The 72089-nt window shown below is 42.0% G+C and overlaps 2 protein-coding genes across 2 annotated transcripts in view; both read right to left on the bottom strand.

The window, feature by feature from the left end:
- Positions 1-20875: 20875 nt before the first annotated feature.
- PPM1F (protein phosphatase, Mg2+/Mn2+ dependent 1F) lies at positions 20876-48167 on the bottom strand. The gene is made up of 7 exons (XM_065417608.1): positions 47992-48167; positions 34251-34381; positions 27773-27972; positions 26800-26988; positions 24936-25079; positions 23478-23571; positions 20876-22175 (listed from the first exon to the last, which is right to left on the bottom strand). Exons 1-7 carry the CDS (start codon positions 48165-48167, stop codon positions 21778-21780), a joined length of 1332 nt encoding a protein of 443 aa, XP_065273680.1. The 3' UTR covers positions 20876-21777.
- A 12438-nt stretch (positions 48168-60605) lies between these two features.
- TOP3B (DNA topoisomerase III beta) overlaps positions 60606-72089 on the bottom strand; it is a 22018-nt gene continuing 10534 nt past the window's right edge. Inside the window, exons 9-18 of the mRNA XM_065417618.1 lie at positions 70756-70846; positions 70226-70380; positions 69859-69964; positions 68050-68196; positions 67095-67268; positions 66093-66221; positions 65439-65588; positions 64178-64278; positions 63703-63904; positions 60606-61114 (exon numbers count right to left, since the gene is read on the bottom strand). Coding sequence (XP_065273690.1) covers positions 60645-61114; positions 63703-63904; positions 64178-64278; positions 65439-65588; positions 66093-66221; positions 67095-67268; positions 68050-68196; positions 69859-69964; positions 70226-70380; positions 70756-70846 — 1725 coding nt within the window. The 3' untranslated portion in view covers positions 60606-60644. The remainder of the gene's footprint in view (positions 61115-63702; positions 63905-64177; positions 64279-65438; positions 65589-66092; positions 66222-67094; positions 67269-68049; positions 68197-69858; positions 69965-70225; positions 70381-70755; positions 70847-72089) is intronic.

The raw sequence follows: 72089 nt of genomic DNA, 5'->3' as shown, positions 1-72089 counted from the left end.
ACAAACACTAGTTTTACCTTCTAATACTTGTATCCAAAAAGCACAACCAAAAAAACTATACATAACCTGCAAAAGAAGGCACTCACCAAAACAATCACATGTATCTTATTTCTGTAATCCTGCCTTTCAATGCTTGTTTCCCTCCATCATATCAATGTCTTAGAGACAGATTCTGATGACTGACACCTGTACAAATCCAAAGTCACTGAGTGGAGCAACTGCGGATTTTTTAGTATACGTGTAATAGTGATCAGAATTTGGCCCTTTGACCATAAGCTTTTAAAGACAGGGATATTGTCTTTTGTTTGTTTTTAAAGCACCATGAACATTTATAGCATTATATAAATAATATCATATTTAAACCTGCCAAGTGAAATCCATTGCTAACTGCGATTCTTTGCTTTTCTCTTGCTGATATATGGTTAAGTGTGATATTGTCCTACAAGTCTTGAAACACAAGACACAAAGATCCAGTGACTGAAAGCTGAAACTAAACACATTCAAACTGGAAATAATTTTTTTCTAACAGTGAGGTTAATTAATCATTGGAATTGATCAAGGGTCATAGGGGATTCTCTATCATGGGCAATTTTTAAATCATTATTGGATTTTTTCCTAAAAGATATGGTCTAGCTACAACAGGAATTATTTGGGGAGGCGGTGGGGGTTCTATGGCCTGTGTTATGCAGGAGGTCAGACTAGATGATCACTTTGGTAACTCCTTCTGGCCTTAATCTATCAAATCTATAAAATCTACAAAAAAACCCACCAACCCCTCCTCCCCCCCACAAACATACCATACCCTTATATAGGAATTGTAGAAACATTCATGTTTGTCTAGCATTTTTTTCCTTACAAAAATCACACTGTGTCCTATTGATCTGAATCAGAATTTTTTTTTTTTTTTTTTTAAGAAAAACAAAGTAATAAGTTACTCTGGTTTTGGCTGATTTGCACAGAAAAGAACTAACGAGACAGAGCAGAGCAGGTAGGATGTGTGCTAAAAAGTCTGATGCAAAAACAAAACCAAAAAAAAAACATTCCTGAGACACTTTTACCTCCAAGCTTCAAACATTCTAAAAAACACTCTGTAAACTGATGTTCCTATTTGTAATAAATAAATAAATAAATAAAGATGCCAGGTAATTGACAATAATGAGAATCTCAGAACTTCATTATGAGCCCTGGAGCAAAGGAGAAAAGCTCCTTGGTAATTTATTAAATAGAGCTGAACACTGACAGAGCTTCAAAAAGTGTTGAAAGATACCGCTGTCTGATCGGGTTAGCATCAGATAACCATCTTGGTGTTTTGCTCAGTCCTGTCTTGGAACTAGAATGATTCAGCAGCAGCAGCTGCATATGCAATTTACCTTCCCAAGGCTAGAGCATCTTTCAATTGAACAGAAAAGGTTAATGTCTTTTGCAGTGATCGGTCCTTCATTCCATCTGGCACAAGAATGTAATCTGTAATTATGCAGTGTATTAATTGAAGAATTTAACTGATTTGTTCAGCTGAGGGGTTGACAGGTGATATTGTTGTGAAATTCACAGACAGGATATTTATAGACCTTTTATCTCTACCCACCATCAGTCCTAAAACGTCAAAGAATATCTAGATGGAGGGCTGTCTCAGTCCAACTTTCCTGCTCTGTTGCTTTCCGTTGGTTTTGCTTTCCGAGTTTCCCCCCCACTCACCCTTGGTGCTTAGAACTTGGCAGAGGGGAGCAAAAGGGAATGTGACTCACGCTGGTGACTTCATTTGTTGTAAAAGACCTGAATAACTGCTCTAGCCCAGTTACAGGAAAGCTGCGCGCTCCCCCCCCCCCTTCCCCAGCCTCAGAAAGACTTAGGCCCATGTTCGTAACATGAGCAGCCCAGCTGATCTCAGCGGTCATTATATCATTCCTCTTCTGTTCACTAAACTTTCTTGTTCTGTATTCAAGTTAACCCCTTCTTGGAACTTTAAAGAGCCTTGAGATTAGGGGGCAGCTTCCTGCTACCAACAGATTTCTGATTAGCTTAAGAGTGGAGAGGTTTCAAGTTCTCTCACATGGAGCTGCAGTTCTAACAAAGTGGGATTCAAATGCCTTCCTCCCTTTCCCTTTTGTTACTGCAACAATAAAAACAAATCTTAGACATGAACTAATCTGGCAGCAATTGGACGAGAGTAAAAACTTGTAGCGGGCTGGTTTAAAACAATGTCAACATAGAATATAATAAAGTAGTTTAGACACATCCCAAGAAAGCTCAGTGTGACGCACTGCTACAACAGCTCCAGCATAGAGTTCTAGCGAAGCTGAAGCAGTTTCCCTCTGATTTTTTTTTTTTTTTTTTTTTTTTTTTAAAGGGGAGGGATGGGTCAGGAATAGGAGAAAAATCACCACAGATGCCTATGCTGCGGTCTACCAAAATATATTTTCATTTTTAATTATGTAATCAACAATGAGCGTGGCATTCGCATTGAGGGGGTGGAACAGATGGCCAAGGCTTAGTGTAAGTAAGATCTTAATTAAAAGAACTTTGGTTTCTGCTCTAATAGGGTTTTTGTTCAGCTTCAACATGGTTAGCATGAGCTCGTGTTACAAAGGACAACCAGAATGCCCCAACCTACTGTGATTTCTTCCCCAACTGCTTCAAGGCTGCTCCACATCCATGTCAGAGCGGCAAGGATCCTCCCGTAAACACTTCAATGTCCCAAATCCTTGCAGGGCTAGAGGCAAGTGCTGGTTCCCCCTGGGAAGCTAGGAATCCTCCTTCCCAATGGAATAAAGCTCCTATTTCTAACCCAATGGACATACAATGACTTTAAAGTGATGACATTTTTACATACCAAGGGGTAATGGAAGGGGAACTAAGGTGGCTTTAAGCCACCTTTGTGCCATCCTGCTCCTGGGCTGCTCTGGGGGCTGGGGAGTCCCCTGGTGTAATTTAGAAGACAATCCCAGGGACCTGTCTAAGTTAGGGCAACCTCCTGGGGCTGCCCTATCAGCCCACAGACCTGCCAGGGATCTCCCTAATGGTGCATCCTGTGGACACACCTCTTATGCCAGATCTTGCAATGTGGTCCATAGAAGACAGCTTTATGGCTGCGTCTGCACCAGGAAGTTTCCCCCCTAGTCAGTTACATGCTTTCAGGACCCTTTACCCTGCTCTGGCCCTTGCACTTGTTGAAAAGGGGACCTAATGAGCTACTTGAAGAGGATGTTAAAATAGAGAGAGACGCTCATGGACAGAAGGTAGGTGAGATAGACTTATGCATCTTTGACTATTTATCACGTGGCTTTGCAACTCATCACACAGCTATCACCTCTCCATCTGTAGTGTATATGTTTGTGTGCATGTGTACATACACAATACATATTTATCTACTCTACAGATCTAAGTTCTTGTAAGGGTGCCCATCACCACAGTTTTTGTGCAAGACAGCATCCGACTTTGTACACCACAGGCTAGACACCACGTTATGTAAAATAGACCCAGCCCCTGTATAAATGATCTGAACAGATCTCACTATTTGTGATGATTAAAAGTGAAGCTTTCCCAGACGTGGTGTGAGGTTTTATCTCCCCAATTTCCTATGCTCCACGCATTCTGATTTTAAATCTTAAGTAGACCACAGGCAGTTAGTGAGTTAGATTAAGTCTATGCTACAGCAGCGCAGCTACGGTGCTTCAGCTGGGCTGCTGTAGCGTAGATGCTTCCTACAGTGACAGAAGGGGTTTTTCCCCTCAGTGTAAGTAGGCCAGCTCTCCGATAGGTAGTAGCTAAATCAATGGAAGAATCCTTCTCTTGACCTAGCCACATCTATACTGGGGGATAGTTCGACCTAACTATGGTGCTCAGGGTGTAAATTTTTTCCACAGCCCTGCATGATGTAGCTAGGTCGACCCAAGTTTTATGGGCAGACCAGGCCTTAGTAAGAGCCATCCCAAGAGTGCTGAAGCAGAGAGCTACTTGGAAAGACATTTCTCAAAGAGCAAATACTATTATGCATGCACGTGCATGTACCTAAACGGTACGTCACAGGCACAGAATGCATTGGGCCACAACATTCATAGCTGGAAAGTCTGGCATCTGCTTTTTACATTGCAATATAATGGGGGTGGTTAGACTGCCGGCCATATTCAAAGTGCTCCGTGGCCCGTTTGCCGATTTGCCACTGCTGCTGCTTCCACTCCAGTGCTGAAGAACACAAAACGAGCTAGATAAGGCTCCATCTTTGGACGGATTCTATAGAAATAGAAAGTTTGGTGGAGGCCACGGAACTCATCTGTGAGTTTTCCCCATTCATCAATGGATATTTTTCCCAGGGTGACAGGAAGGTGACAGTTCCAAGGAAGAGGATAGGAGTTGGGGGGAGGAGAGCAGGAGTTGTACAGTGGGGGAGAACAAAAGAAGAGGGGAAGGAGAAAGACAAGGACAGGAGTCGGGCAGGGTGAAGATGGACAGGATCTGGGCGAATAGGAGTAGAAGGGTTTATAAACACTAGAGCATAGGTTGCCAAAAACAGTGGTATGTGAGCTTGTTGATAGAGGTGCGCTGTAATAGGGTTCTCTGTCTCCTTTAAGGGGTAGTGGGGCCTGTGGCTAGCCAACCCCATTCCATGACATGGCTTCTTGAAGGAAAAAGGTATTCAAGGGAGCAGCAGACTAGCAGAGGGAGGGAGCTACCTCCTTAACATGATAAAATACAGCTGTTAGATGCCTTCTAGGATGGTTAAAAAGGAGAGGGCTAACAGCCTGGAGAGCAGAATTGCAGGGAAGCATCAAGTGAGGAGAGAGAAACTCCCTGGGATGAGAATCAGAACCAGGAGGGAAAGAGGTGGGATGGGGAAGCCTTCCTGAATCATGGCCCAGTATCGAGGAGGGCGGCTGGAGGGCCCTGGGATCCAGAGGGCAAATGTGAGTCCCAGGACCAAGGGAGGCTCCATGGAATTGGGCTGGAACCTCAATACTAGGGGGCTGGGGGAGCCTGTTTGGGTCACTTCACAACCCCGTGCAGGAGGGCTGTGGAATCCCTTAACCAAGAGGAAGGAACAATAAGACCAGGACAGGAGGAGATGCGAGGGAAAGAATCCAGAACGGTCAGGGGCTGCAGCTTCCTGGCTTAGAGGGAACTGGGAACATGAAGCTTTGAAAAAAGGGTGAATTGGAGCTGAAACAGCCTGATGCCAGGTGAAGTCCCACACTTCCAAACAAAACTCCCCCAGCTCTCTACCCCCACCCTGTTATTATACATACCCCATCAGAGCCCTTTCTGCCCTTCCTCTCCTAAGCCCTCCCCACACTTCAGCCAGAATCCTTGTTAGACCTGAGTGGGAAAATGAGTTTTCCTGTTTTGTGAAACTTTTCATTATTTAAAAAATGATCCCACTCTGCATCAGGACAGACAACTGAGACCTTTCAAAGATAGTCATGAAAAACCAGAGAGAGAGACAGAGCCCCACCAACCCATCCTAGAATAGCCAATAGCCGGGTGGTCAGGGCACTCATCTGAATCAAACCAAGTAGGGATTATGAACCTGGTCTGCGCATCCCAAGTGAGCGTCCTGCCCCCAGGCTGTTCTGAGGTGTCCTGCTCTCTCGTTTTGACTAGAAATTCTATCCTAGACCTGAGAAACCGTCCCAATGAAAGTTCTGTAAAAACTGGTGGGTTCCTGGAAAACATAAGTTTCTACAAATCAGCATTTTCCAACTGGGAACAGTTTCACTGAAAAATTCCCAGCCAGCTCTAAACCTCATGGCTTCTACCCCTGCCACTTTGACTCCCCCAGCCTAACTCCCTTCACATCTAATTTCCCCCAGGCAGATCTCCATCAGATACACTCCACAATTAAATCAAGTATTTACAGACTTGTAGTAAATTAAGCTATTGTGACCCAAAATAAATGTGCACATAAAGGAGAAATTTGCACGTGGTTCTTCAAACATCAGTTTAAGAAGGTGGCACATGTAACATGGATCAATAATGTTTGGGAAATGCTGCACATTCCCCTATAGAAAAGCAACCCATCAAACTCATTAAAATAAAAGGAACCAACAGCTCTTGCATAAACATTAAGATTGATTTTAGTGGAGTTGCAGGGATGAGTTTAGCTTGAAATCTATAAAGCACTTTTAAAGCAGGAGCATATTGCATACAAATGAGTGGTAAATAATTTGCATTGATAATAGAGCTCCAAGCAGCTCATATAGACTGAAAAAACCCCCAAAGCAAACATATACCGTACAATTAGGAACTGGTCGTTAAATAGCATCTAGCTATCTACGTTTGTACATGCACTCATTACCATGGTGTCTCTGCAGCTATTATTCGCATGTTATGTTATTTATTGATTTATGTAACCCTTAATATACAAGCCTTGGAGTGCATTACAGATTGACAAACTTTATCACTGAAATAAGCAATACTTGGCATTTATTCAGTGTCTTTCAGAAGGTAGAAGAATAGTGTTCTTCTGATTGGATTCTAGGATACCACAGGGATTAGTGCATTTGAAACCTAAATAGATAGGCAAATTAAGGCACAGAAAGGCAAAGGGCTTTAGCCAGGATCACCCAGGGCGGTAGAACCAGGGGTCCTGATGCCCAGTTCCCTGGTTTACCCACTAGACCACACAACCTCTCTAACTACTGCCACTGTACATCTTGGATAAAACATTGCAGTGGCTTTAGAAGCATATAGCAACACTACACAGCAGGTCAGGTGCAGGAAGTGAAATATGCAGCCAATTGAAGCTTCAGGGCAATTTAAAGTGGGTTGAATACACTTACAAATATTAGCAAAATGAAGAAGTTGACTTAATATGTATAGCAAGCATAGCAAAGCAATGAGTAGGGCAGAAGGTCTAGGAATGAGTAGGGCAGAGCAATGAGAGAGTCAGGAGATTGCAAGCCTACAAATTGAAGTAGAGATGGGAGGAATCTTTGAGTTGCCCCAAACTTCTGCCTTTATTAAAGTATTTGTATCTGTCAAAGACTGAGATTAGATCAGGCAAAACATCTGAAAGCAAAGGCCAATGGCCAACCCCCCCTTCAATAGTCTTAAGCCAGGAACACAGATGAGATCAAACAGGTCCTTGTGAAACACACACTGTGGCTACTTCCCATGCACCTGCCTCTCTGCTGCTGCTGGGAGTTTAACAGTTCATAGCAGCCATTACCATCACAAGCTGTTTTTATGCTGCCCCATTCTAGAGCCATTTCAGTGCCGGGAGCATCCTCGGTGGTCTCTTACTCTCCCCGAGCCCCTGTCTTCCCAGGACATCTCAACTAAGACTTTGTGTATCTGCACAGCCCCTGTGAGCCCATGAAATCTCTGCTTCATTTCATTAGCTGCTGGCATTTGTGCATGTCACAGACGCTTGCATGGATCACTAATGGATTCCAAGCTCCAGCAGTCTTACCTATTGGTGGATGGACACAACTAGCCCACTCCAGATCTCACTGCCTGAGAGCAGCTCTGGGAGCTGTAGAGGACATCAAATAATCTTGTTCAATATTCACTGAAAATTGAGTCACTACTAGGTATTTAACAAAGAGTAAAAAAAAAAAAAAGCAGTTTGATCCCCTCCCTAATATGAAACATACGTGTTCAGAGCGCTCCAAGGGGCTACGGCTATTTGTAGTGGGATGAAATGAAGAACGGCAAAACTAAGGCGGAATAACAAGATAGGCTTCCTGACCATGAAACCTATTAGCTGGTGGAGTAGTCTCCCTATGGGAGGACTAGAGTGCTTTGGCAGATCTAGCTTCAGTGCTCCTAGCAAGTTGCTGAGAGACACAGGGCCCTCAGCCATGCAGGACCCTCACCACTAGCCTACTAATGAGCCTCCTGGCGTGGCTTATTGCTGCTATCTGAGAAAAGCCCATTGATTTTAAATTTCATTAAAAACAAGATGTTAGACAACAATTTTCTGCAGTGCAGCTGCAGTATAAAGAGTAGCTTTTGGTAGCATGGGAGAAAACACCAGGGGGAACTTCTGAACAACTTTTCACTAATATTCTGAATATTTATTTTTAAACCTTTTCCTAGACTACTTAAATAAAGATTCCAACAGTGCTTGAACCCCTTCTCTCTCCCCCTGCTGCCCTCTCCCCAGAAGCTAGCTGCTTTTTCAGCAGCACTCTCTGATCTAATAGCCACTTTCCTTTCTATTATTGCCAGATAAAACAAAAACAACAATAAAGAAAACTATGTTAAGGCAGCGTTAAGGTTGGGAATACATAATCAGTCATTTCAATAAAACCCATTAAAAGGATGCTGTAACTATCCCAAAAGCCAGCCTTACAAGAAATCAAAAACACTTTAAAGAAATACAGAATTAAGGCACGCAAAGTACCTTAAACATATAGTGTTATTACAGGGAAGAGTTATGATGAAAGCATTTGTACGAGTCTGTGGACCACTACGCCTCAACCTTAATTCCATTTTAACAGTTTGGTGTCTTGGAATTTCCTTAATTTTTAAAAGTATCATCCCTGAACACTAAACAAGAAACCTAAAGAGAATGCTACCATACACTGGCTGCTTTGGTGTGAATTTGGCCCTTGAAATTTGCAGTTGACTTATTGGTTTAGAGGGCTGTGTTAGTAAGACTGGCACTATATGCAGGAAGGCAGGGAGAGCCAAATGCTAGTGTCTGTACTTTACAGGCTTTCCCAACACTGCTGCCTCAGTTCTGCCAGTAGCGCTGTTGCAATGGGCAGGAAAGCTGAAGCTGCAGTGCCATGGGAATCTTTCCAAACACTGATGCCACAGCTAGTATGCAGCCAGTGAGCCTCTAAAGAGCAGACACAGTTGGGCCTGTTAATCTACCTATGAAAACTCTTGACAAGTGTCCAGTCTCCCTTAGATCACTGAGTCATTACAACTAATAGAATTGCTTGCAAAATACCTGTAGAGAAAAGGTGGTGATTGGTTGAATTTCCTCTGTCACAATGGCTCCACATAAGTTACCTGAGCCTGGCTATAACCTGTACAGTCAAAACAATTAGATACAATCATTAATTTAGCTTAGTTACAACCTAATTTCTTCACTTGCAGGCGCTGCTCAAGATTTCAACTAAATTTTCATTATATTGAAGTGTCAGTTATTCCATTGGTAAGATATCTGGGGAAAGAAAAAAGCTGACAGGATGCTAAGTTTCCTAAAGAACCCACTTTTCAATTCATAAAGTAATTAATGATGAATGCTCGGAAAATATATTCTGCACGCAAAGAGTAAGTGTGGAAAGTTTGGGGGACACTAGGCTGTATTTTTCATACAAAACAAAGACGGAATCCCTTTAATTGCAAAATGAAGCTCAGCCTTACCTGCAAGCAGCACCTCTGTAATAAAGAAGGGCCTAGTCTAACACTTGCTCACACAAGTATCTCTGCAGGACCCAAATATAGATGCGATATTACTATTAACGCTGGACATGCATGTTTACAGGAAAAGCACAAAACACCAACAAAAGAATTTTCAGAGGGATATAACCCTTGTGCTTCAGGGCTTAAACCAACCTTTAATTAATGGGAATTAGGAAGAAACTTTCCCTGGGACAAATTATCCCCTCCCTTCCAACTGTAGGTTTTTTTGCCCACTTTTCTGAAGCAACTGGTATTGGCCACTGATGGAAACAGGACTGGATGGCCCTAGGGTTTTAAGGCACTACAGAACCTAATTTAAAGGTAGGGTCCAAACTACTAGATTGTGCCTTTCTATGCTTTTTTTTTTTTTTTTTTTTTTTTTTTTTTTATAAACTCATGTCAGTGGCAGGCTTACTGCACTCACAAGTATCCTTAGCACAATAAACCACACAGGCATTAATGTACTATGAAAACATTTCAAGCTTCCAGAGACAAGGCAAAAAAAGCATGAATGCAACATTGGCTGTTTGTTTGTTAATAGTGCCAGCGGGCACCACCAAAAACCTTTTTCAGAACTCTTTTGCCAAAAGGTAACAGAGAGCCCTCTAGAGGCAGGAAACACAAACATAAACCTAAAGGAAAGGAACGCACAGATGCCTGCAGCATCTGTCTCTCCTGCATATCAGAGGCCTTGTTCCTCAGGATACGAATGGCTGCCATTGACTTCTGCAAGGCCCCTGGAAACTATTGATTTATTCTATTGCCTTCAGCCTTTTGATTTTAATGATGATCGTTCTTCAGCTGCAATTAGGAACACAGAAGTAATTAAGTCAAGAAAACCAGGCATTAAAGAATAAACTTCACCTAAACAGCCCAGTCAATGTTGCTATAAAATGATTTATTTGGTATTTTTTCTTTAGTCCCTCCCCGCCCCCCGGTAAAATCCTGGCCCTGTTGAAGTCAAAGGGAGTTTTGCCATTCATAGCCAGCATTCAGAAGCCTAAGTCATTGATGCTTGTAAAGTGCATTTTACTATGAGCCAGCATTTTTGTTGTTACTCCACTAAAAAGATTGCTAGAGAGCAAGAGGGCAGATATTAAAAATCTGACTCCATTAAGTGGGAAGTAGAAACTCAGAGCTTTTTCATATAGATAGATAGATAGATTATACATTTTTGGAAAAAGCAAGAGAGAAAAATCATATTGAATACCAGAAAGTGACAGGAGTGTAGGTTACCTTATGTAACAGTTTCCTGGAGGTATTTGCTATGCTGCCCAGAGCGTGATTTGGAAAGTACATCCCTTTACATGACAGTAGAATCTATTTTAGGATCAGGAAAATAGAATCTCAAACTTCATACTCAAATATTGTAGCTAATCTGCTCCATTACAAACAGTGGAGTTAGAATAATTGCTTTCTGGCTTATTCAGAATGAAAGACTCTCCTCAAGGGGGAAAATGTACCATAAATGCTTGTATAACATGACCAAGTTGATGTCTTCCCAGACATATTTAGAACATTTATGAGAGCTCTTTCTCATTTGATGTTTAAATAGCTGCTGCCCCATTTTAAACATTCTGCCCATTCTAATGGATAATTAAACTCTCTCCCATCTGCTCAGCACACGGACTTATTAGAACAGTGGTTTTCAACCGGTGGTCTGTGGACCCCCGGAGGTCTGCAGTCTTTTATCTAAGACTTCCAAAGGGGTCCACGCCTCCATTTGAAATTTTGTAGTGGTCCGCAAATGAAGAAAGATTGAAAACCACTGCTTCAAGGGACTGTCTACACTGCAGCTGGGAGAGTGCCTCCTGGCCTGGATAGACAGACTTGGGCTAGTGGGGCTTGAGCTAGTGCGCGAAAACTAGTGTGGATGGAACAACTTGAGCTGGTCAGGTGGGCTTGAGAGCATGAACTGCAGCTCAAGCTGCAACATCCACACTATTTTTAGTGCACTAACTTGAGCCCTGCTAGTTCAAGTCTGTCTACTGGGCTGGGAGGCAGGCTCTTGGCTGCGGTATAATGTCCCTAAGCAGGAAAACATTAAGATTGATGAACATCTTACACATGACAAGGTGTAATACTATCCACTAGCCCATTGCCCTGGTCAACTTTTGTTTGGTTTGCTGGAGCTAGTCAGCATGGGTACCCACATCCAGCTACACCTACTTAATGTATATTAGATCAAAACCCACCGTATTCTCTTGTACTTTATTTTGAACATTGCTTCTTGCTTGATTTCCCCAGCAGTACATAGGTGTAGCTGATTAGCTTTGTCATTGCCTTGTACCACAGGGAAGAGGTCGGCTGAAGACACTTGGCCAGGAAGAGCTGTGGAAAGGGATGCTCACGGGAAAATTGGGGCCCTCTAGTAGATGACTTGAGAACAAACAGTGGTGATTCACTCTGCCTAGCTGCAAAGCAACAAACTCTGGGACAGCTGAAGCCAGGTACCAGTGAGGAGGACCAATACAATGACAGGATGGAACTTCAGTACCAAGATACAATCCAGCTCTCCTTGAAGTCCGTATCTGATTGCAGTGGCAATGGACTCAAGTCCTTAGGGAGGAGATAGGTCCTTTGGACACCCATTGCCAGGGAGCAATGGGGATGTGCAGGACATATAAAGTGAATGCAAGTTGTACATGGATTCTTTACTAATAACAACCCCTTCTACAGCTGTCAATGAACTGCCACTGCTCTAGATTATGGATTTACTTGGATCCTGTAAAAGCAGGAACAGTCAGGCAAAGGCTTGGTGGATCACAAACTGCCTAATATCCTAAGGCAGAGATTCTCCAATCTAGGTCTGGGTATTCACCAGTTTCCTAAGGGTTAATGCAAATGTATCCCCATCCCTCTAGATACTGCTAAGCTATCGCCCGCCAGGGCTGTCTTACTTCTAGCTCAATGATACTTCTGAAGAGCAATTACTTTGCTTTTAGAATGCGCCAAGCTGTACAAAGTGACAGCCGTTTTCAAATAGTTACCCATTTCCCTGGCACTGCAGAACATTAGCCACTGGGCCAACTCAATCCTGGGTGTAGTTTGTGTTGCTAACTCCAGGATATAGAGAAGCAAAGGAAACAAATAATGAGCCAATGAATTAGAATAGAATGGCATATACCTGAAGACAAAGTTTGACACTTTGGTTTTAGGGTACCCTCAGTAATGAAACATTTTGAAAGCGCACCATATTAAATTATTGGATTTTTTTTCCCCATTAGCCATGTTCATTGTAAGAGAGATTTTCAAAACCACTATTCTCAAGTCAAAGGGCTGCTTGTTATATTTTTGAAGGCAACTTTATGGTGGTCTTCACAATAGTCCCCTTTCATTCACAGGTGATGGAACTGAGGGAGCTATCATTCCTGCAATGGAAATACTGGGGGCAGATGCATGTTTCACTTCTGCAAGGTATTTTGGGGGCAGAAGAGTGGGACCTGGCTATATTTCCATACCTGTATGCATAGGAATGGGGGGGAAGGAGCCAAAGGACACAAGATCAGGCTGGCTGCCAGAGAGCAGGTAGGACTCCCTGACCCAGTCCAGACCAGCCACCGCAAGTCCCAGCAGAGATATCTGGCCCAGGGAAGAGGCAGGAACCCATGTGCCAGCTAAAGTGGTGTGGGGGACAGGACAGGGTGCATCCATGCACAGGCACAAGTAACTGAGGGGAGGTTGAGGCCCACAGGGCACCAGCTGCCACTGCCTTAGGAACAGCAGCAGCAACTATTGGGATGCCTTTTCCCAGCCTGGAGTCAACTGTGCACCCCTCCACCTCATCTCAGTATTTCCCCCTCACTCCTGCTCCTATCCTATGCCCCCCATTAAAGGGAGTTTTTGTCCCCCCCCCCACTTTCACCTTCAAACCTGTTGTTCTGTGCTGAAAAAGTGCTTTCCTTCTAGGTACTGCAAGGGTTCTTTCCTTCTAGAGCTCCAGCAATCTTTTCCAGTAGAAAGCCTACTGAAAAATTCTGACAAGACTAAGCTGTATTTGCCAGCCTAAAATGGAAAAACATGATCTTGGAAGTTAGTCATATGGCCCATGTGTTTTTAAGCCACTTCTGTGATTAAAATGAAGAAACGAATAACAAAGTCTTTGGATCCTTGCAATTTATTAACACTTCAAAACACGTCCTACAGTAAGGGAATCTCTTGCCCTACTCCCTTTGCTACTCAATCACTGTTTTGAAACAATGTAAATTTCTTGCAATAAGCAAATAGATACTTGAGGCACTATGTGAATACAAAAGTGACAATATAAAAACAATTAAACCTCATGCAATACACTTAAATATATAAGGCAATGTAGCATCCTAACTCAACACACACAAGCACTGTTAGAACAATTCACATAAGTGAATATACAATATGCATAGCATGTTTAATAACAGGTTTACAGCTCATGCACAAGTAACCAGTCAGCCTAAATAGGAAAGAGAAAGTCTTAAAATACTGGATAACTGCTTAAGCCACAGCTTACAAAACCTGCTGTATCGCAGCCTCTCTGCTCAGAATTGCAAGTGCACAGTAACAGTCAAAATAAATAAGCGAGGACTATGTTTAAATGACACAACAGATCCCTTATTTCGAATAATCGGCCCTTCTTGTTTTCATCCAAGGTTCATTAGCCAACATGCTGAGAGGAGGTTGCCAGAATAAAGCAATAGTTGTGTACTCTCAAAAACTATTTTAATACTGATCATAATTATGTGCATTTTCAATCAATACAAATAGTTACAAAAGTCTAACATTACTGCTAGATGTCTGATACTGTGCTTACATTATATTATATACCTAACACTGGAGAAATGTCTTGGATGAGAAGTTTGATCAGTCACTCAAAGTACAAAGTATAGGTATCAGATTGTCTTTCTTTTTTGTTCACTTGGGGTGGGGAACAAAGGAAGAACTGAGGAGGCAAATAATTCTCCTTTCAAACCAGTGTAAAATGGTTGGAAACAAGTGTGATTCCTCTACAGGCAGGGTGATAGCAAGGTGTGTCCCAGACAAGGATAGAAGTTAAGTAATATAAACCCCCATACTACGGGCACAAGAAGCTCGAACTGCCTGGATTTAAGATGAAGCATCCCCTATTGGCAGGTTATGGCACAATAGGAGATTAAAGTCGTCCTCTGAAGCATCTGGTACTGGCCAAGGTCAGCGACATCAAACCAGTGGTCATCTAGTCCTGTATACTCTGTATGGCATTTCCTATGTTCCCAATGCCAGAGGCTCATTTGCAGCATCAGACCACAGATCTGTATTTTTCCAGAGGAATTTAAATCAGACTGGACAAAATTATACAGGGCATCTGCACGGAGCCACCAATTCAGGTGGAGTTTATTGTCTGAGTCACACACAAACTTTGATGCTGGTTCCAAAGGAAGAAAATTCTTCCTTTCTAGATGAGGAGCTGCAAGGGAGAAGTGGGAGGAAAAGTAAAAATGAGGAGGGGATAAGAGGCAGACTTAGATCTCTAGAACTAAAGGTAAAAATAGATGCCTTGTTTATACTAGTAGAACATCTCCTCCCATCACAGCGAATCTTTAGCGAAGCGGGAGGACATATTGTATATACGGTATTGCTCAAACCCCAGAGCAAACAGCATCATTAATCAATAAGCTTTGCAATAACTAGAGTCACATTAGACAGCAAGAAAAGGACAATATGCAGAGGCAACTACGGAAACGGATTGCATTGGGGGTCCCCCTCAGAAGCCCTTAAGATCCCTCTTGTTTTCTAGCTATGTTTCCCTTATCCTCGGAGTCCTAAAGGACACCACCCTTTGGACCAAGGAATGGAGAATACTCCCTTCACAACTGGCAAAAGTCACACCTTAACTAGGTCACTGCGGCATGACACAAAACCCTAGGAGCTGAGTGCATTATCTCCCATATCTTGCTAGGCCTTGGAGATCAATCCACCAGGGGAGGAGATACTAGGGTCTTCAGTATGACAATATAGAGCAGTGTCACTAGGCTGGCCAAATGCATGAGTTATCATCACAAAAAAACCACTACTAGTGATATTAAAGTGTTGTTGAGATTTGGTGCAATATGGCTCATTACTTGCGAAAGCAGAAAGCTCTGGTAAATCATGTTTTAACTAGGACAAATGCAGAAACAGATCCCCAGTCCTCAGCAAGTTAAATATTTGTCTTATTTCTTTATGCTAAAAAGTACATATCAGCAACAAGACATGAACCCCTGGGTGTAGGAAGCTTGTCAATAAAATAAAGCAGACAAAATGCGTTAGCTTAAAACAGTGGTTTCCTTAACTAAGATATGTTCAGACAGTGCACTGCCAACTTTCTTCTAGCTTGGATTTTTTGTATTCCATTGTTTGTATTCCAAGAAGCTTGAAAACATTTTTTCTCTCTATTGATTTTGTCCTCCTTTTTTTGACAAATGTTGCATTTTGCAAAATTTCCTATGCTGCCAACACAGCTGTCTTTTGTTGCTGGTGCACAGGAAAGTAAACAATCTCGGCAGGAATGTGCACAGCTTGGAAAACCCACACAACTAGAACTGCAGAACAACTTAGGGTGCTCACATGGGTTTCTTCTTTTCAGAGGGTCTCATGCAAACAGTGACTTTAAAATGCTGCACTGAACCAAAATTCAAGCTTATAGTGTGGATGGGACTAACCTAGTCTTGTCCATGCTACAAGTTATAACCCTTTTGGTAGAAATGGGGTTCTGGTTTGTAGCATAGACCTTCCAATGGTAGCATTCTGCCAACCAAATGGCTGCTTCAGAGCAGTAGTTTTCACCCTTCTCCAGACCAGGACACTGTTACAACAGAAATTTTTGGAATCACCTCCTCCACTTAACCAGAAAGAAAGTGGTGGGAGGTCACAACCACTCTTCCTGTTCACAACCCAAACGAAAAGATATACACATAATAGATGCATGGGGAAAACCATTAAATATTCAATACAGTTTAGATGATTTTGCATTAGTTTTCCAAACACTAATTTTTGGGCAGAGATGAAGCCTGGGAAATTTCAACCCAAAAGAAACGAGTCCAAACTTATGAACAACTGCAAAGAGGCTGTTATTCTGTGTTAGTATATTGCCTAGCACACTGTGACTAGGATATTGCACTAGTGCCTAAAGGCACCTGTAAGCAAGAACGGAAGTTTTAATCCAAATTTAACTAACAGCGATCTAGATATATAAAAACCATCTGCAGTCTTCAAGTGTTAGACTAACAAGGATCAGAAAAATTCAGTTAAGGCTGACATTTCCCCCACACATCCCCAGAAGCATTTGCTTTTACTCAAATACAACACGTGGCGATACATAACCTCAAACTGTGCACAGTGATCCATTAATCTTTCAGCGTTTGTAGAACACCCATCACGGTGGCATTTAAGTGCTAAGAATGGAGTAGCAACCTTGACTCCAATTTTCCTAGCTTTTGTCTGTCAAGTCAGACCTTGAATTTTCTTTTAACATAGCTTTTTTAATCTTAAGAAGCTTCAACTGAAACAACCCTTCAATATATACCCTTCATAGACTTGTATGTGATTTAAGCAATCTCTAGTGACACCTTAGGAGCCAAGACCTATTGTCTAATACATATTTTAAAAACACCTGTATTTCCTTGGTAGTCTTTAATAGCATCTCTGTTTTGGAAAGTTCCTTTTAGGATTTGTGGGAGGTGGCTGCTAAGTTTCAGCTCAAAACTATTCTTTTATTAAAATATCAAGTGAAAGCGCAGGTTTCTAATGGAAAGTGCAGCAGACCTATAACCAGAACCCAGAAAGCAAGCACTTCTCAAACAGGGGAAGAAAGAAAGAAAAAAAAAAAAGAAAAAAACCCACAACTTTCTTCTGGCAATTTTAGTGTCTTTTTACCATATAATGCTAATAGCACTGGGAATGCTTTTTTTTTTTTTAAGCAATATATCATCTGATCTGAATTCAGATAAGTGTCTATTAAATGCTATTAAAGTCATCACTGTGATTAACACTATTCAACTGCCAACTCTGCTGAAACAACTCCATGCCAATTACTCATCCTATCAGATCCAACCAGCAGTATCAATTAATTAACACTTCATGGCATTTACTTACAGCAGCAACTGTGTGATATACAGTTCTGTGTACACAGGTTATTGGCTATCTCAGCCTAGTTCCCTTGCATGCAATGTGTTTAGAAGAATTCCACTTATCAGCATGAACCTCTAAGGACACAACAATACTGAGCAAGGTCACAGAAATCACCTAGGATGCTTTTACTCTAATCCCATTCCTGACCCCACACCTCACTATTATAAGACAAGGTTATCACTCTAGTTCTGCCATTTTAAAAGTGTTTTTAATTTCTTCCAGGACTTGATATTTCTCCATAAGAAACTGACATTTGTAGCTCTATTTTCCAGCCCACTTCCTTTTTAAAATAGGCACTAATAACACTTAAATGTGTTCCTGTCTTGCATGCTCTCTTTCATTCCTCTGTCACTGTTAGAGGGTAGATTTTACTTAATTCCCCTTCCCCCACTGTTCTAAAAATTGCTCTGCCTCTATCTCTCTCTCTAGCTCTCAAAGGTTCTACAAAAAACTACGTGTCAAACAGACATTAACAGGCTGTGACAGGAGTCCTTTTCCCTTGAACAACTCTTCTTGTTTACAACCATGAGTTATGAATTTCTGGTCCTTTTGTTTAGGTTAGACCCAGAACATTTGATTTATTAATTTATTTTACATTTCTTTCAAGGACTAAAGAATAAAAGTAAAAAGGATTAGAACTGAGCTGTTCAAGCACAAGGGAGACTTGTACCATATCTAAGTATCATGAAAAAAGCAGGTTTTCATCCAACAGAAGATGAGGCTTTTAAGTGTGTGTGTTGCATTGTTTTTAAAGACTACTGTATTTTAGTGCTTGGTTACTCTAAACTACTTCTTAAAAGGGACACAATCCAACTTGAAATCTAGTCAGATGAAAAGTAGTTTCAGGTACTACATCTGCCCTGAGTCCCTCAGCCAATTTTTGTGGTTTCACATCACTTTCCCCGCCTTTACTATTGCTATGTAAAAGACCACCAAAATCAGGGAAATCTGACTGACTACACAGAGGAAACAGTATATAAATTGCTGTTAAATGCAGAAACAAACAGACTGACAAAATAAAGACTATATTCTCCTCCCTGTCCCCGTCTTGCTCAGGTTATAGTAACCTTAACACAAGAAGGTAAAAAAATAAATTTCAGACAAATGTGATTTTTAAGTTGATGGTGCCCCTTTGAACTCTGCTACCAGTATCTAAAGTGTGTCATGTCCAGTACTTCTCTTGATCAGACAGTTATACTAGTTTTCTAGTACACTCACGGATGATAGACCCATTTCTATTTCAAGAGCGTGTTTAGTCCCTGGAAGCTGAACTTAAGTTCCACAGAAAGATTCCGGGATTCTGCAGCCATTTGTTGAGGCAGACTAGAAATTCTGCAATAGTTTCATTTAAAGGGAGTTTAAATATGAAAATTAATAGTACAAATAGGGATAGTACTCATTTTAGCTCCCATATCTGAAAGATATCATGTCTTAGTCACTTGATAGTTGGTTAAGATATTCTCACCTGGCAAGGAGCCTCAGTCAGAAGTTTCAGGTGGATTTGTTTAATTTTGGCAGCGTTACCGGGCAGAAGTTTATAACAGAAAGGTAGGACAAAGGGCTTGGCTTTTAAAGTCTGCCTGCTTCCCTCCATATCTTTGAAATGCTGGCAGAGTTCTGAAACAAAACAGCAACTTTATGAATCTTCCAAATCTTACACCACCTCTATAAGCTATCCTGGTTTTGACAAAAGTAACAGTGAACCTGAGAGGTCCATAAGACACAGACAGAATGTTCTATTTCTGAATATGGGGACCTGTCTCTTCAAGATGCCAAAATGCACTAGTGGTCACCAAAACCCCTGCAAACAAACCTAAGCTGAAGTTTCTGGGTTGCATCATTCTAGAGGTAGGATATGACAAAGATTCACTGAATTATTCTTATAATCAGGGAAGTCTCCAAAACTGAACAGCCAGATTTGGCACAAAAAATTCCCTCTGACCTACCACCTTACCTAGCTCACTTGCAGTAAGAGAAAGCTTCTCCCAAGCATTTTAGAAGGGTAGCAAAATTTCTCTTTATAACAGAAAAACAGTTTCAACCTTAACTATGGAGAGGTTACTGCCTTTCCATAATACAATAACAGAGCCATTGTCAGAGTTACTAGGTGGTGGAATATTCCCCCACCCCCTACAAATGGAGTTACCATGTTGAATTGTACCATCTTTTGGGGGTAACCTGACAAATAAATCACTTGGATAATTGAATTATCTTGTGTTAGCTGACAGCTTATCATAGCATGAGCACAATCAGTGCTGCTCTGCCTCCTCGCCCCACCTCATTATTTTAAGGCTGCTATCTGATCAAGCTAAGACAAATCTCAATTTTCCATAGACATTTACTCCCCTTAAAACATTTAGGGCATTTTAACCAACAGGACTGCTATATGACAACAGTGTGCCAAAGTCAAAAGTGATGTTACAATCCCATCACCTGATGGGCTGCTTTTCCTGTTCAGATACAAAAGTTAAAAAATAAATTTGCAATACAGCTCTCAGATCCTGCTAATACAGAAAGCGTCACGGTGATGGGAACAGTGACAGAATCAGACTGGCGGCTCCAGCAGCACTGATCGTGACTGTCATGGGTCTACTACCTGCTAAGCAATGCAATTATATATGCACGCATTCTGCATGCTTGCACCCAGGCATGTTATATACCGGTCACATGGTTCTCTAGCATAATCTCAACTCACCTCCTCAGAGAGTTACTGTATCAAATATATATCATAAATGCAGTATTGCCAAACATCCAGCAATCAGGAGTCAGGCCTAACATTTTTTTTTTTTTTAAATTAAACACTTGGGGTTCTTTTTATTGAACATCCGCACAATGGTATTGGAGCACATGGGGTTTGTTTTCCTCTACAAAACTGAGGGTTAGAAATGTTTTTTAAATGAAATTGAAGATTCTCAGGTAAATAACCCGAGGCCAGCTAGCTGGGGCCTTTAAGAAAACACTAAATATCAGGAGTCTCACAATCAACACAAAGTTTGGCAACACAGAAAAACAAAATGTTCTTGGAACACAGTTCCTGCTCAGTCATTCACAAAAAAATGAAAGAGCTGTAAGTGCATTAAAATATTTATATTAATGAAATAAATCAAATTTTAAAAACATAACTAGAACATGGTCACCTGAATTTGACAGAAAACTAACCTTTCCCATCCTTTTCTGAAACATTTAAGGCACTTGAAGGTGGCCAGTTTTTAAAGCCAGCCAACAAAAGTGTACATTTTAAAAATCCTAATTATTTAAATAAAAACCCCCACAACAAAATACAGTAACACTGCAAAAAAAGTTCCCACAACCGTAACATTCAGTAAATACTCAAAAACTTTATGAAAAGAAAAAAATAAAATACTTCACTTTGTTTATAGCAAACCATAAAAAAGGATGTGGCAAGTACAGGGCCTATTGAATTGGCAGAGCATATACACACAATTTCTATGGACCCCTTTCAAACACAGTCAGCAAGTGTCCTCTCTTTTCAGGTTACCAAAGAGCTAATAAAGTGTGTTTGTGTCACAGAAATAATTCACCCTTACTCTAAAGTTAGTCTTTCCATATCAGTCAATTAAATTAATTACTAAACCATGCCAGAAAGTAATTAACTACAAATTGCTTCTTCTGTCTGGGATATTCCTAGTTTCCCTCCTTAAGTGTTTCATTTTATTTTCCCCATAAATACAAAAAGTTAAATTGCTCTTTAAAAGGATGAGGTTTATATTACATCACCCTCTTTCACAATGTTGTCTTTGGTACCAAATGATGAAGTTGAGAGGTCTCTGAGGGTATATAAGGAAGAACACAAGATCCCACTCCTGGACACCTGATCCTCTAGAATACTGAACCTGTTCATAGAGATAGTGTGCAGTAAAAAGCTTCTCTTTGATGATGGCTTTCCCCACCCCACCCCAAAATAGGTAACATTACAATTAACTATGTGCATGTTAGCTTTCTGTTTTAAGCACTATTTTAAATTAAAGCAGAACCCAAATAAGCATAATACAAATAAGTATTCTCCTCCATTAGCTTATACGTTCCTTACCACCTCCAGGACAGAGGGACATGAACTGGCAACCTGGCAAACACTTTAAAACTATTTCCAGGGAAGAAGTAGCTGCACAAGTCTTCCAGCCTGCTCAGCTGTTTCAGGGGAAGAGGGGACAATGGATATAGTAAGATGAGCTCTGACATTTTTCTTTGTGGAATTTTGATCACCTTATTCCTGACATTTTACCCATCCTACTAGAGGCTTCTTCAATGGAAAGAAAATTTCTTTTGTGGAACATATGTGAGTTAAAATTTTGTCGTTGTGTGGCTGTCGCTCTGATTGTTCATCTCAGAGCTGAAAAAGTTAAAGGGTGAATCCTCTGCACCCTCATCAATACTGAGGCTTTTAGGGTCTCTCAAGCAGTCTGCCAAGATGTCTCGGGGATCCCTTAAGAAGACCACCAAGACAGTGATGTTGTCACTGGATCCATTTTCTTTTGCTGCAGACACCAGTCTCTCTGCTGCCTTGAGACCATCTCCTTTGTTTTGCTTTAAGTGATCTAGGACCAGATCCACCACGTCATATGGTCTGATGGCATCAAAGAATCCATCGCAGGCCAGGAGCAAGTAATCTTCAGAACCTGTCAGCTCAAATGAATTACCATCTGCATTTCCAGAGATATAGGGCTTCTGATATAGATCACCTAACAAGAAAAGATACAAATCTGATTACTTTAATATGAGCCATTTTCTCCTCACCAGCCAACTGTTTCTATGATTCCCCAGCGTTGCAATGGTTTATTTTAGGGCCAGATCATATCCCCGAGATCCATGCACAGCTCTCTCAATGCCCCATGAAGGAAGGAGATGGTTGGGGGCTACAGAGCCAATGGAGAAGGACTTCAACTCCTAACGATCCCCTGGGATTTATATGGATTTAAGGGCATTTACTGTGTTTTGGGGATGGTACCATGGCTCATTATACCCCTCCTCTAGAACAGAATGATATGAGGAGCTCACCAAGGAAAACCTCAAATTTTCCTCCCTCAGAAAATGCTGGGATACTTTGGGGTTGGTTTTTTTTGTTTTTGTTTTTTTGGAGAGAAGTGTGCATCTTGTGAAGCCCTTGGAACGCCAGGGAGGAAGCTTATTTTCATTAGCGATAAACAGGAATAAGAACATCCCTTTTCATGCAGTACAGTGCCCAAATACTTAATTCAACAGTTCCACCTGTACACATTCATTTCAACACAAGTGAGACAAGCTTACCACTTCTCAATTAAAAAAGATACTGTATAAATGTATGATAACTTGCTTCTGTTCAGCCATTACAATTCTTCATTCACTGCTGCTGCCTAGGGTCTTTTCTCATTTTACTTTAAGTGGCAAGCGTCCAAGAAAGTTCTTTCCACAGCATTTGGGAATATTAGCATTTAAATGCTAATGGTCCACTGCTAATGTTTATGTTAGCTATTTGCAGTTTGAAGGATGACACTACAATTTGACTTCTGAAACACAGTGAAGAGAACAACTTGTAGATACTAAAATGGATAAATAAAAAAACCTCTAAGGTCAAAAGCTTGTCTCTTTATTTAACAGAAGTTGATCCAATAAGATATTAACTCACCCACCTTATATGGAGATATTCAGACATCTATCAGATCAGAAGCCAATATTTGCTCTAGTGTCATGTACAATATACTCTGCGAGCTTGTTGGGCTTTCATTTGCAACATGATACGTTATTATAGATGTTTCAAAGAAGGAATTGAACTAGTTTTATTTTTTCCTTCAAAAACTGATAAGGGTTGTGCTGACCAAGCAATTTAATACTCCATTATTCAAGCAATTACAATAATAGAAGCAATTTACTCTTTGGCCCAAGCTGGGCAAACACTATAATTTCTTTATTAATGAATGGTTGTCTACTTAATTCAGCCCCAGGATTTTTTAGATTATGTGTTTAAGGATAATTCAATTTTGACTAACTTAGATGGCCTTACTTACCAATAGCCCTGGAAACAGCAAGGGTTCCATTGACCCGCCAGCAGTCCATGTAGGTCACACAGCCACCTAGGGCTTCTATACGCATTCTCTCATCCTAGAAGAAAGAAGCACATCAACTCTTTATACTAAGAGCATATCCCAGATCTCACTAAATTCACTGCTAGCCAGTGTTGCAGAGAAAAATTTTAAATCCCTTCAACTTGTATACTTATAGTAGGATGCAAACAGCTTTATATTTTTAAATAAATGGAAATCAATAGTGTTCAGAGAAAAATGTGCTTATTAAAAAAAACAAAACAGTCTTATTGCAATGTTCAGTTGAGTATACATGAACAAGACATCTTCCCTATGACTGCATCATTGCTTTTCGTGAAACAAAAGGGAAGAATCCCTGTCTAGGTCATTTCTATAGGAACAAACTAGCAATATCCCCATCACTGTGCAAATATTTAAGATTGTGAATGGAAGTAGGAAGAAAAGGATAATTGTAAAGCTAAGGTTTTTAGATGTGCAAATAAAAAGTGCATTTAGAGGCAAATTTCATTTTCATTAATATAATCCATATTCCTCAAGCCCTACAAAAACTTTTATATTGTTCATACTATAAAGAAGAAGGTTCATGCAATGCCACCCCTAAAAACTTGCGACTGCCTTTTCAGTTTGTACATAAATCAGTTTAGTTATATTTGACCTACTTTAATAAAAAGAAATGTAAGATTAATTAAGCCAGTTATGATACTAGAGTATTACTGCTTTTTGAACGATGCTATTATGTAAGTCAGGTCTGAAATTAAAACGTTTATTTACTAACTCAATGGTGACTTTAAAAAAAATCAGTTACTTTTGTTAATAAAAGGCTCGCAGTTGTAGATTTTTCATGGTTGCTATGTATGCAAAATTCCATAGTACTAAGTTTTCACAAGGTTCTTTTTATTTTTTTTAAGGGCATTCCCAACTGAGAGTACAGATCAAGTCTGTTCTTCAGCACAACCCTTTTTTCCTTTGGAAAAACATGCATTGAGAACACACAACTAGACAGGAGAAAGGCACATCATAACTATGCTCCATAGCCGTCCAACTTAAAAGGGATGAAATCACTGAGAAGTGGCTCCATCTAGTCCTGCTAGAGACTTTACATTTAATAGCTGTAACTCATGACCACTTAACAACTTCTAACAGACGGTATCCTCATCCATTGCAAGGATGAGATCAGCCACCAATACCATTAGCTCAGTTTGTCATTCTAGTTATAGACTTGCATATGTGCCACACTCCAGGGAATCTAGAGATTCCAAATAGTTCCAAAGCTACCTAGAGACCTTTTTTATAAACTGTCTACAAAGAGAGCAGTTCAGTGTCAGCTGGTAGTTAGCCAGGTCTTCATTTAAAGAGGTTCAGTGAGCCAAAAGTAAATTAATTACAGCCATCAGAGGAGAGAGCCAAAGAAAACAGGCTTACTTCTCTTTCAGGTTTGTGAGGTTCCATCAGGGTCACAGCTTTTCCCTGCTGCACCAACATTACCTGGGAGTCTCCAACCCAGGCTATGTGTAACCTGTTCCCTACAATTAAGGCAGAGACACCTGTTGTACCACTCCGCAGCCTCTACAAAGGGAAACAGAGCAGTGCAAGTTAAACTGCAGTTTAACATCATAACATTGTAAATTAGGGTTAAGGCTACGTTTATGTCACGGAGGTCATGGAAGTCACGGAATCCCTGACTTCCAGAGACCTCCGTGACATTCTCTGCTTCAGCCCCAGGGGCTGCGGGACTCTGGAGCTGTCAGCCAGCAGGGCCATGGCAGGGTTCCAGCAACAGGCAGCCCCCTGCAAGGTTCCAGCGACAGGTGACAGACTCCTGAGGGGGCCCTCATCAGGGTTCCAGTGATGGGTGACAGCCTCGAGTGGGGAGTGGGACGCCTCAGGAGAGAGGCTGGGGGTGTCCTGTTTTCTCTTTGGGAAATATGGTCACTCTGCAGTTCTCAGATGCCATGGGCAGACGGGGAACTGGCCCCACAGCTCCCAGCCACCACGGTGGCAGGGGAAACCATGGAGCCGCAGCAGCAGAAGTCACAGACCGGTCACGGCTTCCATGAATTTTTGTTTATTGCCCGTGACCGGTCTGTGACTTTTACTAAAAATAACCATGACAAAATCTTAACCTTAATTAGGGTTAATTAAAGCTTGTTAACTATGCAGCAATTTAAACCTTTGTGAATGGCAATCCACTGAATAAAAGGTGCAGACATAAGAGAAAACACAGGTTTAGAAGAAACTCTATTTTAGCATTCAAGTGTCTGCACTGCTATAGTTATGCTCTTCCCCTCGTCTTCGCTAACTCCAGCGTTAGCTTCAAAGGGCCCAGAACCATTTGGTTATTTGGGTTTTTCTGAAAAGCAGAGGAATCAGTTTGATTTTAACTTCAGCAGCAAGAACCTTTTCAGTACTGAACGTGACTTTTCTTCCCCATACAAACAGATGTAGCCACCCTATCTCTGCCTTCCTAGCGGCAGTGAAAAATATTCTCAGGGTGAGCATTTCTTCACTGCTGTATTACAGTCCCTTATAAAAAGCCATCCTTGTTGCACTTTGAATGGTCAAGTTTCAATGCTGCTGCTATAAAGATGGAAGAGTGTCCTTCATTTGACCTTTACCACTTTTAGTTCCTTTACAATACTTCGAACTCAAGAACCTAGTTTAACTCATTTTTAAAATCTCTCATCCTCCAGTTATCTTGCCATGCACCGACTTCACTCTCCCAAATATGGGGAAAGGAGGAAGAGAAAGGTCAGTGATGGTGCTAGTGGAACCAGCCTTAAGAAAATAAATACAAAGATTTTATTTGCCTCTGTATTAAATTATGCAGATACAATTGGGGCTAGTCTTTCCCCCCCCCCCCCCCCACCCCCTCCAGGGAAGCAACTCTTTGTTGCCTGTATATTCCCTGAGGTTAAGGATCCTGAAATAGCACTAACTCCTCACTTCAAAGTTTCCATCTCCCTGAACTTGCAGGCACTGGTTCTTATGAGAAGGGAGAATTTAATTTGACCAATGAAATACTTTCCACTTAGGATATTTGGCAAACAAATCAGAATGAATTCAAAGTCTAACTGTATGAGATCAAAATTCTCTGCATAACACCATTCCTTTTTACTGTCACCCAAGCAATTCTCCAACTGCTTAACTACAATGGAATCTGGCTCTACATTAGGGTTGCCAATTTTGATTGGATATATTCCTGGAGGTTTCATCACATGACAAGCTTTAATTTCTGGAGACTCCAGGACAGTCCTGGAGGGTTGGCAACCCTACTCTACGCACTCACCTCTCTTTCAGCTTTGAAAAGGAACATTTCATCAGTTTGCTGGAAAGAGCTTTTCAAAGCCTCAGTTGGGTTCTTAAGAATCTCCTTGTGTAATGCAACATTTATGTGCAAATGAGTTGCTGCATAATTGGCGGCATCCACTCCACCATGGCCATCAAATACAGCAAAGTATGCTCGATCAACGTCATCCTTTTGGCAGGAGGGAGATACAAAGAGTTCATAAATAAAAGTCAATTGCCAGATTTTATGCAAGCATTTCAGTGAAAGAATGTGTGCACATATGTATGAGAGAGCACAAGCGTGTACATAGACACAATGCTATGCAAATACACTGAGAGCCACAAACACCATGATCTTCCCCGGGAAAAGAACGTAAGGTGGCATGATCTAGCAAACTGACTTGGAGAGTAGGAATTAGGATGCCTGTATTTTACTCTGAGCTTTCCCACTAACTGTGTGTAACCTCGGGTAATTTGCATCAGTTTACCAATGTGTAAAATAGATAGAATATGCATCTCATGGGGGTATGTGTTATTTTTCTTTGCTCCTTGTTGATCACTGACCAGATTTTTGAAAAGGAATAGGAATTGAGAAGGCAGATTGGAAGGTTGTGTGGTTCCATTATATCTTTAGTAAGCATCCCTGAATCCTCAACCAAAATGCTATTTTTCACCTTTACATCATCAATTCTCTCACAAAATATAGCAACAGCCCCCACTCCCAAAGCGAGTTATTTTCCCTCTCTCACCCTTGTGGTGGGAGCATATCAATGTCACAAAAAACTGCTATATAGCTAGCCCAAATACACAGATCCAGTAGGTCTCTGCTCCAGTACAGACCTGATAAAAGGACTGCTGTCAGTAAATCCTTAGTAGCACCTCCCAAAAGTGCTCACTTTGTGATACTAGGACACGAGTGTGTTTCAGGGGTATTTGAATGCTAGAACTGACCTCTCCTGGCCCCAGAGACTTACCGACAAGCCGAAGAGCTGATTGAATTCTGGGAGAGAAACATGTCTGTCCTCCATTTTCCGGCGGACGTTGCGGATGGCATGGCTGGAAATAAGCAGGAAGCGCTTCAGTGACTTCAGGGATGGCAGTTGCTTCTGCCATTCACAGCAGATGTCTCGCAGCTTATTAAAGAAACAGCGTTGCAAAGAGCCTCCATCCAGCACTGATGGCAGAGAGACAGTAGGTGACTTAGTTGTATGTTTGGGAAAAGGAGGAGGAAAACAAATGATGATATTCAAACCCAATATCCTCTCTCCTACTTACCCCTCACTTGTCTTTTCCTACAAGTTTCCTTCCCTAGGACTACATGCATTCTCTCAACATATTCTGCCTGTACTAGCCTCTGACTTGGAGCCAAAGTTCTATCCCTCCCTTTAATCCACTGGTACAAGAGTGCCTATGGATACACAGAACACTCCCTCCGAAAGTCACTCCATTGGGACACTATGAAAAAAGAAGCAACAAGTATATATTATTATGCTTGGTCCATACGCTTCTGAGTCAAACCCCTCTTGAGAATCACAGGCGAAAAGTTCTGACCCAACAGTACAGTATTATGGACAAGAGGATCTTTCAGTCACCCAGTTTATTAAATAGTTATTACCTCTGAAGTTCACCGTGCTATCAAATGGCAGACAGTTCTCCAGGGCAATAGACCGCTTAAGGTCACAACGAGGATCAAAGTCAGTTTAGTAGATTAGACATAAAAGATTCAGTACTGGGAATTGTGAGTGCAATGTATTGTGCATAATGGTGGAAGTGTATCCGTTTATAAAGAAAATTAGATGCAGATCAGAAAACTCTAAGACTGTGCACAGGGCTGCTGTTGTCTTGACACAGGTCACAAATATTAGTCTGGGTTAGACCTGGGTTATGTGCAGTTGAATTATAGTCACCGAAAACAATGGATACACACAGAATGTATCACTTGAGGGATCAACTGGGTAGTAGCCCAGCATAATCAGACTGCAGAAGTGTTTAAACTGTTGTCTTCTTCAATCATTTTCACACAGAGAGTGAACTAACAGATGTTAAAAGCATGAGGGACAGAAGACCATCTCTGCCACATTACTGCTTTGCTATTACAGAGCAGAATCACAACACCCATAGAGAGCAACATAAAAAGTACTAGCCAGACACTCAAATCCTTTCCTGGACTCATCTCAAATTTCATTAATCCCAGCATTCAGTCTGGTGAGCAATAAACTGTGATATTTGTGATAATTTCTAGCTTAGCAATGCAGGGTCTCTCAAGTAGGCTGAAATTTTAAGTTTGCTGTCTAAGTAAAAACTATCACCCAATGCTAAATCAACTTGCTTAAAGGGTGAGTAGAGCATCTATACAGCTAAAGCAATTAACTATCACAGATCTTCCTACTTTACAGCACTGAAATTCTTTACTGGGTAAACTACCTTCTCCATTTCTATATTATAGCAACTCTTGCTAGCACTAAGAATATCTCAGCATTAACTCCAGTTTCTCAAGCACGTTCTCTTATCCATGGTACTGGATGTCCAGTTTCAGATACCTTCTTGCACCCTGAGAATGAAAAGAGCTTTGATTTAATGCACCAAATTTTGGCAAGTGGTCGGTCTGTGATATAATCACTTTTGATTTACTTATTTTTTAGAAATTTTAAATAGGCAAGATATTTAATTCTGAGAAATGCACTCACCACATATGCAGCTATTTTTAAATTGAGAAGATCAATTTAGATGCTGGTCTACATATGCTGGTTAATATAGTCTAAATATGCATGCCATTACACACCATAATGCCTGTGAGGCATGTTTCCTTAACCAGGCATTTAAACAGTATGGTGATATTGTGTCACTAACCCAAGTTTTTAAAATTAGTTTGAAGTCTATTTTCATGAAAGATCAATGGTATTCTAGTCTATCATGGCAAGTCTCATCTCAAGACAAAAATTTCTCTTTTTAAAAGATTAAAGTATATCCTAGCAAATCAACAAAGTTATTTAATATTTGTATTATAATAGTACTTATGGGAATCAGTGAGGAGCGAGGCCCCTTTGTGCTAGGCACTGTATAAACAGAGTGAAAGATGGCTCCTGCTCTACAGTTAAGGCAAGACAAGTGGGTTTAATAAGCAACTGAAAAGTAGGGCAAGGGAAACCATAATAAAAACACACATATACATAGTTCAGATATGTGCTTAGCTGGACGGTTTCAAGTGCTATATTTCCCCCCCATCCCCTCATACTCTAGCATAGTTGCTTGCGTCCTTTTTGCTTTCTGTCCATATTCTTTCCACAACTCCTATTTTTTCTGTCCCTTTGTATCTTGTCTCATTTCACTTTTTTCTGTGATTTTTGTTCCGGTTTTGCTTTATATTTTTCCATTCTTGTTTTTATTCTTTATGTAAGTTTTAAGCGGTTTGTGAACTCCATGCCATGGTTAGCGGACAGGTTTTTTTAATGATTTACAAGCTAAATTTTGAGTAAAAAGTTACTTGGAAACCAATGTTTGGAAAAGATAATATGATGACATTAACGATATGTTTTTCATAACTTTTCTACTTAAATAAAAAGTAAAGGTTATGTTAATAAATATTGTAGGATGATATACATTTATTGAATTATGATATTTAAACTTGAAGAATTGCTGAATGGTAAAAATAAGGGTTACATTTCATTAATCAAACTATAAACACTAAATTATGTGTAGTGAACAAGCTTAGACAGGCCAGGGTAATACTTATATTAAGGCTATAGCTTAGCTTTTGCTTGACATGAGTTGTCTTGCCAATTTCTCTCTTATGTAGGCTTACTTAAATAATACTCATAGCTGACAGCACAAAGGTGATTTGTTCATGGAATGTATTGTGTTGAAGATAAAATGTAATGCTAAAAAAAATCCCTATGTTGAGGAAAAACAGTAGTACGGTGACAAGCAGACATGACAAAAATAGCATAGACAGCAAAAGTTATGTTAATTGAAGCTTGCACATGTGTATTGCACAGGTTACACAAGACTCAATGCTCAATGTTGACTGGAAGAAAGGTAATGAATAGGTCATGTGGAAAGGTATTAAAAAAACAAAACAAAAAACAAGCAAACCAGGGACCAAGTAGGAGAATGCTGGACCAGACACTGAGAAGACCATCATGAAGTGTCTAAGAGCAACCCAGAACCCTGGAACTCAGTAACTTGGGCCCCCAGCTGTTCCATCTTATCTACTTATTATCTGCCAAATATATGATCAGAAACTATAAATAAATCATTGTCTGAAAATTTATAAATAAAGGCAAAATTGAGTGGACTTGTGCCTCCATTTCCTACCTTACACCACACTGCTCAGACTAACAAAATTTTTGTAAGGTCATCTTCAAAAAGGTAGGTTTTGTTGGTTTGCCTTTCGGTTTTTGGAATTTCTTTTAGTGCCATAAGAATGACCCTTGTTTAAAACATTTAAGCTTGCTTTTCTAGACTACATAGGGCCACAATGACATAGATCTCTGGTTCTCACTCAGTGACATGCACTACACTGGTGAAATCACATTGGCTACAGAACTCTAACCTCCACACACCCTATCCCCAAAAGAAAGAAACCCACATCTAGAATCCAATCAAGGGGATACAAATATTGAGCCACACTTTCACCTTGAGTACCTAGGGCACAAATTGCATCTCCTTAACCCTGTGTGGCAGTTGCTTTGGAAAGTAGATTATCCTGGAGGGTGGTAATCAGCAGTATCATGACCATACTGCCCTGAGGATTCTAACTGGTGAAGGCAGCTTTAAATTCCAGCCAGGCTCTATAGGAACCCCGCTGGCAGAGGCTGCCTGGGAATTGTGCTGGTCCCATCTCTTACTAACTGGTTTTACCTACTTTGGGAGCTGTAGCAGTCAACTCTGCCCTCCTCCCCCCAAAAAACAGGAAGCATGGGCAGTTAGCACCACTGTGTCCCCCTCTAGGCAACCTTCTGTTGGCACAGTCAGAATACAAAAGGATTAAATCCAATGAATCAGAAAACAGCAGCAGTCTATATGCAGTGAGTGAATACTTATAATTACTAGTGCTTTGTCCGTCATGGGCTATTTTGCCATCCTTACTCACATTGAGTATTCTAAGTAGTTCTATTTAAATCAATGGGACTGCTCTCAGAGAAAGGTATTACTCAAGTGAGTAAGAATGGCAGAAGCTAGGCCTATGAGACTGAAAATTTATGAAAGGCTTATGAGGCATCCACAATGTCATCTAGGATATTGTCGGAATGAACAAGCCAGTTTCATAAAGAAATGCTTGCAGCTATTGAGAGATGATCACAATTCTAAGGGTACGTCTTCACTACCTGCCATATCGGCAGGTAGCAATAGATTTATCCGGGATCGATATATCGCGTCTCGTTAAGATGCGATATATCGATCCCCGAACGCGCTCACCGTCGACTCCGGAACTCCACCAGAGCGAGCGGCAGTAGCGCAGTCGACGGGGGAGCCGCGGCCGTCGATCCCGCGCCATGTGGACCCCAGGTAATTCGATCTTAGATACTTCGACTTCAGCTACGCGAAGTTGCGTATCTTAGATCGATCCCCCCCCAGTGTAGACCAGCCCTAAGTAGCTTTCCGTAAGGACCTGCAGTTTTCAAGTATCCCAGGAGATGGAGCCAATTTACTATCAGCTCAATTCTGAGAAAGCAAACTGGGTTGGCCTATGAATGAAAAATGTTTCCTGAATCTGTGGGACTAAAAACCTGCTAAATGTCTTGAGAAGACTGTGTTTAAAAACAATTTTGTTTATATTTCCTGCACTTCCCTTCCCACATTCTCTATTAAAGTCTACCACCACATAATTTTTCTATACTCTGGAGGAGGAGAGTTAGCACTCGCTATTTAGGTCTTGGCCAATTTGATTGAAACCAGCTCTTTGCATATAAAGAGGGGGAGTGATAACAGTCTACAAACACATGAAGTCTGTACACATCAAGGAGGGAGAGAAAATATTTAGGGAGCTGTAAAGGATACAGCCAAGAATTACGGGATGAAATTAAGAAAGAAAATTTAAGCTGAATATTGGAAAAGATTTCTGGACAATGAAATCTAATGGCCAGTGGATTAGTCTTGCAAGGTAAGAAGTGGAAACCCCATCCTGTAGGGCTTTTAAAAACAGATTGGAGAATGTGTGTAACAGGAAATAACGTTCACTGTCTGGGATGGACTAGATTACCCAAGAGATTATTTCCATTTCTAGCTTCGGATTCCTGCAGCATCCGACCCTCACTCTAGCTCCAAATCAAATGGTAAAAGGAGGTTTGGTAAGGCTTAAAGTTAAAAATTCTAGTGAATAAATGCGATGGAACTGGTTGTTACACAGTGCTCAAACAGTGCGCAACTGTCTGTTCCCTACCCCAATGTCAGCTGGTTGTGAGGAAATGGAGGCACCAGGTAGAAGGTCCAAGAACAGTTCTCCACCAATCATCACGTGGTCCTTACAGTACTGATGATCTTATAGAATCATAGAAGATTAGGGTTGGAAAAGACCTGAGGAGGTCATCTAGTCCAACCCCCTCTCAAAGCAGGACCAACCCCAACTAAATCATCCCAGCCAGGGCTTTGTCAAACCGGGCCTTAAAAACCTCTAAGGATGGAGATTCCACCACCTCCCTAGGTAACCCATTCCAGTGCTTCACCACCCTCCTAGTGAAACAGTTTTTCCTAATATCCAACCTAAACCTCCCCCACTGCAACTTGAGACCATTGCTCCTGGTTCTGTCATCTGCCACCACTGAGGACAGCCTAACTCCATCCTCTTTGGAACCCCCCTTCAGGTAGTTGTTTCACCAAATGTAAAGGCCTGGAATTTTGACACTTGCAGACTCAAGCGTGACCATAGGTACTGTCATCTTGATCCTGAGTGTGGGCAGAGATGCTCACAGATTTAAATGGGTTGCACTTACGATGTTTAATGAAGCTGCATAGTAGAGACCCCACTGATTCCAGTGTGGGCTGAAAAGGCACATTATTGGACTCCTATTAGTTAATCATTGAAAAGGTTACTCATGTAAAGAAACAAATGCACTTCAAAATTACAAAAGGTTAACAACTCAAGAAAGACTGAATCAACTCTTCACAGAAGTCTCTTCATTTAGCAACAGAGCTAGAGCGAAGTTACTCCTTCCAATGTGACTCAACTCTGATTTTCAGGAAGTAGGTAGCTTGGCATTTTCTGAAAATCACATCCCTTTGCTGGGCACCCCAAATCACTAATTAGTTTTGAAAGTCTTGGTCCAGGTCTCCAGACTCCATGCTTGCCCCTTGACCACAAAGCCATCCTTCATCCCACATTCTGTAACGTGATGAAAGCTCTGCTCCTATTGGCTTGCCAAAATATCCCACCAGGTATTCCAGGAAGTATTTCAAATTACAAGTGTTCCAGCAGACACCTTGTGGAAATCCACAGAGGGATATTATACTTACAGGTGAACTTCCCCTGGTCTCCTTCTTCCTCCTCTTCCACACTCTGCTTCTTAAAAACAGAAAGATCAGTCTGTAGCACTTCATCAATTGCAGCATGGATCAAAGATGCTGCAAGAAGAGGCGGTGCATCCCTGATGTGAAGAAAAGAAAAAAAAGAAATATATTGTATTAAATTTAAACTGAACCATGGCCTTCCTGAAGTCAGCAACCTCATGGCTCAAAAAGTTAGAAAGCTCCAGCAGCTACCAATAATTGTGACTCCTGGTCAGGGATGTAACTTTAACAGTCTCCAGAGACCACTGAAAATAAGTGTCACACTTTATTATTACCAGTATTTGTAGTATACAAAGACCTTTATAAGTCTCTAAACTCAGTTTAGACTCAAAGACAGCAGTTCCCTTGAGAACACAGGTGCATGAAGTGTGATTTCGAACCGCTGCCTCATCTTTACTCTTTCAATCACAGACTAAATCTTGTGCTCTTGCATTCTGTGATGGGAACTGTTACTTACAGAGCCTTGTTAGGACTGAGCTCAGGCACTTTGCTTCTCTCACGTGTGCTGTGTCTTATTTATTTATTTATTTTTAAACAGATATGATAGGAGTTATTCACCTTCCCACCCCCAATACTCATTTCTTTTGGTGGGTTTTTGCGAATTTCTTCCTTGAAAAGTGGATAATTATCCATTGTGTTATTACAAAGCATATTAGAATCCCAGTATATGGTATGTGCACACCACTAAACACATAGCATCCAGAGCTCCAATACACTTTGGATGGGTGAAGGGAAAGGTGACTGAATTTTTGTGCAAAGAGAAAGTGTAACATCTTAGCACAGCATAGGTCAGAGAGAGGTTGGAATGTTTTGCCTCGAGCATTACAGTTCCCAGGTTCTCCTGAGCTGAGGATCCACAAAACCAGGGCAGAGAGGAACTGAAAAAAGTGTCCATTGTGTCCACTGTGGATTAGGCTTTGAACAGATAGAGTACATGCATAGTGAGAGTTTTGTATGATACACACAAGAGACTCATGATAAGGCTTTAAATAATGAATTTGCAGATTCAAGGCAAGCCTGTTCCAACTTTAAAGTTGTGTGACTGCAAAATAATCCTTTCATATGTAATATATCTGTGTAGCAGGCATCAAGAATTCACGGCTTAGGATCTCTGGGAGGAGAGGCAGTGAAATAAAAACAAGAATACTGGGAACGAAGAAGTTCACGAACACAGGACTTCAAACATGGCTCTGAGAGTCTCTGAATATCCACAGGATATTAACGCTGCATCCAAAGAAGTAAAACAGTAAGCCATCTGGATCAGCTCAAGGACAGGTTTGGGTGGGAGCGGGGTTTCCTGGAAAGAGTTTGGAAAGGCCTGCATAAATTGGCTGGCTTTAACGTAATAAATACTCTATAAAGATTCAACCCCCCGTTTTCAAATCTTAAAAGAACATTTATAGTTCCTAGTGATGTTAAGAGCTCAAATGTACAGTAAAAGCTATTTTATCCAGCACTTCACCAACCGGAAATGTCTATAAACCAGCATTTCTGATCTTGATCTGGTTTATAGTCCGGTTGGCGCGGGGCCAGAAAGGAGTTGAGGCGCAGGAGACCTGGGGTGCGAGGTCCCATATCTGGGGGTGCTCACCTCAGGCGGCTCCCCACAAGCGGCGACCTGTCCCGGCTGCTCCTAGGTGGAGGCGCAGCAAGCAGCTCTGCGCACTGCCTCTGCCCGCAGGCGCCACCCCTGCAGCTCCCATTGACTGTGGGGTTCCTAGCCAGCGGGAGATGCAGAGCCAGCGCTCAGGGTGGGGGCAGTGTGCAGAGCTGCCTGCCACACCTCTGCCTAGGAGCTGCTGGGACAGGTTGCCACTTGCGGGGAACTGCCAGAGGTGAGCACTCCCTTGATCCGGCACCCCGAGCCCCCTCCTGCACCCAAACTTCCTTCCTTTTATTTAACTGGCATTTTTCACCTACCAGCACCCCCCATTCACACAACATGCCAGAGAAAACAGCTTTTACTGTATTTAAAAAATCCTTGCTGAAAGAAAGATAGACTTTGTCAAGCATTCATGGCCACATGTGCCTCCTGCTACAGCAAACAGAAATCTTCCTGCAGGTCAGCTGGCTGCTAATATAGAAGCTTGTTTTATGCAATGTTCTGTAGCAGGGATGTCCTATTTTAGTTTGAGAGTGACTTCAGTACTCCAAAACCACACAGAAGCGTATTTGCAGTCCTCCTTTCATTTCAAAGCACTGGAAAACCAGAAGCTACTTTGCCATTTCTTTTAGTGCATGGTTAAGCCTGAAAAGGTCTTTGTTTTCCTATCCAATCCAAACAGACAAAAGCAGATCACAACTGCTTACTAGGAATATGCTAGCATGACTGCGCTGACGAAATGGACATCTCGAAGATTTAAGACCACCTTGCAAATGAGAAACACAGTCAACCTACGTAGAAATGCAACAGCAGTAGGCAAGTATTAAGCTGAAAATGTTCTATTTCCCCCTTTTTGAGCTGCTGCATCTTTGGGGGGAAGGATGAAGGAAGAAGAATTAAATACAACATGAGCGCAAGAACGCTTCAGCCAGGGCCGGTGCAAGGAAGTTTCACGCCCTAGGCGAAACTTTCACCTTGCGCCCCCCCCCCCCCCCAGCCGTGCAGCAGCTCCCAGCCCTGAGGCGCGCCTCCCCCCCCACGGCAGCTCCCCCCGCCAGGGAGCCATGCGGCAGCTCCCCACCTCAGCTCACCTCTGCTCTGCCTCCTCCCCGAGCACGCCACCCCCGCTCTAATTCTCCTCCACTCCCAGGCTTGAGGCACCAAACAGGGGGGGTGGGGAGCTGCCGCGGGGGGGGGGGGTGTGTGTCTCAGGGCGGGGAGGGGAAGCTGGCGCAGGGCTCCCCACCCCAGCTCACCTCTGCTACGCCCCCTCCCCGAGCACGCCGCCCCCGCCGGCAATGATAATAATTGCATGGAGCGGCCGCTGCGCTGGGAGAGGGAGTCTGAGCCGCACGTGTCAGCGCGCTGCCGGCAGCCCAGCCCAGGAACGCTGTAAAAAAAAAAAAAAAAAAAAAAATGGGGGCACCGCTTTTTGGCACCCCCAAATCTTGGCGCCCTAGGCAATTGCCTAGTTTGCCTTAATGGTAGCACCGGCCCTGGTTTCAGCAACTGTCAGCTGCACAGCTAGTCTCTGCATTGCAGAACAAGGTATAGCATGAGGAAGTCAGGCTTTAAGCCTTGTCTAGACTAAGGGCTTGTCTTCACTACAGCACTAAATTGGCACCGCTGCATTGATTTAGCATGTCTGGTGAAGACGCATTACATCGACAGGAGAACGCTCTCCCGTCAACGTAATTACTGCATGTAAACGAGAGGTGAAAGCTACGTGACCAGGAGAGTGTCTCCTGAGGACATAAAGCAGTGTCTACACCATGCTAAATTGATGTAAGTTACGTTGCGGGGGGGAGGGGGAGGGGGAGGGACGGACTCACACCTCTGAGTGACATAACTTACATTGACTTAGGCAGTAGTGTAGACCAGGCCTATGATGTAAAGGTGCTAACATGTTCGAAAAGTCTAGTGTAGACAAAGTAGCATATACATTAACCTGTGCTAGGCTGGTCAGGTTAAAGCCTATACTCCCATCTGAGCTTTCATTCAGCCAGATATGTTTGAAACATCTAATGTAGACAAGCTATTAGTTAGAACATGTTACCTAAGATATTCTAGCATCACACCTTTTATCTTAGCCTAGAAATGGTGCAAGTGTTTGTACCATGATTAAGTGTGTCAATATAAGTTCTATCTCCAGAGATGGAAACAGAAAATATTATGAGGAAAACAGCAGGAAAGAAAATGGGTGAAACAGGAAGATAAATCATTTTAATGGCCATTAAGAGCCACAGTTAAGGATCTTTTCCAGACTTACCTATGGTGCCTTGTGAATGGAATTGAAAGCTAAACCAGGTTTCTAGCTGACATTAGAATAGTGTTCAATACTTTGGTTCCAGGCTAGGCAGGGTTCTACCTTCAAAAGCCTTGGCTCAGTATGGGCTGGACCCTAGACAGAACTTTAAAGCACAGGAAATGCTGTAATGCACAAGTCTCGCTGAGACCTCTAATCACAGGAAGTGTGCAACATTCCTGGTAGATTCTGCCCTCCGAGCGAAGGAAAGAATTACAAACCATCACATCACATCCTTCCATTCTTGTCAATTACCACTCAGCCCCCAAAAGGAAATTCACTGAAGATTCCTTAGCATTTTCAGGAAGCAGAGCAGGACACTGCCAAGTGAGATGTGGAAAAATAGCTTTGCAGTGTCCTTTTTAAACCTGAAACGAACCTAGATGTTCTGAGCTATATTTTATAGGGTTTTACTAGCAGCACTATCTACCATACTGGGCACAGTGGCGCGTTCCTGTAATCCCAGCTATTTGGGAGGCTGAGGCTGGCAGATCACTCAGGGATTCTGGGCTGCGGTGCGCTATGCCGATCGGGTCTCCAGTGCCACGGACAACCTAGCCAGTGGGTGGCTGAAGGACTGGCTAAAACAGGGGTCAGCAACCTTTCAGAATTGTTGTGCCGAATCCTCATTTATTCATTCTAATTTAAGGTTTCGCGTGCCAGTCATACATTTTAACATTTTTAGAAGGTCTCTTTCTATAAGTCTATAATATATAACTAAACTATTGTATGTAAAGTAAATAAGGTTTTAAAAATGTTTAAGAAGGTTCATTTAAAATTAAATTTTAAGGCAAAATTCTGCTTCATTGGCCACAAACAACTATTAGGGCTTGTCTCCACTTACCGGGGCATCGACACTTGGGTCTAGGGAAGACCCGCTAAATCGACTGCTAATCACTCTCCCATCGTCACCAGTCCTCCACCGGAACGAGAAGCATAAGGTAAGTTGATGGGAGAGTTTCTCTCGTCGGCCCAACACGGTATAGACACCACAATAATTCGACCTAAGGTACATCGACTCCAGCTACGTTATTGTAAATTGTGTAACTTAGGTCGACTTAGCCCTGTAGTGTAGACCTGCAAATGCACTGGTTAGTTTAGCAAGCTATGTTAATAAATGACAGCACATTAACATTTATGTCATTTTCATCTTGTGTGCAGGACTCTAAAAAGATGCTTCTGATTCCAACAAGACCATGGATTAGTGTGAACAACGGGGTTTCTGAAAGAGGCAGCCATTTCTGTTAATCCCATGATTTCCTTCAATCATGCTACTACAGAGTACAGCTGTTCCCACCAAATACAGAAAGAATGATTTGTAAAGTCATGCTTCACGTGAGATATCACCAACAATCTGTAACTCCTGGATGAGTCACTCTTATTCTAAAGGCTTGCTGTGAAAACAATGTTGGTATGCCCACTACATTCCATTACGATATTTTTAATGTCTCTACATACTTTGCACTACTGTATTTTTTTTTATATATATATAAATAAAATCCAAGTCACGTGAATCCATTCCCTACTGAAACTACTGGATCACAGTACTATTGAAAGCAGAGGTCATGTCAAAACAAAGTTACCAGCATCACCCAAAAAACGGAGAGATGAGTAGGAGCTGTTAAGGAGGATTCAGGGGAAGGATAGGGACAAAACAGATCATTTTCTCTTTATATACATAATTACACAAAAGCAAACACTGACAACCTTAATTCTCACATTTCCTAATTGTTGAGTGCTTGCCTTACAACCTGAATAATGTTCTTTTAACATACTATTTTTACCATAGCAAGTCCTAGCCTCATTCCTCCACTCTCCTCGCCCAGGCATCCCAAGTTCCCCTCTCAACCTTCCAGCTCCTTATCACAATCTTCCCTCTCTGCACCTTGGCTCCTCATCAGATCTATCACCTCTCCCCACATCACCTCCTTCCCCTTGTCCAAATGCTTCTCAGCTCCAGTCTCCTTGCCCAGCCAGTGCATCTCAGCCCTACTGGCTCCCAGTGCTACTGTGATCCTATTTCTCTCCCTGGTTCCAAGTCCATTTTCTTTCCCAGCCAGCCATAGTTATTCCTCCCCTCCCCCACCCACAGCTCACAGCCCCCTTCCCCTTCAAGCTCCTTGTCCCAATCTGCTCCCCCTGCATAGATCTGACTCTTCTCCTCTTTGCATTCAGATCAGGCAGCTTCCTCCTCCACATTGCCTGGGCCCAGCATTGGGGGGTGGGGTTTGGCCCTGAGAAACCAAGAAAGAGACAGTATCTTTGCTCTCAGTTCTGGGGCACAATATGGCTCTCAGCAGCCCAGAGCTGCAACTGCAGGAAAAGTCCTGCTCTGCCCTGCATTGGAGTATAATCCCTGTGCATTGGCTCTTTAGGGAATTTAACTGCTAAAATCTAAGTCACCTCTAAAGAGCATGTACAATTTTTCAAAGGCTTATAACCTGGCCAAATGTGGGCAGATTTTCATGGGGACAGCAAGAAGCTCAAACACAAAAGCCACTCTCCTGCCAAATTTCAAGTCCCTCCTACCACGTATGGGGCTGCTAGAGCTTTTCAAAGAAAAGGTCACTGGAATTAACATAGACAAAACATTTTTCCCTAGCCTCATTTTTGGAAACTGTTCTACCATTTTGGCTGACGTTTTCCAAAACATCCATCCTGAGGTAGACACCCAGCATGGAAAATTTCAACTCGAATGGTTAAGATTTGGCAAAGTTATAAGACTCTGTTTTCAGTTGCTTATAACAGGAAGTGTCAGGCAACTTTAATAGGCAGCTCTATCAGCCCGGCCTAAAACAGCAGATTTTATTATAGATTTAAAATATAACTAATTAAAAAAATAATGTAACTGGAATACATTCCAGGAATCTGTATACATCACAAGCTAACCAAGACTAAACCACAAGAGTGACTAGGATCCATCTTGTATTTAAAAGCCTAATGAAAACTATTTATTGACTTTCAATTTATACACATAGGATAAAATTTTCAAAAGCACCTAAAGTGATTTTTTATCCTAAGTCTCAGTGTAACTTAGGTGCTTTTGAAAAATGTGCTCACATTGCACAAGGAATGAAGATTTCACTTGTCAGAAGCACAATTTTCCTTCCTCCCCCACTCTAAGACTTATTTCCAGTTCTGAGATAATTCCAGGCACTTCCAGTTATTCTCTCTCCCAATGCAACTGTACTCTGTACCAGATGTATGGCAGCACTATTGCACCCTTTTTCCTCTCAGCTACTTCCCATAGAACACAATCTGCATATCTCTGAGTAATACTTGGCTCCCTGTCAGGGAAAATAAATCGGGATGCAATGGGAAAAAGGTGAAATAATAGATAAAAAGCACATAACGCGCCCTTTGAAAAATGGGAATGCTGGATCAGAGCGTTACTGCGATATAGTGGAACCGGTGTCACAATTAATCTCGAGGCAAAATTAAAATAATTTAGATTTTCCTTTTAAAAAGTGTTTTTCTGAAACCAGAATGCCTGGAAAAGAAATTTAACATTAACTGAAGGAAAAAGAGAGAGGACAAACACTTATTGAGAACGGAAATATCTGACATTTATTGAAAACCATCAACAGGATGGTGAACGTGTACTGGCAAACAAAAGATTAAAACAAAAACAAAAAACCAGTCAGAAAGGCATTGGCGGTACGGGAGAGAGTCAAAACAGGAAGTTAGGAGGAGTCTCACAACAATTATTGTAGTAGAGTCTCTTCAAATAGGAAACCTGCTTGTGTTTTATATTGTATGTAACCAAGTAGCCACCATCTTCTAATAAATTTCAGCTCCTTTGAAAAGGGAATCTGGAACATTTCTAGATTAGGAGGGGACACATTTCACTTTATTTTCTAGTATGGGTAAATTAATAAAATTTCAGATTAATTAAAACTTTTAAAGCTACTGGAAAGCATTTCTGGATACCTTACGCATTGACCCATTTTCTGTAAGTCTTCATGGCAGGTGACTTTTACCTGGAAATATATTTCAAATAAAAAATTCTACAAAAAATATAAGAGCATTATTTAAGTTCTCACAAGCCCTCATTCTGCAAATGCTTAGGAATGTGTTTAACTTGGCAGAATGCAAACAATCCTGTTGACTTAAATCGCACTACTCACAGCGTATAAAGTTAAGCCCATGTGCAAGTCTTTACAGGATCAATGCCTCAGACTGCACAATCTCTCAGACAAGGAAAGTATTTGACCGTGACTGTAAAGTGCTGTGCATAATTACAGAGCTATAAAAAAACTATTATTCATAGTGCCATCTATAAAGACAACAGAGGGTATTGAGAGCAAGAGTTAGATTGGGCTTGAGCTAGCTAGCTGCTTCTTCACCATACATCGCAAAACTGGTGGTCCTCAGAGTCCTTTGCAAAATCCCATTTAGCTTTCCACTCATTCCCAGGGCTGCCCAGAGGATTCAGGGGGCCTGGGGCAAAGCAATTTCAGGGGCCCCTTCCATAAAAAAAAGTTGCAATACTATAGAATACTATATTCTCGTGGGGGCCCCTGTGGGGCCCGGAGCAAATTGCCCTACTTGCCCCCCCCCCGGGCGGCCCTGCTCATTCCTCTCAAAAGCCCTGCCACAGCAACCCTTCTCCTACTGGTGGCTGTCAGAACACGGCTCCCTCCAGAGGCAACAAGTGTTTTTCCTTGCATTTGATTGCCAAACAGCAACACTGGACGCAATCTCAAGAAACAAAGATGCTGCCAGTCCATGAATTCTGGGTTTGTCTATGTGGTGCAGCAAAGCACACCAGAAGGGTGTGATCTGTAAAGTGCTCTACTCTTGTGTGCAGATCCAGCTGGTGCACTCTAAGGATACCTAGTTTATATTAATGTACTTCTATGTTAATACAATCTAGATATTTTAGAATGCACTAGCAGAGTTTACACAAGGCAGTTAGAGTGCAGAACATTAGAGCACTTTACAGATCACACCCTTCTGGTGTGTTTTGCCAGTGCCACGTAGACAAGCCCTCAGACTCATCGAGAGTTGACCTACACACCAATGCTGGCTACGATGGAAATGAAGTAACTGACAAAGCAGAGATTATTAAAATAATCACGGGCAGAGTTTCATTCCAAACTGCAATCTGATCACCTAGAAGACCCTTCTTCACCACAGAAGTTGGATATTGTAGTGCCAAAATTTCAAACTACACAAAGCCTTCTCGTACAATTCTAGCTCAGACTAGAAGAAAAGAACGACCACCAAGCTTTAAACTGACCCTGCTGTTTTCTTGAAGTCTAACAGTGGTAGGTCTGGCTATATTAGAGCCTATTCCTGATAAGTGTCTGTACTGACAATCATCTTACAGCAGCAGGTGACTGGATCTATGCTTGATGATCTTAAGTTTCGTAACTTGCTCCCATCCTTGACTATGGACAGCCTTCACCACTTTTAAACAAAAACCCTAATGCATCGAATAGCTTTTTCTCTCTTAAATTATGGCTTTTAGAGCCCTTTCCTTTCTTTCTCCTCCCATGCCATTTCCTTGTCTTCCCCATTTGTTCGTCTGGTTTTTAGTTTGAAAATCTAATTGTGATTCTTTATCCTTTAAAACTATATTATGATTTATTGTGCAAAGCCTCAATATGGTGGGGAGGAGGAGTGAGAGAGACTGTATGAAACCATCAGTCTAGAGAGTTTAGTTATGGTCTTTGATTAGATTATGAAAAATGAGTCTGCATGCTGCCAGAATACCAGAGTCTTCCTCTGGTAGAGCCCTGTGTTCACAAACTTCTGTCTTTCCCAAAAATCATTTCTCTGCCCTTGTATGCAAATATTTGGACGACCACCTCCACCACATGGCAGCCCTTTGGGGAATGAGTTATGTTTTTTACTTCTGGTTCCAGAGTTGCATCAGCTCCAAGAGCACAAACTGAATGGCAAAACTTTTCTTTGTAGTTGGACCTCAATATCTAGCATTTTAGATTTATCTGTACTGTGCCTAAGCAATGCTGCATGAGACTCCATGCTTCACTTTTTTGCCTTCTACGGAAAGGCAGGGGATAATATGAAATGACTGTGTCCTTCATTAAAGAGTTATTTCTGATTTTTCCGAGTGTTCCACAAGGAAGAAGTGTGTTGTGGGTCCCCATGCCATTTTTATCTACTCTGCTTTGTTACACAGCTGACTTGTCTCTCCCTCTGAATTCTTCTAGCAGTAGACCAAGAATAAATAACCCTGGTTGGGGGGGAGGGGGGAGAGAGATTAGAATGAGGTTTTGGGACTCAAGGAACTCTCAGACATAGGCCGTGTAATCACAACTGGCTGGAGGGCAGGTATGTGAAGAATTCTGCTACTGACAGGGTAAGCTCCTTGCTGTGTAAACAGCATGAGTGACAGACAGGATGAAAGCACTGCAAAAGCAGCATGGACTCTCCACTTTCACTGATTCACACAAGAACAGTACTGAATTTGCAGCTATAAACTAGCAGAAGCCCCAATTCCTAAAAGTTAGTTCTTTTTCAGGTGACCAAAACACAGATCTCCTTTTTCCTCCATAGAGTTCCTTTTAGGAACATCATCTTGGTTCACTTGGTGATTAGTTGGCTGGGTGTTTGTTCAAGACATGCACCACCGTGCATTGGTGGGATCCATAAAGTGCACATCCAGAACCATTCTAATCTCCTAACACTTTAGAAATCACAGAGCACACCTTTTATTTCAGATCCAACTTAAAATACAACACTTTCATTAAACAGTGCTCTGATCAAAGACAACTGTTACAAGTTCATAAATGGGGACTGTCTTGAGATCACTACACTACTTTTCATTTCTGACCTTAATCAGAAACTTAATTTGCATTTCTAGTGTTGGAAAGGTCTATCTAATACACCAGCCATAATAGCCTGACAATCACCGTTTTTAGGCCACGGATATTAGAGGAATATATTGTAGTTGCATTTTTTTTTTAAATAGTTAAAGGATTATGTTAAAATGTTTGACTTTTGCAGAGAAAACTTACATCCTTTCAAAGCTATGCTTTTTATGCACTCAAGTGCTGAAAATAAAATCATTGCATTTGTCAAAGAGACAAGGGTGAGGGATAGCTCAGTGGTTTGAGCATTGACCTGCTAAACCCAGGGTTGTGAGCTCAATCCTTGAGGGGACCAGTTGGGGATTGGCCCTACTTTGAGCAGGGGTTGGACTAGATGACCTCCTGAGGTCCCTTCCAACCCTATGATTCTAAGTGTGGTCTAGAGGTCAGAGCACTGCAATGGGGCCAGGAACTCTTGAGTTCTAGTCCCAAATCAGATTCCTTTTATGGCCTTGGATATGTCATTGAACAAATAGATGTGAATTTCAAAGTCACCTAGGTGACTTGGGAGCACAAATTGCTAAGAAAGTCAGTGGGACTGGTACTTCTAAATGACCTGGATGCTTTTGAAAACCCTACGCAATGTCGACACACACACACCACACCAGAAAGTTGGATACACAGTTTACACATGTTGGGGGGGGGGGGGGATGTGTACCTAAATGGAAGCAATCTTAATTTTCCTCTCATTCTTCACTTCATTAATCCCTAGCTGCTTTGACTGCACAAAGCCATCTTTTTATTTAGAAGACCTGTGAAAATCTACATAAATCCACAATATTCTTCTGCAAGTCCCCTGTAATTATTACCTTTTATAAAGCACAGACTGTGGTAGGTGCTTTGCAGAGCATATAAAATATGGTCCCTACTCTGAAGTGCTTACCAGAGACAAAATATAACAAACAGGCAGACAGACAATGGGAGGGAAGAGAATCAGACGTCAAAGTGTTACATAATAAGATAATGTGGTTGTTCTGGCTGGGTAGAGAATCATCATTTACTGATTAAATTATAAAGCAACAACAAAGCCAGAGGTTATGAAGCCTACTACATGAGTGAGTGGGGGAGGTTCGGTGTCCTGCAATGTGCAGGTGGTCAGACTGGATGATCATGATAGGCCCTTCAAGCCTTAAAATCTATGAGTCTATCAGAAGGAGCCTCCACCAATTAGGATCAAAGAGAAAAAAATATTTCCCTTGAAATTGTGATGTAGGATCATTAAAGCAGCATAAGTTTATAATGGCAAGTTGTTAAGAATTGCAGTCTTGAAGCTGAAAATGACAACGTCAACTTTGTTTAAATATTTGTATCTATTCTAGTTAGAAGTATCATACTTCAATTGAAGTCAGCTTGGGTAAGTCTGAAAAATTGTGTTTTTTCAGTTTCTTTTGTGCATTTGACGGTCCTTTGTGCATAGTGAGCTGTGTTCCATGCTGAGTTAATCATTTAGGCCTTCATCCTGCAACTGGATCTACACATAGTTGGAACACAGCACCCACCAAGACCCACTCTGAAATCCCGGGCTCACCCGCATAAATCCAGTTGGAGGATTGGGACCTTTAGTTTCCCCCATTTATGTGCATCTGTCACAAAGCAAAAAGAAAGAAACATTTTTAAAAGAAAATGAGACTGTAAAATCACAAAAGTTTGCAGGGGTTGGAGGAGCATGTGTATTAAAAAAACCTTGTGTTTACGTTTGTTTTGTGTTTTTAATACTAGTTAGATTTCAAGACATCTCCTCTTTAAACTTAGTCCAATTCAAGCAGTAGATAGCACAACAATACCAAGGGCCCCGTCAAGGTTAGGGATGTTTTTTGAAGATTTCCTACCATACCGCACATCTGTTAATTTCCACGGACATTAGCAACAATAGGAATCCTAGTGCAAAAAGGATGTTGGTGTATTATGTCATGTAACCTGGCTCAGAGCAAGTCTAATCACATATGCCAGTCCACCTAAAGCTCCTAGTGTGGTGAACACCAGTGCAACTAAACAGGTGATAGCAACGTTTTCCTATCCTAGACTCGCCATTACTCCTGTTTGCATGCATGGAGCTTCACTCTCTGCAGTTACACCAATGTGCATCTGCACATCTTTGCCACCTTGTACCAGTTTCACTGCTTACCATGGGGTGACTATCATTCTGGTTCATGCCCCAGATGACTTTAAGGAGTGTTGTCCAGCCTGCATAGGCACCCTGGACACAGAGGTCTCCCAACCCTACCATGTAAAGTTGGAAGTGTCAGCACAATACAGATAGCTCAGCTTTCAGCTCTGCATAGGGCAGAGAGCCAATTACTCGGTAACAGCATATGTGCCCCAACCCATGGGCACAAGAAAAGAGACATGGTATAGCCCCTCACTCCCCTGCACCAACCCACCCAATCATACACCCACATTATTTAAACCCCCCACCCCACTAACAGCCCCCATCCCCAGTGGGCACAATACTCTTTCTTCCCCCTCCCGCACAGTGGGCACAGCCCGCTCTCATCCCCAGCTGAGGGGCACAGGCACAGTCTCCCCAGCCGCCTCCTGGTTGGCAGGCACAGCCTCCCCATCCCTCTCCAGCTCTACTGTGTGTCCCCCTCCCCCAGCTAATGGGCACAGCCCCCTCCAGTGCCCCCCAGCCGACAGGCACAACCCCGATTTCCCCCAGCTTTACTGCCCTCCAAGCCACAGCTAACAGGCACAGCCTCCCCAGCCCTCTCCAGCTCTACTGTACCCCCCAGCCCCGGCTGACAGGCACAGCCCCCTGCCAGCTCTACTGTCTCCCCCCACCCAAGCTCCAGCTGACAGGCACAGCCCCCCCCTCCCCGCTCCAGCTGACAGGCACAGCCACCTGCCAACCCCCCACCCCGGCTGACAGGCACAGCCCCAGCGCAGCTTCACTCTCCCGCGCAGTCCCGCCCGGGTACAGCCTCCCGCCGCCGCTCTCACCTGCCGCCCAGGAAGCGCCTGGCCAGCTCGGCCAGCTCCCCCGGCGCCTCGGCCCTGCTGAGGGCGCCGCTGCCCTGCGCGCTCCAGGGCAGGGGATCCTCCGGGCCCAGCGGGGACGGGAAGTCCCGCAGGAGGGAGCCCAGGACACCCCGGGCCGCCTCCGCGGGCATGGCCATGGCCGCGTTGGTACGGCCCGGCGGGTGCGGCAGCCACGTTGGTACGGCCCGGCGGGCGCGGCAGCCGCCTTGCCTGGAGCGGGGCGCGCCACGCGCCGCCGGAGGGGGAGGGGTGTGCGGAGCGAGGCCACCAACCACCCGAGACGGCGGCTTTAAGGGCAACAGGGAGGGAGCGGGCAGAGGAGGGACCAGATGCAGGGGGCGGGGCCGACGCCGAGGGGGCGGGGCCAGGAGCCATGCGGCCAGGGGTCAGTGGTGTCTGGGGCAGGGCACTCTCACACACACACTCTCCCTCTCTCTCTCCCCCCTCTGGGCTTGCTGCATCAGTTATGAACGTAAAAAAGTGGTTGAGGCCCAGCACCTCGTTCATTACAAATTAAGCATTGGCCAAGGCCCAGGGCGAGCCAGTGGGTGATGACCTTGAAAACCCTTCCCCCCCCTTTTCAATTTTTCCATCAAAGAAACAAAATATTGCAAAGGATTTTTTAAATGCTTCACACCACCTCATTGACAGTCTCACCATGGGCTGCTGCTAGGGCCAGCCGTCTGATACTTTTCCACTGGAAAACGCTGATCCTCCAGCACAGAGCGTATGATTGGGTCAAACGTTTCACTGGAAAGCAGGCCAGCCAACTGCCCCCTTGGGCTCCTGCCTGCACCTGCCCATGCCCAGAGCCTCAACGGGTGCCCCTGAGGCTGCCCTGCTCCTTTTGAAATTCCCTCTGGAGATGGGAAATGGTCCACAGGCTACAAATTCTGGTTCCTTAGCTCTGCTGCTGAGGTGTTACCATAGCAATCCTGATCAATAGGCACCCACGGCAGCTTCAGACATGTGGTGCATGTGCTCAGTTGAGGAGCCAAGGGGACAAGATTCCCTTATGACCTCATGACTCAAGTAAGAATCTCCCCCTCAGCCTAAGGATACTGCAGCACAACAGAGCTTTGGTTGGCCCTGCGAGGCAGATGCTCCCACTCTAGAGCGCAGGGCCTGGTGCAGGGAGACAATTTGCCCTCACCCTTAACCCACTGTAACGGGCAGGTACATCCATCAGGTTACAGGGACAGAAATTACTAATGGTTAGGAGTGGAAGTTAAGACATGCCAGTGTAAACTAAATATGTATGGCTCAGGAGGGTGCATAGTTTTGTGGGTTAGAAGCGGCATAGGTATATTTCACCTACACTTAGTCATTTCAAGCCCTGATGTTCATATCCCAACGTTGGCTTTCATTCCCCTGAAATGATAAACCTTGTCTTTAAGAACACTCACTTTCTCAGCTATAGCAGGTTCCTTCCTCCCCCCGTGATTCTTTTCAAAATGGATATCTGCCACATCTTCAAGGAAATAAGGTACCCCTGCTGCACAGCCTTAACATCTGTTAAACTTTAAGCACATGAGTTCCATTGAGGTTAATGGAACTAGTCACCACATAAATGTAAGCATGTGCATAAGTCTTCGCAAGACTGGAGCTTAAGCAACTCAGTCCTATGTATTCCATTAATGAACCACTTGATCCTCTGTATTTCCATGTTTCTGCCATTTGTCTCCAGGTTTAGTTGTATCCTCTCCCCTACTATGTTAATGAGGGCAGTGTGACTAGGAAGTAGCACACTTTAAACCTATTCCAAAATCCTATTAAATAGTCCAACGAAAGGGGCAGCAGCAGATCTAGTCTAAATTAATAATTTCAAACAATTTAAAAAATCAGAATTTGAACAAAAAAAGGAAACATTTATTAATCTGTCAGAATTTTTTTTTTTTTTTTTTAAATTTTACTGAGGTGATCAAAAAATTTTCAAAGTTTGAAATTATTTTTGCAAAACTATTTTTAAAAGGTTTGTGCGACTGGGGTCCTAGTGGGGGCCAGCTTGGTCACTCAATTAGGGTGAACTGCAAAGAATGGGGCAGACAATCCCCAAAAAGCTGGTGGATATTCTAATACTTAGATTTACCAAGAAAGCATAAAACAGATTCTTAATTACCTCACTGGTTACTCAGAAGTCCAAACAACACAGTTACCTTAAAATGATCCAGCCTCAGGCCTCCATCCAGGTACCTAAGTCAAATACAATGAAGATGCCTGAAAATCTTATTTCATCATATAAAATAAAAGGTTCTACCAATCCCAAAGGGTCAGACACATTACCTCCCAGGTTAATGAATGTTTCAGATCTTACCCAAATACACACTACAGCCAATTCTTATTAACTAAACTAAAAAATTATTAAAAAACAAAAGACAGTATGGTTAAAAGATCAATATACATACAGACGAGTTCAATTCATTGAGGTTCAGATTCATAGCAGAGATGGTGAGCTTTGTAGTTGCCAAGAGTTCTTTCGGAAATAGTTCATAGGTTATAGTCCAATGTCATTGCAGGGTATTCCAGTTTAGGACTGGGATCTCAGTCCTTTTGCCTAAGCTTCCCCTGTATGAAGCCTCAAACAGATCTGAGATGACAGAATCAGGACCCAAGGATCTTTTATACAATTTCATGTCCTCTTTGACAAGTTGGGAGTTCCTCTGGGAACAAAAGGTAATTAGGATGACTTTGAAGGAGGTCCATCACCAGTACTTAGCTATAGAATTAACATAAGGCAACATAACATTTGCTTGTACTTCCACCATTCACAGTATATTTCAAAGAGAGATGAATACCGAGATATCCCGTGTTTACAATTAATTTAAATGCTAGGATGTTCTTTTGATCTCTGAACTATCAGAATATAGCATAGACAGGGGCTGTTGATTACATTGTCGACCCTACTCATACATATGTAAATACACAAAACCACAAACATTATCCCTCCACATGTCTTTTGAGGGTTATTTATTTTGCAGGATGTTTAACCCTTTCTGGCCATGTGTCACAGTTTGATTTTCCCTCCTGTTTCTCAACCAGCTTTAGTAATTAATTAACTACTTTAATTAATACTGTTGACTTGTCATCAACCATTACTTTGAATTTCATCCTCATCTACTGGCACCTCTGATAGAGAAATGGAGAAGTATCTATGTGACCGAATGCACCCCTGTATTCACACCCGACACAGGATGTGACCTGTATGCTGCTTGGCTGTTTGTGAGGGGCCCACGTTGGGAGTTACAGCAGCAAAGTTTTGTGAGGCACCCAGGCTGCAAGGCAGGTGGTGATGCAGCCCCTCACTGCTCTGGATTGTACCATGGGATGTCATAATCTCTCTCTAAACTAGTCAGAAATATACATCTGAGGTCCAAGGTTGGGATCTTAAAAGAGGACTGAAGAAGATAGACTGATAATACCTTTAGGCCCCTCTGGAAAAAAACAAAACAAAACTTACAAAAGAACACTGACATAAAGGCCCCTTTGCAAAGGTGCCCCTGTTCTTTGCAAACAGCTCTCATCTCAGACCTGACAAACTCACTACATCAGATAGATTGCTTAAAGTATTGATCCATAAAGGGAAACATATAACGTCTCTTTTGAAAGCTTGCAACTTATCAGTGTTCATAATCATGGCGTGATGGGCATACAGGTAGTATTTAAGGAATAATGTAACTATATTGAAGTTTATACCCTTATGGTTTTAAGGTTAAAAGGCATCACCAGAGAGTAATAGAAGGTGGCCATGAACTCTGCCATCCTCAGAACTGACAGCCAACTGCAAGCGGACATCGTCATCACCAATGAGGACCAGAAGAAGATCATGATGGTGGACGTCACAGTGCCCTTCGAGAACAGGGCCCCGACCTTCCACGACACCCGAGTTCAAAAGGTGGAGAAATACACCCCTCTGGCTGAAACCTTGAGAGCTAACAGTTACCAGGTTCAGACACACGCTGATCGTCGCAGCCCTGGGCGCATGGGACCCCAGTAATGAGCAAGTATTGAGAGAACGTGGAATCAGTCAGTGCTACACTTGGCTGATGTGGCAACTCATGGTGTCGGATGCAATCAGGTGGTCGAGGGACATCTATATAGAACACATCGCCGGACATTGGCAATACCAGGAGGGATGAGCTGGAGTGCCAATGAGAAGCACAGTTGTGAAAGTAACTAAAATACTTTCCTCATGGATTGTATTTTTTAAATGGACAACCTACCCTAAATTCTCAGTTACTGAGGGACAAATCTTCACTCACTGCCGTAGTTGCTTTCCACACCAACTCTCTGTGTAACTTTTCGTTAGTGATGTACCCGAATACTTGGATCCTAATATCTAAACTGTATTCTTAAATTTATACACCTAAATTTGGGTTATTGCTGATTATGCACTATATGTATCTTATGACTTTAAAAACAAACTTTGTATTTGTGGATAATCTAAGCACTATACCCAGATGTACAGACACTCTTCTCTTAACCTGTGTACTATATAATTTTTAACATTGCTTCATGATAGCCTATTCATGCAGGAGGGAGTTGCCACCCCTCCTTGGTTAGCCAGTGATGTACTGCAAGGCTCAATTGTCTACCATTGTCCCATCATAAGACAGTCAATCGAAAACCATCAAAGACAACAGCAACAGTCAAAACCAGCTCGAGGTAAAAAGTGAACATTGTAACAGACAGGAGATGGCCCTGTCTATGAATAAAGACAAAAGACTGTTTTAGTATAACCCAGAGTGGGTAGAGGCACTCTGGATTCATTAATTGAGGAGATATCTATTAGAGTGGGGATGTTTCCATGAAAGGTTGGATCCTGGTTCCCATGAAGCCAGACAGCTCTGCAGCATACTGAACTCTGGGGGAAAACCTACTTTATTAGATAGGAAAGATGACTATTTGTAACTGTAGGCCCTAGTTCACATTTTATTATTTCATTTTGCATTGTAACCATTTGTTTCCATCACTCTGTTTCTAATTGAATCTTTATTCTTTTAAAATAACCTACTTTTGTATTATTGTAAGTGCTCACAAGTGCTGTGTGTTATACAGGAGCGGCGGTTTATGGAAAACTGGTAAACTAGGGTACACAGCTCCTTTGGAGGCAGAGGACCCTCGGATTTTTGTGACTAGCCAACACCAGGAGCTGGATCACAGGGAAATGCTTCAAAGGGGACTTGGGTGCCTATATTGTTAACCTGCAAGGCAAAGACAGGGCTGGCATAGCCTAGAGGAGTGCCCTTGAGTGGCTTATAAGTTCACACTAGAGACGAGGGTAAGGTGGTGACTTGGTCCTGGGTACCCTGAGAACCATCACAAGCACCCACCTAGAAGAGTTGTACCAGATGCATCTAGGCTACAATGCCATTCTTCTGATTTGACCCATATAGTCTAGAGATAGAAAAGATCTATTATTTTATCAAGTGCGGGACTGAATTTATTTCTTTGGTCTTCTAGTTAGTCTAAATTTTCAATGCCCCAACAGATGGGCCTTTTAGCACTTCCCTCTGGAGACTATTACACAATCTAACAGCTCCATCAGAAAGCCTACCCTGATATGAAATCTAATTGCCTAAATCTCCCTCTTCGTAATTTAAAATCCTTAATCCTAGTTATATTCTATCCTCTCCTCCTTGACCCCAGGAAAGGCAACATGTCATCTATGCACACCTTAGTCATCTTCAGACTCCATCGACAACAGCAGCTTCCAGTGTACACTTTGAGCTGCTGCTGGTAACAGTTTTATTTTCTTGTTGGGCCAAGCACCTGTTTGCAAAACTGCCTTCCGCAATCCCCCTCAACAACCTCAAGCAACAGGCGCACACAAAAGCAGAAGCAAAACTTGAGCAAGAGCATTGAATAGCTCCAAGAGGAGCATAGCACAGCCAGCGCACACCACACAGCATGCAAAATAACGTACCAAACGGTGCTGTGTTGTGTTTGACCTAACAGGGAGCCATGAATATTGAGTCACTGAATCACAAGCTGTAATAAGCCAAATGTTCCAACCATCCAGAGCATTCTAATTATTGATTTACAGCAGGAGAAACCTGGATTGTCATTTAACTACTCCACTTTTAGATGCCACTCGCCATGGCTTAGTGCCTTTCATATAAACTGCTCTGTATTTGCGTGCTATTTAACAGAGGGATTCTTGGCCTCTATCTTGTAGAGCTGTGGGTTAAACACAGACATTTCTGCTTCACTTTTTGCTAGATTAGCTCAAACGTCAAAACACCATACTTGTCTACCTCTTCGCCATAGTCACCTTGAAAGTTGTGCAGTATCCAGAGCACAAGCCCCTCCCAATCCAAAATAAACATCACTAAAATCCAACAGGGCCAGTATTTTGCTCTGATAGCCATGAAGGACAAATTCATTCAATTATTTCAGTCCAAGAACTGTTGGAAATACTACCTTTGCACTAGAGGGATTAAAAAAGATTCTATACTTATCACTGCCTAACTGTGCAATCACTAATTAATCCACTATATAAATCAAATACTATAGTAGCTTCAAGATGTAGTCCAAAATAATGGAGTGACATAACCCGTTTATACACAGAATTACTATTTTGGAGGATGAAGGAACAAGAAGCCGGCTGCTGGAAAGCCAGGGTAGAGTGCAGTACCCAAGAACCAGGAGTTCCTAGCCATTGAAAGGTGAGTTTCCTTACACCAGCAATTCTCAAAGTGTGAAGCTGGCCATCTTGGGGAGCCTCCAACAAAACAGGAGAAACAGTCTTGATAATTTTCATTTAAAATTCAGCCAAAGCAGAACCATAGGAAGCTAAAGTAAAGCAAGGCTATCCTATAGGAAATATAGTCTGTGCTCCATTGGTTTATACTGATTGGCTTTTGCAAACTCCCAACTGGAAAAGTGAGAGAACAAGTAAGGGAAATATATTGGCTCCCCATGACTATGTTAACCTACCAGAATTCACAATTTGTCCTCTCATCCCCGCTATGATTTTTCTGCAATGGGGAAAGTCTCCCCACAACCTCATTAACAATTGTTTCAAAGCCAGTTAGAAGGGATTCTACGACTGAGAAACCCTACTAAAGTGACCACCAAATTCACTGTTCTGTTTATATATCAACCCTCATCCAGAAGGAACTTTATAATTATATACATAGCAATCACTTCATCCACCACTAAAATGCAGCCACCTCTAGGTTGAAACATGGCAGCTGCTAAACTGCAGATAGCACCCCTACACCATTTAGGACAAGAATATGGGGCCAAATCCTCAGCTGGTGTAAAATAAAAATTGAGGATTGTGTCCAATTAGACCAGCTTTAGAAAAGAGTTGGCCATTGTTACCAGTTTATCTGCCCATTGTGCTAGCTGTTGACTCCATTACGGAACTCTGCTAGGGTAGCATTTCTAGCTGACTATAGATTAAGCAAGTTCAACAATAACTAGAACTCAATGACTTCAGTATTGCTGCATGTAGCTGCAATGTATTGAATCCCTGAGTCTATTCCCCCCACCCCCATTCTTCCCAGACATGTCTATTCAAGACCGTTTAAGTTCCTGTTTCTTCTCCATCCCATCAAAATAAGCTGATAATATACATTCACATATTTTGGAACACAAGAGCTATCCCTGGAAACAAAACGGGGAGGGGTCTTTGTATTAAAACCCTGTGCATTGTTACATGTGGGTAGCTCACAAGGGAGTTTGTAAAGTTCTTTGAAAATATAAAGGGCTACATAAGAACCATGTATCATTATAACCTTTACCACAGGCTTTAAATTACATGGTTCAGGGCTCAGTTCTTCAAGGGGCTGAGCTCTCCAAGCTCCTGGTAATGGGAGTTTAGGGCTGTTCTCAACACAATGCAGCATCAAGCCCTGAGTTAGCCATGTGTTAAAGGCTTCTCTGCTCCCAAGTTTTCTAGCCAGCAGGGCCAAGTTCATTCTAACCCTGCTCCCTCAGCTTTTAAATACACACTGAAAAGAGAAAAGGCCATTCGCAACTAAGACCCCAATCCTGCAAACTGCTCCACATGGGCAGAGCCTTGTACTTGTAGAGTCATTCTTCTCACACTTTGGGCCCAAGAAAGTGAAAGTGGGTTCTGCCATCTTGAGCCTCAGCTGAATGGGATTTGAAAACAGGCTTCTCCATAGGTCTGGATCTAATCCCAAAATTTTAAGGTTTGAATCTGGTGATTTCATTCTCAAACCCCACAAAATGCAGGGGAATGCACAGATTTTAGATTATAGGTCCTAGTTTAGCTCCATCTCTAGTTATTCTGGAAAAGGTATGAGGGCGAAAGGTTGTGAGAACAAGTTCTATTCCTACATATTCTATGTGTTTCAATCATGGTATAGTTTATTCACTTTTCATTTCATTTATGAGTCCTGAAACCCTGAAAGCATTTTGGAAAGATAGCAATCTAGGAAGTAAATTCTAAACCTGAGAAGCTATCAGTTGGGCATCTTCAAACAAATTAAATCTTTGTAGGGGATGGAGCACACTAGAAGTACCCTCCACCAGTAACATTACACTTTCTTTTGAGAGCAAAAATTACCCAGATATAAGCAATTTACATGAGTGAGCCCAAACTTGGAATAAATTAGTCCTCTTGCTGCTTGCCTTAACATTACCCTGTCTACCACCCGTTCTATCTTTGTCCTCTGCATTGTATCTGTCTTCCCATCCAGAGATCACATCCCTTCTCCCTTCAGATAAAATCATCTCCTATCCCCAGTTTCCTTGAAGTCCAGATTCTGATACTCTCACTACTCTTAAGCCTCTTTCTTTCACTGCCTGTCCACCTTATATAGCACCTATGCTCCCAAGAAGCCTAATTGTTACTCCAGCTGTGACCGTAGGGTACATTAGTGCCTCCTCAGGCAGGGACAAAAATTGCAGCTGAAAACTATAAGTCACATCATTTATTTTTGTCTTACACGTCGTACAGGAGCCAACTGAAGCCTGCACACAGCCACTTTTTCCACACCACCCTCTCCTTTTCCAAAAGGGATTGAAAAGTCACATAACACACATTTTAAAGGAAAGGTTTTAAATAATATACGCAAGTTATCCTCACAATGAGTTTACCCTAGGGAAGTAATGCAAAGGTAGAAGAGATCAATTTTATAAGCTATAGCTCAGGGGTTCTCAAACTGGGGGTCGGGACCACTCAGGAGATCGCAAGGTTATTACATGGGGGGTTGCGAGCGGTCAACCTCCACCCCAAACCCTGCTTTGCCTCCAACATTTATAATAGTGTTAAATATATAAAAAAGTGTTTTTAATTTATGGGGGGGGGGGTCGCAATCAGAGACTTGCTATGTGGAAGGGGTCACCAGTAAAAAAGTTTGCGAGCTACTGCTATAGCTCCTCTGTAACTTGACAGATCTGACTTTTCACAATAAGATCCAGAAGCATGAGATATACAAAGCTCACCTGAATGTTAGAGATGCATGTTAGAGATGCCCCCTCCAGGGGCCTCCTCCATTTGAAAATTCTCTCCCCCTTTTGTGCTTTTTAAAATAAAACCCAGAATGTGCCTTTCATCCAGTCTGTTTTAAATAGATACTCAAAATTCCCAGTCACCTCACTGTTCTCGCCTTCTCTTCTGTGGGAAACAATTGCCAGTGACAGCTTGACGGGCAAATCGTCACCACACTCAGAAGAGGACAGCGAAGATAACCATGCCACCAGACACTCTGTTTCCTTCCCCAGACCTGAAGAAGAGCTCTGTGTAGTTTGAAAGTTTGTACCTTCCACCAGCAGAAGTTGGTCCAATAAAAGGTATTACCTCACCCACCTTGTGTCTCTCATATCCCGGGACCAACAGGGCTACAACACCACAGCAAACATGCCATTTTAGTTATTCTTTGCTGCCCTCTGCTGGGCCATTTCCATCCTACAGCAATCAGGGACCAACCCCTGCCAATACGCTCAAAGGAAAGAGCATTTGTAAAGACACAGGCACTTGGGAGTCTGAACAATCTATTAATATATTTTAAAAGCAAAATTGAATAAAGCCACCCTCAAAATTACAAACTAGAGGCCCACTCCTGTGATGTCAGTGGCAGTGATGGCACTCTGCTCCTGGAACGTGCACAGCACCTTGCAAGATCAGGCCCCAGGAGAAATAGAGGCCCTGCATAGATAGAAGGGGAAAGGTTGTCTATCTGTGGCCAGAAGTTATAATAAAAGCAATTTCGGAAGGGAAAAATGTTCTCAGGTATTGTTCAAAAGCAAGGAGGAATGGCGGATTGCCAAGAGGATATGAATTCCACACTTTGGGAGCGATCACAGCATATATCACAGCAAAGTCACCACCAATTGCCAGTCTAGCACATGGACAGTGGAATCTATTAAAGCAGATAGGCATTTTCATTCTGCCCCATTAGAATGCTGCTCAAGGAGGAAGCACAGAAGAGCAGAGAGGATTAGAATAGAATGGAGTCAACGAGAGCTCCCCCATGGATACGAACATAAATGTTTAATTGTTATGGGGCTGAGAAAAAAATGTTGCAAACTGAACTTTAAGGCCTGAAAAGAAGCTATCCCATGTTAATGCTCTAAAGCTCTTATTCCACTAAGATTCAGTGTTTATAGAAGAAAAAGAACACTTTATGCAAGAAGCAGGTTTTAGACTGTGACGTCATGCCTTAGGCCTTGTACATGCTAGTGCTTAACTTCAATATAACTTAAGTTCTCAGGCGTGTGAACCCCTCCTCCCCCCCCAGACCTCCTGAGCGACGTAGGTTACACCAACCTAAGCACTGGTGTGGATAATGCTACGTTGGTGGGAGCAGCTCTCCCGCTGACATAGCTACTGCTGCTCGGGGAGGTGGAGTAATTATGCCGATGGAAGAGCTCTCTCCCGGTGGCATAGCATTTGCACTAGCAGCGCTACAGTGGTGCAGCTACATTGGTACAACTGCGCCGCTGTAGCGATTCTAGTAGAGACTTGCCCTTATTTGGGTTCGGTGGTTCAGAAAATGCATAAAACAGACCAATAAAAACAGCAGGGCTCTCCAGTGCCATTGGCCGCGGCTTGTCATTTTTCTATTGCCGGCGAATCATGCGACCAGTTGCTGGGTGTATATTTCATGCTGGAATGCAGTTCTCAGTTTTAAAACATACAAGAGCAAATGCCTATTTTGAGCTATGGTAAAAACCCAATATATTCATAAACATTTATTCATACAGAGATTTATCTGACACCCGTCGCTTCTGCATCTGTGCTCCATATAAAATTTTGATGGCACCCTGCTTTTGCCAGTGGTAAAACAAGCCTTTGGGGGTACAGATGGCACAAACCCTATTCATCATCAGCTCAACAGTAAACAAAAATCCAGGAACCGGTGATGGCACATTATGTATGACGAGGGTCAGGTTCTGTACTATGCCTCTCAGAAAGGAAGTGCAGCTCCTAGGGACTGCTCTAATTTACAGCAGCTTCATCTGGCTGCCTATGAGTTGCTCTGCAGTCCAGAATTGCTGGAGCCCAGAATACTCTTACCATTCCTCCCCGCATGCACACCAGGTCTTCTTCTGGCATGCCCCTATACCAGGGATCATGGGAGAGGACAGCAGAGGGCTGCATATGCCCACCCTACACGCTTCTTCCCTATGGGAATGCTCCTTGGGGCCTGCTTCTCCCTTTTATGCTACTAGAGCAGCATAGAAAGGACCAGAACAGGGGGTCAGAATTTGGCCCCGAGAGGTATTAACAGGAGTGTCACATGTAAGACATGGAGGTAACTGTTTCACTTAACTCAGCACTGGTGAGGCCTCAGCAGGCATACTGTGTCCAGTTTTGGGCACCACACTTTAAGTACTGGAACAGGTTACCTAGGGAGGCTGTGGAATATCCATCTTTCAAGGTTTTTAAGAACAGGTTAGACAAACACCTGTCAGGGACAGTGTGTATTTAAACCTGCCTCAGCATGGGGGAGATGGAGGAAATGACTCAAAGTCTCTTCCAGTCCTACATTTCTATGATTCTATAATGTTCACTGTCATACTGTCATCTTCATACTCCTTACAAATCCGTGGGCAACATTTTCCTCAGACAGTATGCAATTACAGCTTTGAAGTGACCAGTGCTGCTTTCTTCCTATTGCAGGTCCTGATTTGACAATTTAACAGCCCATCATCATTCCTCATTTTTGAAGACCCATCCTAAAAAGACACAAATGAGCCTCATTTTCAAAGCCTCATCTTAACGTTACAACAATGGAACAATGATCTTAATCAGCTCTTATAGCTCTGACAAAAGCTACTAGAGAATGATACAAAGGGAGAGTTTACGTCTCTTTTTCTGCCACGTACAAGTAATTCTTATAGGTAAGTTTCCTGAATTTTCCTCCGTCCCCTCCATGCACTGTGCCGAGATAAATGAACTCCAGTTCAAATTTTAAAAGGATTCAGAAGCATGTAGTTGGTCAGGACTGGTCACCCAGGGGGATTTTTTAGTATTTGCATTTGTGTGAATAACAATTAAGTTTGTACAAAGATCCAAACTGTTTTACTTTTCTAAAAAAGACAAATTTTAAATGATCAGTGATATTTTTAAAATGCACTGAGAAGAAAACAAAATTTTATACAAGGTTTAATTTTTAATAGGTGTTGTGTGAGCATTATACAAAGTATGCAGCCAGAGCTGCCATTTTGTCCTTGGGTCTCTTTGGGTTGGGTCTCCTGCCCTTTCCTCTTCCTCGACCCTGCCTTTTCCCCTGTCCTCCACGATGCATAGGGTGCCTCGTGGCAGCGTGCTTAAGCTCCACCAGGTCCTGGAACACAGGGTCACAGAAGACACAGCCTGAATGCTGTGTCTCATCACCAGGGAGGGGAGACTTAGCTTTATTAAAATCCACATCCACAAGGGCCGCATCGCATGACTCGCAGGTCTCTGGCGACACTCGCACTTTGTGGGCATTCTCAAAGAAGTGCACAATCACATTGCATTTGTTGCAGGCCATCTTCCACTTGGGACCTGACGTTGGGTCTAGTACCAGAACCCCGTTCTCGCATTCCACACACTGCCCGATTCCAAGCATGCTAAGCGAGTGCTGGCATGTTGGGTGGGTACACTCGTTACAGCCCATCCCTAGGGAAAAGAGTAAAACCACATCATCAGAAACTTCGTGTTCTATTTTTGCATTTTGCAGGAAATGTGATGTAGGATTTAAACAGAGCTAAATGTATTCTATATACCCCGAGAGCCCTATGCACAATACAGTGGGTTAAGGGTGAAGTCTCCAGCTTAACTCAGTCTTCTCAGCTCAGAAATCTAGATGCGGAAACAAGGAGAATTCAGTGGTTCTGGAGTAACAGACACCCCCCCCCCCAAATGTTAAAATAAAAATCACCCAATGATATAAAATTGGGTCCAAGACTTAAGTAGGTAAGACTCCATTCCGATCAACCCATTACTATTCTGATGTTTGCTGTGGAACTACTCCATGGAAGTCAACAGTAGAGCTTACAGTATCAGTGAATCATAGCTAAGATAGAGCTGAAGTAGGACATGCAAAACTCTTGCCCTGCACTGCCACTGTGATTGCTCTGAAGAGTTCTCAATGTCACTGTACAATGAAGAGTAATGGAGAAATTTATAATGAAAATACACTATGTCCCACTGAAAATAGATTTATTATGTCCACTTGTTGTCTCATATGGAGACTGTAAGCTGTTTGGAGCAGAGAACCACCTTTTATTGTGTGTGTATTGTATTACCATACCATGATGGAGCCCCAATCCACAACTGAGGCCTCGAAGGGTTACCTTAATATGAACAAGAATCATGATGATAAAAAACTGGCATTTTAGCTAGAAGTTAGTCTCACATTTCCCAGGCTAAATGCACCTCTGACCCCTCCCTGTCTCTCCTTGAGTGCACTCCTCTTTCAGGTATCAGGCTGTGAGCCACCACTTTGCCTGTGGTAAAAATCACACAATTCCAGCACTCTCAGACCTGTCCCTGGGCTGCAGTCCCTTGTGTACCAACCATGATTGCCTCTGCAAGACTGACTTAGGTTCAGTACCTGCAGTTCCCTTTCCTCCAGGAGCTACAAGTAGTGGTATCTAGTGACCAGAGAGCCGTCTCAAAGAAAAGTATTGTTTATTTAGGACCAAAGCATTTCAGAGAAAAAGATCTTAAGACACTGACCAAAGCTACACACACTACTGTCTTTCCCTTAAATTTACCATTCCCTTGAAGCCAGGGAAGGCCCCAGTTGTTTCAAACAATCCTGTAGAACTTGTCAGTCTGTGTTCTCCAAGGACAGCTCACTGACAACTCCTCCCTTCCTCTCTCTCAGGATCTTTTATCTAGAGCCATTCTGTTTCCTTCTTGCCTGCTTTTACAATAGCCTCCTATTAAGCTAGACCAACACATTCCTATGGGACGACCCAATAACCCAATATAGCTACACAGTGATTATCTCACTGCTCAGGTCACACACAGAATTCATAAAATTATTACACAGCAGCTCCATGTCTGCCACAATGAGATCTATGAAACTTACTGCATATTAGTTTGCAAGTTATTCTCATCGGAATGCTCAATAAGATGCATTGAATATATTGAGTGCTATGAAGGATACCCTGCATGTGCAGAGAGGCTGCTTTCTAATTTATTTTGATTTATAAAAGCAGCTGTAGTTGTCCATCCAGTGCTCAGAGTGCCCACTTTATAAACTGAAAAATAATACATTACTGCAAACAACAGTAAAGGGGTTTTCATCTTTAAAAAAAATCCCACTCCACATTACGGGTTTTTAGAAAGGCTCTATTTTTAACATAACTGGCCAAATATGAGACTGATAACTATCATGATATTTTTCAAATAAATTATTCATTTTGGGGAACTGTGGCAAATATTTTGCCAACACAGACAAACTTGGTGGAATTTATCAAAGTAAAATGGTCAAAAATAACTTTAAAAATTAGAGTTGAGCTAATAATGAACACATTTTAAAAAGTTAGTGAATAAAAAGAATTTAAAAATTCGTTAATCCCCTATTTTCCCTGCCTTTAACTCATTGCTTTACCAGCTCTAGCAAGTATCTTTTCTCAGTCTAAAGGAAATTCACAGCAAGTATCAAGAAGATTAGTTCAGACGTTAAAATCAATCCCTGTAGACAGGGATCTATCAAGGAAATCCTGTTAGATTCTTAAGTGCAGGAACAGCCAGAAATGTGACTGAAAAAAATAGCACCTTCCTACTCAAGAGATCTGTTCCTGTGTATCTTTAAGTCATAGCCAATTACTTCGCTGACGAACAATTTTAAGAATTCCTTTTAGCACAGAAGAGCCAATAAAGTTGTGTAAGAACAAACTGGTTTCTACTATTCCTCATGCATCATTAACTGAACTAAAATCCAATTGCAGAACCTTTGTTAGTGACGATCAAGGGGCAGAGAGAAGGCCCCAGCTTGTTTTTAGAAACTTGGTTAGAAAAAGCACTTTTTCAGCTCTAAACTTGGCATATTTGGTATGGAACCTTTGGGAGGCAACAGATATAGACACTTGTGATTTGGTTTTGAAGTTATTTAACTGAACAGAACAGCATTTTAACGTTTGTACCACTGACTGGGAATCTACTAAAAATGCATCACAAAAGACCAAACAAACAATTGATTTTAAAATGGTTACAATGTGATTGATCATTCTCTCTCTCAATGGAAGCTCTACCTTTTTTCATGTCCCTGAAGGGTGGATGGTTGTAACAGTATGGACACAGTGGGTAGCTCTTTCCTCTGGATCCGGAAGACCACAGCACCAGCTCAAAGTCATCCAGGGGGCAACGCAGCTCTTTGTAGAGTTTGATGGTACCATTCTGGGGAAGGCTGTATGTTTCATCACAGTGAGAACAGTGTAGACGGCTTGGCTTGGCCTGGAAATAGAAGAAGAATCTCCAAATAAGCGACAGCTCTGATCCACTTTGTAAGGTTCAAAACCTCCAGTAACCCAACTGTTATTGCCACCTGGTCTGCTCCATGGGTAGAACCCCCTTTGGGCCTTTGGAGAAGCTCTATTATGTTTTACAGAGAGGCATCTGAGACGAGATACAGATGAACCCAAATGTATTAAGGCAAAAGATATTTTTAACTATTGATCTTCAGCAAGTAACTTTTGAAGTACAAACTCAATCTCTAGGTTACCTTACCTGGATGTACTTCATAAAACGATGGCATTTGCCACAGCGAGAAAGAGGTTTCCCTGTGGCAGCTAATGGTGAAAAAGACACTTCCATCAATTCATCCATACCTGCAGAAAAGAAATTGCATAGGTGTTGGAACCCTGCTGTTACCTTTTTCCCATGGTGAAAATCACCCCTTTCTCTGCACAAAACGTCTGAGAAAGGAGTCTGTTGGGCCAGAAGCAGATACAATATTTAGTGACAAACATGCTGTATCTGTACACTCTGTTTGCAAAACAAATATATGTATTAAAAAAGCTTTCTAAAAGAGCTGTAATGAGCATGCATAAGACACAATATATTTCAGCCAGTTTTAGTGTTTTGCTTCTTAATACCTACCCACCATGCATCCAGGTGACAGATTTCAAGTGCGACTGTGTGCGCGCTGTTGTGATGGAGTGTATTCAGCCTTAGCAGCTCCCAGCTGGGGGCCCCGCTGTCCTACTACACCCCACCCCAAGAAGCAAGTTTGTCTACAGAGGCTTCTTCAAAGTGGCTATTTTGGAAACCACACAGACTTGGCCCTCCAAGGGCCTGAAGGGCTAGTAACAGCCAATCAGGACCTTGCTGGCCCAGATAAGAGGAGCTGTCTTCCCTTAGCACTTCAGTTCCTGGCTCAGAGTAGGATCAGAGGGGCAAGGCAGGTTGCTCCTCTCTGGAGAAACAAATGTAAGGAATAGCCACAGTTCGTTTTCTGGATGCATTTTGCAAAGCTGGGTTTTCAGGGAGAAAGAGATAAAAGGGGAGATAAAACCCTGAGATAAAAGGTGAAGCTAAAGGGCCCAGGAAAGAAGCAGCAACTCATAGAATTGCAAAGTACACATGGCTGTTTATAGGGTCCTTGGGTTGGAACCCAGAGCAGTGGGTGGCCCCGGGTTCCCAACCAGCCACAGGTAAAGTGGCATAAACCCCAAGAAAGGTCTGGAGCTTATTTGGGAGCCTGAATAAAGGGCTGAATTTAAAGGGCCCAGAGCTGGGGCTGAAGACCCTAAGCGAGGGCAGAGTTTATTGGACTCTTTAATACCCTGGAAGGGGTTCATTTGGACTTGGTGACACTGCATCCTGACACTCAAAGGCACTCCAGAATGAGTGCCCTGTTAACAGCTGTTCATTCAAGTTCTCCATGTACCTAGCCCCTTGAAAAGTCTCCTAAAGAATTATGGATTCTCTCAACTCCTTACCAACAATTAGCCAGAGTTGGAGAACTTTAGGTGTGAAGGAGCCTTACCAGCAATAGAATCAACAAAGTAGTGAAACTTCCTTTTGAAGATATCAAGGGTGTGCTCCAGAACCTGCTGATAGTTTGCTTTGCCTTGAGCTATCAAGTTGAGTTGCTTCTCTACTGCACTGCGGATTGTAGGAAGCACCAGCTCTGCATCTAACAGAAAGTCAGAGAGACAATGGGGAAGCAGCAATTAAACAAGAAGGGACATTGGCAAACAACACGGGGGGGATTTGTCAGACAAATCGCTCTCAAATGAACAAAGAATGCAAACTGAAAAAAAGACAAATTTTTAGTTATAATGCTAGGGATTACAAGTACATCATTCTCAGACAAATGTGATTTGTAAGTTGGCAGTAGCCTTTTAAGGTCTACTACCTGGTTTCTTCTCTATGAACCCTCCTGTCCCTAGAGATGCAGTCATTGTGCTTTTCCACTCTCCCAGGGGGTGAAGAAGAGGCTTTCTCCAGACATCACTGCAGCTCAGCATGTGGTGGGGGGACAAATTGTGCACAGCCTAAATTCTATGCTTCCACGACAAGAATGAGCTCTGCAGTCTGGGGTAGTGAATGATCCTTAAAATCCCTCGGTGTCCAGAGTTGGCCAGGAACATAATTAAATGAAAAGAAAACGACAGAAAATAAAACAGCAGCAACTGACCTATTTTGTAGTAACCATGAACCAGAACAATGCCAAGGTTTGTAGGTTTCAATCTGCGTCCGCTCTCCACTGTGACGTAGTTCCGCTGGCAGATGTTGTTAATGTGAACTGGGATACTTGCATCAGTTCCTGTCACACACAAACACAACATCCTTCTTGAACACAAATTACAACTTTACATGCAATTATTCTAGTCTCTCTTCCCCTTTCCTGGTTGTAAGTCAGACATTAACTCTCTCTCATGCCTTGGGCAAAGTCTAACATTCAGTTCTCCTCACTTTTCCACATCATTCTCCATTTCTCAGCTACTTCTTCCCTTCTTGCTTAATAATTCATATGTTCTTTTCAAATCTGCAGGAATGACTTTTCAGTTACAAGAATTCTGCAACACGTACTTTGCTTTTAACTCTTTTGCTGCTTCCAGGGAGACCACTATTATGGCAACAGCTTTCTCGTATTATATGTTGTCGGCCAATATATATATATATCAATGAAACTCCACTAGAATAAGGGGGATAACTAGGCCTTTTCAGGAGGTGTGCAGTTCACTGTACTTAGGAAACAGTTTAGGTAAAAAATAAGTATTATAATACTGAAATGTACATGCTACATTAAGATACCATAGCCAACATGTACGAAGCATGCTGTAAAAGCAGGAAGTCAGTCCCTGGATGGAGTGAGCACATATAATCTCTGGTTAATTGAGGAGTAACACTGATGGGGTTATACAAGGAATACGGTTTGGTGCTCCTTGGCCATAAGAGTAGTGGACACGAAATGAGATGAGGATAGGAGAGAAGGAGGGAAAAATGTGCAGGCAGATTCTTGAAGGCCACCTAAAAGATGCCAAGGACTTTGTGATTTGAGAGGAAACATAAGCCATCATTGAACATATTTACAGGAACACTAAAAGGCCATTCCTGACAGAGAAACTTCAGAAGGGCAACTCCTTGCCCTCTGGGAGGAGTATTACATCATCATGTAAGGGAGACAAGTTCCTACCAATGCCATGTTTTTCCATCAGTGTGATGAGTTCTGCTTCAGTCAGGTAATCGGGAGGATTTGTTTGTTTCTCCAGCAGTTTTACTTCACTGACTGGGAAAACATCTCCCTTCTCACAGTTGGGGAGGCTCTCCTCTAACGGGATGCTTTGCCATGGCATAATCTCGGTGAACCCTGTAAATGAAAATAAATGGAAACTGAATCATTCCACAACTTTCATTAGGCAAGATACTTTCTAATTCTAACTGGGGCTGTACTACACAAGTCAAGGCTGAGAAGCTGACTTAATGGCTGTTTGCACTGCCACACAGAAGATCATGGATACCAGATTCCTGTTCCCTAAGACAAGGCTGGGAGCATTAAGGAAATAATGCATTGAATCTGTAGAAGGAGTTGCTTCCGCCACCCAACATTAACACCTCTGTGTTGATTCTGGAATGCTGTTGGCAGGCCCCAAAAGTCAGCCCTCCTTGGCCAGAAATAGAACGGTGTGAGATTGAACTTCAAAGGGGCAGGAGGGTTTTTTTAAAATACCAAGTGTGATTAGGCAAGATTAGCACAAAGCCTTAAATTATTTCCTTTTAGTACCAACAATGAGTTTGCCTTAGCAAATATAAATAAAAGACTGAAGAGCATACAATCTAAAACAGTTCATGTCTCCTCCTGCGTGCAGGGGCAGCGCTTCTTAGCATGTTGTGGGCACAACTGGAACAGAAATCCTAAAATGGGTCACACTGGGAAATCCAAGTGTGGGGATGAGAGCAAGAGTTGGTTTATTTTTTATTTTTTTAATATTCAAAAAAAAAAAAAAAAAAAAAAAAAAAAAAAGCTTTAAATCCTCCCCACCCCGGCCTCAAAACCCCCGCTTTTAATTTAATTTCTCCTCAACTTTTTATTTGGGGGTAGAGGGAGAAGAAAGTCATAACTAAAACTGTTGTTCCCATGTTTTCCTTACCTGGTGAAATAACCATCTTTCCTACACAGGTAAAATGTTCAGGACCAATAATACAAGAAATGGTGGTTTGGAGATATTTGCAATCAGCGCAGAGAGTGGCAATGAAATGTCTAGTGATATATTCATATAATCGCCATCCATCACCGCCTGAAGACACACAACACCTTGTTACCCACATAAAATCTACTCATGTTGCTCTACAGAATACTTGTTTAAAAAAAAAAAAAAAGTTTTCTACAAACTTTTCAGGAAAAACTGGCACTTAAAGTTAAACAAATCTAAAAGTTCACCTATTTTCTCTTTTAATGTTTCTTTCTTGAAGTTCCTGTATACCCAAAACACAGAATTCTGCACAGTAGCACCTTTAGTTTATTTAAGCTATGAGTCACCTTAGTTCTCATGAAAGTGAAAGATTAGTAGCACTGGAATGAACTAGGCATAGGTCAGGCAAGTGCTATGCAAGTTTCCTCACACATGTCTGCTACAGAACTGCTGCCAATACTCTCTTGAGCAAAGAATCCCAGTTGTGTTATCTTGTGAGCTGATTTCGTTATGTGTGCAACTGACAGGATTAGGCCAAGATCCTCACATTTATTTTTATTTATGATCTAAAATCAGGATCTGAACTTGCATCTCTAGTGCTAGAATACTATTGCTGTATCCCACTGCAAAAACCTAACCCCAAATTTAGTCCTATTACTAAATTCTAGTGGCCACTCGCACAAGTGTTACAATAGCTCACCTCTTGCTAGTTTTAATTTAGCACAAAGTCATAGCTTACATTTCATTGAGTTTCCAATGCTTCTGTAATAGTAATAAATAATTAATTATTATTATTATTATTAGCAGCATTTATAGTATCACCTGCGGATTTCAAAGCACTTTACAAAGGTGGGTAAACATCATTATCCCCAATTTAAGGTAGGTCAACTGAGCTGCAGAAAGGTTAAATGGACTTGCCAAGATTTCACATAATGAGCCGCTGGCACAGCTGGGAATAAAAATCACAGCTCTTGATTCCCATTCCCATGCCCAATATGTTCTACCTAGCTGTAGGCCTCTGTAAAAGGGTTATGCAATCACTCAGTCCCCGAACACTCTTGCCTTTTCTGTTGAAGCTATGACTATTTTACTGATCTATTTATGGAAAGTTGAAGGCATTCGTTAAAACTATAGATTAGTGCCAGCATCTCTTTTCCATAAAGATTTTAATTACAGTTCTTAAACAGTGTATAGATTATCTTTTTTTTTTTTTTTGAACTATACAAACTCCCTTTTAGAGATCAGAGTACAGAAAGGCAAAAATTAATTTAAATAAAAAAGACAAATTATAGAAAATGCAAAAAAAGTCAGTTACTTTACTAAATATTTCACTTACAATCCCATAGAAAATAAATTCAGACTTAAAAGCTGCCATTCTATTCTAAATCCACTCTGTCAAGCTTTGGTATTACAGCATACATTGATTGCCCACTGAACTTAAAGGTACTGTAATATACAGGCACAAGAATAGTATTTCATCTTTAGCTCTGAATTTCCTTGCCATTATGAGTTTAAGTCAATTTTCAATATTAATGTAATGTAGTTTTCTGTACGTTAATCTACTGTTCCCTTATACTTCTATTTCAGCTTTTCAGGAGTTCCGGTGCAGTCACTAACTTTACTGTTTTTTTTTTAATTATACCACCAGAACAGGATCAGTGACTCAGTTTTTCCTGAAAATACCAGTTGGAGTTTCCAAACCATCTCAGGTACCCAACCCTCTTGCAAACTACTCTATTTTTTTTTTATAGTAAGAGTTGTGTGTACCTAGTTCTGCTTCTGTTGCAGCTCTCATTGGAGTAATTGGAGGATGGTCCCCTGCATCATGACCTTTCCTTGGACGATTAACACCTTCTGACAGCAATGCCTTTACCTACACAAAATGAAAAGGAGAAAGCAGAAACAAGTTAACACATCAAGTCTCTCTACAGACTAATCTGCTTTTCAGATCAAATCCATAAGAACACAAACCACAGAAAATAGTTACAAGTTTGTATATTGACTACTTAGGTCTACAGACCGTTAAGAGATGCTTGTGCTATTTGAGAGCATAGATTTCTTGATACTGTTTTTCCTAGAACACTGGCCAAGAAAGAACTTGTAAAGCATTTCAAATTTTGCTTCATATACTTACTGTTTCTGCCCAGTAAGGGTTATTAGTCTGCTGTCTCAAAGATTCTTTCAAGTCAAAGTTTTCAGGATAGTGGGTTGTTTCAGTTCGAGGGTAGCTAATATAACCCTGAGTATAAAGTCGTTCTGCTATTTGCATAGTATGTTGTGGACCCATTCCTGGGGGGAAAAAAAAAAAAAAAAAATCAGAGAGCTATGAAGAAGATTAATCTCTGCCATAGCAAACATTTCCCCATGACAGGTCTTAAATGCACTACTATGGTGTGTGTATTTTCTACAAAAGCATTTCATGACCAGAATCTGCTACTTTACCCAACACTTCACTGCTGACAAATTCTCTAAATTGTATCAATTCTGCTTTGCTAAAACAATGATCTTATATTACATTGTAGCTAGTAATCACTTGCCTGCAATGCTAACAAAGTGTTCTAAATGTGCTTCATTTATTTCATGAAATGAGTCAGAACCCAACACATTTTCTCTTCAGAACAGTTTTAAAACTGAAATGTTTATATCTCCACATTATCTACATACCCAAAGCAGCGCTGGCAACTCGTAACATTTCCACCGTGTTCAGCGCCAGTGGTCTCTGCTTTGCTTTCTCCTTCTTACTCACAGATTCTACCTTAAAAAACAGAACAGCATTTCCCCAGTAAGTTCTGATCATGTTTAATTCATGATACTAGCATTAGTTTCATAATTCATCATCTAACAGCACTACACAGGCTTGTATTATCTATTTTGTTTTATTCTCTGGGCTAGTGTCCCCCAAGTCCTAAAATATTTCTTATTTCAAGGAAATTTGATTGAGGGAAGTTTTAGTAAAGGTTGAAAACCTGGCCCTAAGATGTCTTTGTGCTAGAGGCCAGTTTAGCCCCAAGGTTAGAAGATGGCGAGAGGTAGCTTACTGACAGGGGAAGGGATAGCTCAGTGGTTTGAGCATTGGCCTGCTAAACCCAGGGTTGTGAGTTCAATCCTTGAGGGGGCAAAATCAGTACTTGGTCCTGCTAGTGAAGGCAGGGGGTTGGACTCGACTCAATGACCCCTCCGGGTCCCTTCCAGCTCTATGAGATGGGTATCTCCATATATTATATTATTACATCTTTACCTCCCACCCCCTCAGCTGCATGTCACTTCAATCAGCTAATGATTCAGTCCTTAATCCAAATACAGTATCAGTTCTAACTATGATCCACATTTTTAAAGGCTTCATCCACATTCTTGGAAACTTGCTGGGTTTAAGCACATACATCCAAACATACTGTCAAACAAGTATTGTATAGAATAGAACTGGCAGTTAATTGGCTATACAGACTATACAATACTATGTATGTATGGCTTCTGTTTTAGGTTTTACCAATAAAAACCCACTATACCAAAAAAAAGCCACCCCAAAATCTCCAGATGTTTATCTGAAAAATACCAGAAATTATTACTTGTATCTAAGGTCTTATCTATGCAGTAATGTGGACTACTGGGGTGTGATTTCTTAAATGCATTATTGGTCCGTGTAGGCTCTGCTGGTGCACATGAAAGTTTCCCATGTGCTTTAATGTAGTGCTGTCTGATGGGTCTATGCTGGTTATGTATCTCTACATCCTTGCAACCGATACCTGTAATCCCTCATAACCCAAGCCTGACCCCAGATGTACAGTACCTTCCCTCTTAACTTGTGTATATTTAATTTTAAACATTAACTTTAATAAAAATTTTAAATCTGTTAAAGCATACTAGGAAAGATTTACAAAGAGACTACTCTTTACAGTATGTACAAACAGAAAGCCTGGAAAACCCCTATTTTTGGACATCTACGTAAAATTTAAAAATTGCTAAAAACAACCCCTCCCAAAACAGAAGCCCTAACCATA

The sequence above is a fragment of the Emys orbicularis genome, chromosome 16 (assembly GCF_028017835.1).
Source record: "Emys orbicularis isolate rEmyOrb1 chromosome 16, rEmyOrb1.hap1, whole genome shotgun sequence".
Lineage (NCBI taxonomy): Eukaryota > Metazoa > Chordata > Testudines > Emydidae > Emys > Emys orbicularis.
This window is presented reverse-complemented; position numbering and strand designations above follow the sequence as displayed.

What these genes read in the sequence shown, in the direction of transcription:
- PPM1F (XM_065417608.1), bottom strand. Translation starts at nt 48,167, where the DNA reads ATGGCCATGCCCGCGGAGGCGGCCCGGGGTGTCCTGGGCTCCCTCCTG. An exon ending in AGACCAGGGGAAGTTCACCT is followed by an intron (nt 27,973 to 34,250) that starts GTAAGTATAATA and finishes CTCTGCCATCAG; the next exon opens with TGCTGGATGGAGGCTCTTTG. An exon ending in CTCACAAACCTGAAAGAGAA is followed by an intron (nt 23,572 to 24,935) that starts GTAAGCCTGTTT and finishes TCTTTCTTCTAG; the next exon opens with GATGAGAGAATGCGTATAGA.